Source organism: Suricata suricatta, chromosome 12, assembly GCF_006229205.1.
Source record: "Suricata suricatta isolate VVHF042 chromosome 12, meerkat_22Aug2017_6uvM2_HiC, whole genome shotgun sequence".
Classification (NCBI taxonomy): domain Eukaryota; kingdom Metazoa; phylum Chordata; class Mammalia; order Carnivora; family Herpestidae; genus Suricata; species Suricata suricatta.
The window spans coordinates 25,780,114-25,849,395 of NC_043711.1; the positions used below are offsets into that span (position 1 = coordinate 25,780,114).

The 69,282-nt window shown below is 49.2% G+C and overlaps 1 protein-coding gene and 1 pseudogene across 5 annotated transcripts; both read right to left on the reverse strand.

The window, feature by feature from the left end:
- Positions 1 to 4,163: 4,163 nt before the first annotated feature.
- On the reverse strand, positions 4,164 to 36,369 carry FAM3D (family with sequence similarity 3 member D). Of its 5 annotated transcripts, none has more exons than XM_029918274.1 (10): positions 36,209 to 36,369; positions 23,695 to 23,745; positions 21,842 to 21,949; positions 19,412 to 19,435; positions 15,678 to 15,795; positions 14,220 to 14,278; positions 11,394 to 11,444; positions 7,771 to 7,855; positions 6,999 to 7,125; positions 4,164 to 4,546 (listed from the first exon to the last, which is right to left on the reverse strand). In XM_029918274.1, exons 2-10 carry the CDS (start codon positions 23,705 to 23,707, stop codon positions 4,457 to 4,459), a joined length of 675 nt encoding a protein of 224 aa, XP_029774134.1. In that variant the 5' UTR covers positions 23,708 to 23,745; positions 36,209 to 36,369; the 3' UTR covers positions 4,164 to 4,456. The 5 variants fall into 5 exon arrangements, with proteins under 5 accessions (XP_029774134.1, XP_029774136.1, XP_029774133.1 ...); XM_029918276.1 differs by lacking the exon at positions 36,209 to 36,369 and adding an exon at positions 25,495 to 25,680 and having other exon boundaries at positions 19,412 to 19,432; XM_029918273.1 differs by lacking the exon at positions 36,209 to 36,369 and adding an exon at positions 25,495 to 25,680.
- Positions 36,370 to 44,861: 8,492 nt separating this feature from the next.
- LOC115275136 lies at positions 44,862 to 45,602 on the reverse strand (annotated as a pseudogene).
- Between the last annotated feature and the right edge of the window lie 23,680 nt (positions 45,603 to 69,282).

Below are 69,282 nucleotides of genomic sequence, written 5' to 3' on the forward strand. Positions count from 1 at the left end.
TCAAGGTCTTATCTGTTTTACTTCCTGGATAACTGCCACTTGTCCCCTGTGTTCCATCCGTGTGCGTCTCCCGGCTCACACCACCTCTCAGGATGATACAGCAGCCTCCTCACGCTGGCCTCCTTTTCTCCACTCCCTTTCCATACAGCAGCCAGGAGGGACTCTGGAACACTGCAGGTCTGATCAGGTCATTCCCCACCTTCAATCTCTCCACGTGTCTCCATAGTCCCTTGGATAAAGTCCTGGCCCTTCCCCCAGCCCACAAGGCCCTAAGGCTGTCGCCCCTGCCTGCTCAGCCCTGTTGCTCGTCTCTGCCCCTTCCAGGCCTCTCCAGCTTACAGGCCTTGTTCATGCTGCCCCCTGGCCTGGCCTCCCTCCGCTCTTTGCCGGGGGAACTCCTGCAAATTCCCAAGGCTCAGTGTGGATGCTGCTTCCTCCAGGACACCTTCCTTGATCGCACAGTCTTTCCCGAACACAGCCCTTATTAAGTCATATTGCCTTTCAGTCTGGGCGGGGCCTGTGTCTGGTCTTCTTCACCGTGGTATCCTCAGTGCCGACCTAGTGCTCAATGCATAGCAGGTGAGTAGTGACTGATTCAACGCGGTACAGCCAAGTCTCTCTGTCTTGCCCCAATCCTGAGTGACCTGGGGGTCCCTGTAGTGGTCACAATGCCCTGGCAATGATGTTGAGAACCTCATGGGTGTTTGGCACTTGGTGATGCCCACCCCAGGGGACCCTAGGGCGGCTGGCTCTAGATGCCATCTCCTTGGTGGGTTTGGTGGTACAACTGATGGTCATTTAGGCTCCCTTTCGTCATTCAGAGGCTGTGCCAGCTGAGACCTGCCTCTGGTTGAAGGGGAGGGCGGGCAGGAGGGGGCTTGACGGTAGTTTCAGCCTCACATCCCCCAGCGTGCAGCAGCACATGGCCTTTCCTCATGGAGAACTGACCTTCTTTGTGACAGTTCCTGCAGGTGGGTGTCTGGTATCCCAGCCCAGGCCCAGGCTCAGTCTCATCCAGCCAGCCTTGGGCCATTGCCTCTCTTGGGATGAGTCCCCCAGAAGCTGACTTTGGGGTGAGGGGTCTCATGCAGCTGATTTAAATATTTTTAAATATTTATTTTTGAGAGAGAGAGAAAGAGAGTGAGCAGGGGGAGGGCAGAGAGAGAGGAAGACACGGAATTGAAATCAGGCTCCAGGCTCCCAGCTGTCAGCATGGAGCCCAACGTGGGGCTCGAACTCACCAACTGCGAACTGTGAGATCACAACCTGAGCTGAAGTTGGACACTTAACTGACTGAGCCTCCCAGGTGCCCACAGGTAATTTATTAAGGATTGGGCCCCTGGAGGACACAGGTGGGGGAATGGGGGAGCAGGACGGGGAAGGGGAAACAACCAAGCACAGGGACACTTTCAGGCCATGTCCCAGCTTCAGTTCGGTCCCATGGGAGCCCTGGAGTGTAAATTGCACCTCATGGTTGTCCTGCCCCGAGCCAGGGAGCTGGGCTTTCCCGTTCCCAGCCCGGCAGTCAGGGGGTGTGGACCACCCTGCAGTGAGGTGAACCCCAGAATTCCTGGCCTCTTCTTTTTGCCCCAAAGAACAGCCTGAAGGCAGCTCTCCAGAGAAGAGTGTGGACTGACTAGTAGAGACAAAAACTGGGAGAGGGGACCGGGGTGGGCCACCCGCCATCCCACTGTGCTGCCTTTCCAAGCGCCCCCTCTCCAGGAGACGCTGTCCCCAGTTGTCCGATTCATTTCATTCGTCTTTAAAGTGCGGTGCGAGACAGCTTCTAGAAAAGTACCATGAATCTTCTCTTACAACCAGATGGTCACCCCGTGTGTTTTTATCGTTTAATTTTTATACTTTAAAGTTTATTTATTTACTTTGAGAGAGAGAAAACACAAGCCAGGGAGGAACAGAATGAGAGAGAAAGACAGAATTCCAAGCAGGCTCTGTTCTGCCAGCACAGAGCCTGATGCAGGGCTCGAACCCACGAACTGGGAGATCATGACCTGAGCTGAATTCAAGACTCGACCGCTTAACTGACTGAACCACCCACTCACCTCCCATATCCTTTTAAAATAGGGACCACTGCCAAGAGCTCCGCCTAGCCCTGTCTCGGGCTATGAACTTAAATGTTAGAAGTCCTTATTGGTTCTTTAAATTTTATAAAGTATTCTTGCTGGTTGTAAAGAAGATTTCAAACATACAAAGGTGTTTAATGGAAATTTCCTTTCAGCTTCATTCCCAGACAGGGGTATCTGGCCGGATTTCTCCCACACATTATATAGACATTTCTTCTCTTCTTTGAGAACTTTTGGTGATGTGGACATTTTATTGTATTTTATGCTTGTGAGCTCCTAAGAGACTGCTGGATGGGATCCCCCATTTCTCCAGGGGGAACTATGGCCCAGCGAGGTGACACGACCTGCTCACCCAGTTAGTGGAGAGCCGGTGCTCAGACCCCTCGGCCACACTGCAGCAGGTTAGACTGAGAAGTGAGTCAGCAAAGTGAAACCGAGTGGCACAGTCAGGGTCCAGGATCTACCAAGACCCCCATTCAGCGGGACTTGGTTAGTCCTGGGGTGGGGACAGAAGGGGGACCGGGGTCAGTGGGAGCCTTTGCTAGTGCTGTCAGGTGTGAATAAAATGGGAGGAACGGGGCAAATTCGTTTGCTTATGTGGAGCTGCCAGGCATTCTCCACCATACACATGCCAGGGGCTGGGTAAGAGGTGGGGTGGGGGGCACCTGGGTGGCTCAGTCAGCGGTGCATCGGCTCTTGACTTTGGCTCAGGTCATGATCTCAAGGTTTGTGAGTTTGAGCCCTGCATTGGGCTCTGCACTGACAGCGCAGAGCTTGCTTGGGATTCTCTCTCTGCCCCTCCCCTGCTCTCGCTCTCTCTCTCTCAAGTAAACTTAACAACAACAAAAAGAGTCATGTGGGGCCACCAGCAAACTCCCCCTTTAATTCCTGACAGTGATCTGCACTGGGAAAAATGGAGTGATGGGATTGTGTGTTTGAGGGGGAACAGTGACTGGCTAGGTCCCCTCTTTTGACTTCCTGAGCCAAGCCCGCTCAAAGGTGTCCTACCACGCTTTGAACACCGATCACCCTGCTGTGACTACAGCCCAAGTCCCAGCCACCATGGCTCCTGGCCAAAGGTTCCCATACTCTGTCCCCTCCTCCCCAGGCCCTCTTGGCACATTGGAAGCCCTGACAGCCCCAGGGTCCACCCCGCTGGCTTACCCAGGACTTGAGCTGCTTCTGGTCTGCTGCGCAGGGCATTTGCACCTCCCCATGAGTTTTGCAGTCTCCCTGGTACACACCCCAGGAGCCCAGGTGCCACCGCTCTCTGTTCCCATGACCCCCTCCCAGTATTTGGCCCCTGCTTGGCCCTTCTCAGATACCTCAGGCAGGGTCTTTGTACATATCCCTCGGGCCCTACCACCTCAGGGGGCCCCAGTGGCTGGTACCAACGTCTCTTGGCTAAGGACTCTCTGCGAAGCCACAGGTGGCCGCTCTTTGCTCTGTGGGTGGACAAGAAGTGCTCAGGAATTCACATCAGCCCCAGCACTGCAGCACCCTCCCCAGCAGTGACTGACAGGACTGGCACACACGCATCTCAGCAACCTCGCCCTGGCTAAGGGATCGCTGGTGGGTGCATTCTACATGGGTTCCTGGGGATCCACTTCCCACGGCTGCAGTAGAGCTGATAACACACCCTTTACTGGCTACCTCCCCTCCCCTGTTTTACTTCCCCACCCGCATTGGTGTGGCCTAGAATCTTCCTGAATGAGGGTCAGGGGCTACTCCTGCAGAACCACCAGAAATGGCCAGAGGTCTTCCCTGCAGCCTGCCGATTCCTCCCAGCCTTCCTCAGCTGCCCCCACCCCTCCCCCTGGCTCTGGATTCCTCCATCTCTCATTCAAGCAGTAGGTGAAGAAAACATGCTCTGTGTCCAGTCCTCTGGCTCACTCTAGTCCTGTGGGCCGTACACTGTATGCTGAGAGCATTCATTTCCTTCAGTGAAATCCCTAAGAAACCAACCTGCTTTCCAGATGCCTAACCTAGTGCCTGAAGCCGTCATCGACCTGTTCCAGCTTGTGGCCCAAGCAAACTGGGCCTGGGCCAGTTCAATAGGATCAACATCAGAAGGTCAGAACGTTCATTCAAAACCAATAAAAATTAAATTTACTTGTGTGCCACACGTATGGGCAGTCTGTCCTTCCTCGGGAGTGACAGCCAGCCTGTTTTCTCCAGAGCAGACAGGCTCTGGAAAGATCCCTGAGTCTGACCATCTCGGGTGGGCTGCCTCAGCCCATGAGAAGGGTCTGCCTCCAAACAGGGGAGGTGCACCGTGCGTGGGGATCCCCCCAGCAGTCTCCACAGACTCCTCGTCGCTACGGCCAGTTCTGACTCCTAGAGCAGCCCAGAAACTTCTTTGGTCCGCAGCCACTCTACACGATCTTCCGGGGAACGCAGCCCTCCAGCTCCAGCAACTCCGGCCAGCCATCGTATTTGTTTTTGCTTGGGTTGTTCTTTAAGAACTAGAGAGAGAGAAGAGAGAGAGAGAGACGTGGCCCACAGGGAGGCTATTCAGGATTCACACCTGAATTTTCATTGTGCTTTAAAACCTCATGCCTTCACTTACTTTGTCCTGTCTTCACCTCCCCATGTGGTGGTGTTGGATATAACCAGCCCATTTCACAGGAGGGGAAATTGAGGCTCAGAGGGACTACAACTTGCCCAACGTTTTACAGAGGGGATCAGAGCTCAGTCACCCCTCAGCACCCTGCAGAGGGAGGGGTGAGCACCTAGCGTGGGAGGCGGGCTTGCAGAGTGTTAGCTCCTCTGCCAAATTCCCCATCAGCCCCTCCTGGACACCCCCGAACAGTTGGAACAACGAGAAGCATCCTAGCAATTTATGAACACTTGCCCTATGCCAGGCGCAAAGTACCTTATGTATTTATTCCTAAAGTAGCCCTAGGAAGGGATACCATTATCATCCCATTCTACAGACGGGGAGCCTGAGGCACAGAGGCCTATGGCCACCTAGTTGGTAAGTGGCAGAACCACTTTGTAATATTAATTAATAATAAATAGAGAGAGAATAAAACCAGTTGAGATTGTGTTTAAAGTGCCTAGGCCTAGTTTTTGGAAGAAACAAATAGAAATGGCAACATCTACCAGTGCCTCACCCTAGGAAATGATAGTAATTCTAGATGCTGCTTCTCCAAAGCCCAGCGCCCATGTGTGGGAACAAAGGATTGGATGGTTTCAACCACATCGTGGCCTCCAATTCATTTTGGGTGATGGGTCCCCGTCAGCCCATCATAAACAGCAGGTAAAAGATGGTGTTGACTTTTCTCAACTTGGGCGCTGCTTCTTTGCTGTCTTGGCCCGGGTTTGATGGATTTGGAAGCTGTGTTTCCTCTATGATGAACAGCACCTGCAGCCTGAAGCCTCTTCCCTGCATCCCGCCCCACCCCCTCCCTGCAGCTCCCACAGGGATGGTCTGGAGCACCCCCCCAACCCACGCCTGTGTTCTTCACCCGGAGGCTATCAACAGAGGGCTCCCTCCTCTCCTCCAGCACAAGCGACTAAGTACAATCATTTTAAAAATGTAGTTTCTAATGAGATGAATTCATTCTCTTAGAAACTCAGACATACAAACACGGCCAGCATTTTCCAGACAGGGGAAAACCGTTGCAGCCCATTGTGGTCCCCCCACCTGGAGCTCAGCCTCCTGATGCTGTCCCTCCCTGCCACCCACGGCCCCTTCCCTGGGGGCTGCTGCGCCTCTTGTCTGATTATTGCCTGGGCCTCCTGCCTGCCTTCTCCGGCTCAGCCAGGGAGGCTGTGCTAAAAGCACCAGGACGGGAAGTCTTTGTGGAGAGGATGACCTGGATGAGAGCTGTATCCGCATCACGGAGTAGCTCAGACCTGAGCAAGCTGGTTAAAACCTCTTCATACCTCCGGATCCTGGACCGTGAGACGGGAGGATAATTGTACCTCCTTCATGTGGGAATTAAAGAAGGCGCCGCAGGTAGCTTGCTCAGCCGAGCCCGCATAGAGCAGGTGCTTGCTGAATGCTACCTAGTCTTTCTTATGTATCAATCTGTTCTTGTTGCTTTCCTGCTTAAACCTTCCATGGCTCCCCATTGCCTTCAGGATAGAGTTCGCTCTCTTCGCTAGTCCTTTAGTCTGAATCAGTGACTCTTAGCTGACTCCTGGGCAGAACTGAATGTTGTCACTGCCAGAGACTGGGCTCTTTCATGCCCGGGAAGATCTTGCTAGTTCTCCTGCATTTTGGAATTGCTCTGAGCTGGGGGTGCACAGATGGGGGACAGGGAGAGAAGGTGCAGCATTTCCCTGTGGGCTCCCAATGCTCCATTAACTCCCCTTTCTTCCTCTGAGCACTCCTGAGACTCCACTGCGCGGGGGTGGGGGAGCTCCCAGACTCTGCTTGGTAGTGACCGTGGAGCCACGTCATGGATCACTCTTGACCCCTTCCACATCAGGGCGGGCGGGGGGCTCTCCTGTGTCCTCCTCTTGATGCAAGTTTACCCTCTCCACAGGAAGCTTGGAAGGGGACAGCTCCTTTGGTCCAAACCTCTCCCTTCAGGCGGGGAGCCTGAGGCCTCGGGGGGAAAGGGGGTGGGCTTAGGTTTCCTCTGGGACCAGAAGCTAGGCATCCCCCGTTCTCTCGGCTTCCCTTTCTGCCCATCAGGCTTCATCTCTACATTCCTTTCTCTTTTTTTTGTGCACTTGCCTTCATCCTTCTTTTCTCCTTTTCCTTCTCCTTTTTGGTACTTAGCCATTTATTAGGCCCCACCCCCTTGCAAAATGGTCGCTTTCTGCTGGGGCCACCCTGACCTCTAGGGTTTCCAGACCGTTCTTTCCAAGCCACGCCGGTTCTTGGGTTCTTGTCCATCCATCCGTGGCACCTCCCCCCTGCCCCACCCACTTCACTGGGTCGGAAGGCCACCGGGAACCCACCTGCTCAAAGGGGCTTTTGTCCTTGAGGTCTTTGGCCCCCAAGAAGACCCAGCTATCTCGGAAGCCCAGCTGCTTTGCGTACGAACTGCCCAGGCTGGAGAGGAGCTTCCGGGTCTCGTCGTTCATTCTGCAGAGGAGCACACAGCCCGGTGAGGTGGGGGCGGGGGCCAGGTCATGCTCCCAGGCCCCTGGCTTGCGGGCAGAGCCGTGTTCAGGAAGGGGCTGAGGGGCCAGGACCTGGAGCGGGCTGGAGGTGTTAGTATACCTTTGCTTCTGTTTAGAAATATACATGTTTATTTGGAAAATATGGAACATCACAGAGGAACCAAAAATTTGAGTCTCACTTGACATATCACTGTAAAATTCTATTATATTTCCTTCATGTCTTCCCCCCCGCCATGTACTGTGGGATCCTACCACTGCTTTTACAGACTGCTTCTTTTTTTCCTCTTCATGCTAAAAGGTGAACATTCTTACGTATCCTTAAATTATTTTCTACATCATCATTTTTGATGCAGTATATTCTCTTTCATGTATATATAATAATATGTCACCTACCAGAATGTGTCATAATTTCTATAACCAGTTGGTCTTTATTGGACAGGGACAGTGTGTTGGGTTTTTTACTGTTGTAACCAGGCCTGTGATGGCCTCCTAGAACATGTGTGCTTGTCTGGTTATTTCCCTAGGAGAAGCTGCCCGAAGAGAGAGCCAGCAAGAGAGTGGGAAAGGCCCTTAGGGCTTGGAAGCACTTGCCTTGCTTCCCACTTACTTGGTCCCTGGGTCGTCATAGGATGCCACCAGCACCAGCGTGCCCTCTGGAATTTCCTTAAGGAATTTCACCAGGAGCTTCACGTCTGGGGGAAGGAGGAAAGTAGGGTGCCGGTCATTTAGGGGAAATGGCCACGGGCCATCCTCATTCTCTGCTGCTGCTCTGATGAACCAGGAGAGGCCAGCAGCAGGCTGGCACTGAGCTCTGTCTGAAGCTCAGGGGCCAGTAGGAGGTGACATCTCGGCAGAGCTGCCTGCAGCCTTTGTCCAGAGGAGAGCAACGTGAACAGAGCAAGGGTATCCCCATTCAGGTGATTTAGGGTGGACATTGGAATTTGTAAATTCCACAGGCAGTTCAGATGTGCAGCCAGAAGTGAGAGACATTGTCCTAAGGGCCCTTAGGGATGTATGCCCAAGGTGTGGAGCACAGTAATCTCTCAGGAGCTCTCACGGTGCCAGCTGGTATCTCTAATCTCTTTGTTATGCTCTTTGCATACCCCCTGCAACCCACTTCTATGCTGGCTAACAACCTAACTTGTCTGTCCTGACTTTAGAGGACACACCCACTGGACCACAGGCAACTCAGGTCACTGAGAGAGAACATTAGCGTCCTACAAATCTCCAGCTTACAACAAAGAGCAAGCTTCCCTTTGCATCTTGAACACCTCACTGCAGTTGCAAAATCTCTGCATTTAACAGACAACAGGCCTAGGTGCAGCAGCACGTGGGGGAGGCATCAGCCCCCAGCTCGCTTCAAGGACACGGATTTGTTTCCTTTGAGCTTATCTTTATGGTCATCTTCCCTGCATAAAAAGTGGTGGCTAAGGGCAGTAATATAGTTTCCTTTTTAAGATTATTTAGGTTTAGAAAAGTGAGCCAAATCAAAGGAAATTACTAACAATTCAGATGGTACTCTGGACATGGCATAAAGTATGCAAGGGGGCTCTTGCTTGATTGAGGAAGTAGGGGCAAGACTGGCCTCGTGGGAAAAGCAGGGGCTACAGCTATTGCACGAGGATGATTCGTAGCCCTGCCCAGGCAAATGGGACGATGACTCTGGGCGTACAGGAAGAACACTAACTGGAGCTGCAATTATTAGCAGCATCTGCAATATAATTTTGGGGGACCCGTGCAAAACAAAAATGTGAAGCCTTTGGGACATCTGGCTGGCTCAGCAGGTAAGGCATATGACTCTTGATCTCTGGGTTATGAGTTTGAGCATATGCTGGGCATAGAGATTACTTAAAAATAAAATCTTAAAAAAAAGTAAGGAGCCTTTTGCTAAAAAATTATTCAGAATTTCAAGATGGCAAAGCCAGAGCATCAAACCAAACCTGAGTTTGCTCTAAGCACAGGGCCCCCACCCATGGGTCCAAGCCCATAGGACAACTCAGTTCTTATATTCCTTGGGGATCTCTTGGACTTAGGGGAGGAATCGAGTCCTGAAAGCCAAGGTCAGCTGCTAACTAGCTCAGTAACACGGAGGCCTGTGTAGTCCATGACCACAACCTGTCCTCAAATGCTTCTGTTTCCGGGTCCCTGTCAGTCGTGGTTACATCCAACTTGGTAATAGGGCAATATAAAATTTAATATCTTTTAAATTATTTTTCCCCCTTTCATTCTGACAACGACCTCCTTGCTTCCAAGTCCTGTGGGTAGACTGAGGGAGGAGGGAAGGAAGGGGAGAACACTGAATGAGCCCCCCAGGTCCTTCCTCGAGCCAGGCTGGGTCCCGCCCACCGATTAGCGTGAGTTACCATCCAATCCCCACACCAGTCTCATGAAGCGGACACTGTGGGTTCCCCCTATTTTACAGATGACAGAACTGAAGTTCAAGAGGTGTCACCTGCTAAGCCTGAAGTCTTCAACTCCAGAGACTGTACCTTTTCCATAAACCTGGCCCCCGGCCACCCTGAACACCTGCAGGGGGTCCTTGACAAAGAACAAATGACGTCCCCTGGCCCTCAGCCCATAGCCCGCCCCACATTCATCTCACCCCTGTCTTAGCTCTGTCCCGCACCAGAGGGGGCCTTGCATGCCTGCATGTGGACATCCCCGGTCTCCCTGTCCACACCACCCTCTCCTCCAGCAACCGCCATGCCCTGGCCACCCCTCATTCCTAAGGGTGTGCCTGTGGCTTCTGCCCAAGGAGGGCACACCTCAAAGAGGCCGCGTGGGCCCTGGTGCAGGCTTTCAGTTGGCACATCCTCTGGCCTGGCAGACCCAACCTGTGAGGAGGGACTCAGGTGGAGGAGGGCCACCACAGGATCCTCTGAAGCCCTGGGCACAGGACGGGGTGCCAGCTCGTGTCTCTAAGTGTGGTCACCTTCCACATATTCCCAGCTGTGACTTTGGGCACCAGACTCCCATTTGCCACATTTCAAGGCCTCCTTTGTTTGCAAGGCCAAGAGGGCTTCCCACTCTCTTGCTGCCTGGCTTTGTCCCCACCTTGGGCTTGTGTGGTTAGGTGGGCACAGTAGGGTAGTGATGCCCGAGCCTGGAGCTGGCCCCGGGGGTTGCAGGCACAGGGCAGGGTAGCAGAGCTGAGCTGGGCTCTGAGGAGGGGGCTGAGCTCAGCTCACTTGTCCTGATGGAAGGTGGCTCTTGCAGGACCTAGGCTCCCTCTGCCCGCAAGGGGCCGCGCTCCTGCGTTTTCACTCTTTATTGAGGCTCCTGTGTCAGAGGGAGGGAGGTGGGTTGCCAGCTGGGCAGTGGGTGGCATGATTGCTCTGGGACTTATTCCACCATGTTTTGGAAGATGTCAGGATTGCTGGGGAGAGTCCTGCCCCCACCATTGCTTGGCCAGTCAGCCTGTGGGCAAGGAAGCTGCTGGTGGGAACTTTCCGCCCAGGCAGGCCAGTGTCCTCTAAGGGCAAGGAGAACAGTGGGGTGGCTCCATGCCCAGAGAGGTTCAGAAAGCATGCCTGTGCACAGAGAGAAGAAAAGATGTCTGTAGAAAGATGCAAGGAACTATCCCTTCTGGACCTTGGGAGGCCTTGTCCTGTCCTTGGGACAAATGGAGATTCCTGCAGTCTTAATATTTAATACCCTTTACTTAGCAGAGCAAACTGGACCATATGTCCTTGTGCTTAGCACTTCCTTGCATGCATGCCTGGCCTCCACCTGTCAGCACTGGCATATCTTTGTCTGAAGGTCTTCTCCCACCTCTAGACCTTCCTTTGTGCCCAGGCCAGAAGTGTGGGAAGTGCCAAGGAATTAGGGGTGGGAGAACCCCAGCTCCCTTGCCCCTCTGAGACCTCTGTGAGCAGGTTTTGGACACTGGCTCCTGAGTTCCAACTGCCCACAGCGTTCAGCTTGCTGACACATCATACTGGCTATCTTGCTTTCCCCGTGTCACTTCCCGCTGGTATTTCCTGAGGTCACCTCCTTCCAAATCAACTACAGCACTTGAATCCTTGTCTCAGGATCTGCACCCAGGAGAGGCCAACCAAGACAGAAGGAAGAAGTTTCAAAGACAGCATCAAAGAGTTCCGCCCCCACCATGCTCCTCTCTGGGTGTCTCCTGTGGAAACCAAAGCCGAGCGCCCTGACACCCCGCTGGCTCTGCCACAGGAAGGAGCTCAGCGCACCCTGGGACCTCAGAGCCAGCAGAGAGGTGCCTACCTCCGGAGTACATGTCGAAAGATTTCTGTGTTAGCACCGTTCCTGAGGTTCCTGGGGACGAGAGAGCAAAACTGTGATTTCCTGGAATGTGTCATCCTGCCTATCATTCTGCAGAAGATGCCTACTCTTTAAAGTCTAAAAAATAGAATAATAATGGAGTGGAAAAAAAAAGAATGATAATGGAATAAAGTCAGGTCCTGTAGGAAGCATGTAGCACTAACTAGGTGCCTACTAACTTTTGGGCTGATCTTAAAGGTACAAGAACACAATGGTTGGAGATCTCTGGAATCGAATGGTTTTGCCCTGCCACTTCCTAATGCACCACTTAGTATTTTTACCTCAATTTTTGCATCTGAAAAATGGGCCATGGTAACGAAGCGAGATGTATTTTAAATAGGTAGTAAACACAAGATAAATTTCAACTGTAATAGTAATAAAAAGAACTACAGTCGTCATCATTATTCCTACCTAAACGGGAAATCTGTAATTTGAATCCTCCGACTCTGAAAGGCAAAGGGATTTGCAGTGGGCTGAACTGTACTCAGTGTTCGGAGTCTAGTAATCTGAATTACGTTTGTGGCTTTTGCAAAGGGTCCAAGTTCTACAGGAAACCAGGTGGTCTGGGGAAGCCGCAGTTCCCAAGCTCCGCCACTAGATGGGGGTGTTGCAGAGGGGATGGCAGATCTACGTTTTCACCACTGGTCCCTTCCCCCTATGCAAGCTTGTGGATCCGGGAAGAGGGTGGGGACAGGGGCCTGGGTAGCGGAGCCTCTCCTGCTGCGCGGGGAAGGGGACGCTGCAGCCCTTACTGGATTCTCAGAGTCACTAGTGTAGGGTCTTTGGAAAGGAGGGAGGCGTCTATGTACACATGAAACTGTGATCATGTGCATTTGTGGATTTTTCTGGAATTAGGGGGAGGAGGTGCAGTCTGAAGTTTCTTAAAGGAATCTCTAACCCCCTAAAAGGCTGAGAACTACCAATCTTTACCGATCTGTTTGCTGGCTTATTATACAGATGAGATCCTGAGGCCCCGAGAGTGATAGGTTGGACCTACCCTAGCTGGTGTGCAGTCGGTGCTACATTGATATTTGGAGAGGTTTTCAGTCTAGGGAAGTAAGTAGTTCAGCTGAGTGATTAAGACCAGGAGTCAGCCAGATCTGGGTTCAAATCTATTGGCTGTGTAACCTGTGGCAAGTTCCCTCACCTCTCTGAACTTCCATTTCTTAGCTGGAACGTCCTTAGCTTCACTCTAGCATCGGGAGGAGGCTGAATGACATAGCACACAGGGAAGGCTCCATAACTGATAGCTATTGGTGTTCCTGCTGCTTGTGTTTGTCTTTGGGGGGGAGGAGGAGGCCCCAGTCGGAGCCTGACTCATCGGACACTATTCACAGAGGCCTTCTCCTGAAGCAGCCCATTTCAGGGAAGAGAGAACCAGCAGGCTGCAGCCAGGGCCAGTTCCTGCCCTCCCTCCCCTCTGGGGCGGGGGCGGGGCAGTGTGTGTGTGTGTGTGTGTGTGTGTGTGTGTGTGTGTGTAGATTAGGTGGAACAGTCCTTGTAAACTGAGATTCCTACAATCATCTCCTGGCACGCCCTCCCTGTAGGAAGGGGCCACCAAGGGAGTGAGTAGGCCTTGCTCTCCTTCTCAAGACTGGAGGAGGCAGGCCCTGCTCGGCCCCCTGCCCCTCCCCGGCCCCACTTTTCCTGGGCTGCCTTCTGACCTCCCACTCTGGCTAAGGCTCCATTTTTGCTTCAGGCTTTGACCTTTCTCCTGACTCTGCAGGATTTCTTGGCAGAAGGGAAGTGTCTCCCCAGGAGCAAAAGGCCTGTCCCAGCCTCCTCGGTCACTTCCTAAGTGTGTTCATGTGGTCATGACACACACAAACTTGGACTTTTCCTTCTGGAGCATCTGCTGTGCCCTTTTTTGCACCTGCCCTGACCTTTGTCCCAGGAAGTGACTCTTAGATTCTGGGAAAGGGCATTCGCTCTCCATCTAAGAGCAGAGGCACAGCGAGAAGAGGGCTTTGGCTGGGGTAGACCACCTGGTCCTTAGCCCATCCCTGTAAACCCACCCCTCTTCTTAAAGGCATGGCTAGCAGGAGACCTCCAGGTCTCCCTGCCCCCAGCCTCCCTACTCCAAGCTGGAAAGAAGTTTCTGGAATGCAGGGCTGGATCCTCATGCCCTCCTCAAAGCCTTTCTGACTTGAGCAATTTTTCCCTGGCCAACCCCCACAATCCTTTAGGCCTCAGCTGACCAGCACATCCCTCTGGAAGCCTCCCCTGATTACCCCCATCCCCAGCTATATGTCCCAGCTCTCAGAGCTGTGCTTCCTTCTCCTTCATAGATGTTTACCACATTGTAGTGGTTGCCCACTTCATGGACAGGCCCGGGCCTGACCTTCTAGTTCCTGGCTGACCCCCTAGTGCTTCTGTACAGGGCCTGGCCCACAGTAGCTGCTGTCAGTATCTGTGGAATGAGTGAATGAAGGTGTGTAATCAGCTCACGATCTCACATGGTGTTGGTCGTCTCCCAGGGTTTTGAGTGTGTTGCTTTAGGCGGCATGGCCTGGAGGACGGGCTCATGTTTCATAGAAGTGTATCCTCCTGGGGTAGTTGCTCACCGTGGGGCCTGGTCAAGACTCTGGTGGGCGGGACCCGGTCTTTTAGGCCCTCTGTCCCCACAGGCTTTCCCTCTTGCCACTGCTGGATAGCCCCAGGCTCGTGGCAGGAGCTGAGCCAGTGTTGGTTGAACGAATGTGTAACACCCACCCCCGCCCAGTCCTGAGAGCATGGAGGGGGCTGTCTGGGGTTGGATCAGCAGCTCACCGTTCACCAGCGCAATGTTCAGGCCTCTGCCCACGTTGTTTTTCACAGGACTCATGATCCTGAACAAGAAGAAAAACAAAATACAAGTCGGTCCCAAGTGTGGAAGGAACACTCTGCTCTTGTGACTTGGGAACTCCGCGAGGGCCCACATGGTGCTCGGCCGAAGCACCAGGAGGCACAAAGAAGAATCCGGGCCATCTGCTTTCTCCTGGAAGCGAGTGGTGGGCTGGATTCTCCGAGGAATCCTCATGGCATGTTTGGACCAGAACAGTCTGCTCAGAAAAGAGACAAGGACCCTGCCTGGGGCTCTGAGGTGTGCAGGGTGGGACCAGCCTGCGTCCCCGAGCAGTGAGGCCTGGCTGTGGGCAAGAAGGCAGAGCCCAGAGCGGTGCTGCCGCCCTGCGGAGTCAGGGATGGCGGCGCGTAGCCCAGCGGTGGCCCTCGCTGCCCTGCAACCAACCCAGGCCTTTGGTGCTTCTTGGGACCACTGTCCAGGTCGTTGCACTCTCAGACCAGGTAGTTCTCGGGATTCACCTCAGTCTCCCAGGTCTAGATAAGAGCATCCTGGGCCCCTGGTCACAGTGATTGAGCAGGATACGGTCATGTGACCCAGGCCAGCCAAAGAAACTCAGCCGTGGGCCTTTGGCAGGGATAATGAGGGTGGGAGAAAGCTGTCTTCCCAGTGGGGTGTCAGCTGGGCTAATATGTCAGCCAACCAGTGGCCTCCCTCCTCTGCTGGAAGCAATCCATTTTCATGCTCCAAAATCTGAATCTAACAGAGGAGAACAAAGCTAAAGATGGCATGATAGGGACCCCTGAGGACATGGTCTGAACCCCTGGATCCAGCTGGTCCTGAAGCCTGCTGTCTCTGTCACTAAGCTCCTTGTTTTGCCTAAGTGAGTTGGAGTTAGGTTCAGAATCCTGACTAAAACACCCATCTCTGGCTTCTGTAGTAGGATAAACGTACCGTCCCCAGGGCCTTTACCACCTGGCCTGGGTAATGGGTACACAGTCTTTCTCTTGCACCAAAGTGGAAGTCTTGGCACCTGCTGCATCTGAATTCTGGTGCCTAGATCTTGATATTGAACCACTCTCCCCAGAGGCATCCCTCTTTATAGGGAGCCCAGCAATCTGGGTATCACATAGACCTGAGTTCAAATCCTGACTCTACCACTGGTGAGCTGGGTAATGCTGTCTGAGCCTCGGTGTCCTCATCAATTATGGCCCCACCTCTGAGAGCGTTGAGGGATTGAATGAGATGAAGCCACAAAGCATCTCTCAAGGTGCTGGCAGATGGGGACACTGCTGGGATGATTGTTATTTTTGACACATCACCCAGAGTAAAAGGAAGCCAGTGGAAGGTCCCAGCTGCTCTCAGGGCCTGCCCCTGCAGCCTCTAACTTTGTGAACGAATTCATGAATGCATGGAAAGGAAAAAAAGAAACACAAGAAACTTACACCTGGTTTTCGAAGCACATGGTGGGGCCCACGACGTTGGCGGCCCCGCTGCTGATTTTAAAGGCGAAGAACTCTTTTGGGCAGGGCTTGGTGAGGCCACACTTGGTCCTCACAACCGCTGTTGAGAGAACGGAGCAACCTTAGTGTCAGCAGCTCAGAAGTGGGGGGGAGTGCCAGGGAGCAGGCGCAGGACCGAGTTCAGAGGCCTCCTCCCCAAGGAGCCTCCGCTGACTGCCTGGATCGGAAGGATCTGCTCCTTTCTGTGCTCCCATGATGCCTCCAACAGTCCCCATAAAAGACACAGGACACTGGCTGTGTCCTAGAACTCATTTTTGGGGTTCCCACGGCAGCTCTAGCCCCAGCACAGGGCCTGACTCAGCACACGGCACCCCCAGAACTAGCGTGGAGTAACCAGGGTCGCCATGATGAAGGGGTTCTCTTAAGAACCTCTTTCTAGGGCGCCAACAGCCTTTTGAGCTCCAGGCCCCCCTGTTGACAACCTCCTGGGGGCCCCAGCATGGTGGGCAGGATGCTTTGCCAGCCAGGTTCCCAAGCCTTCAAACTCCTTGGGTATCAACCTCTTTATCTGTGAAATGGGATCAATAGGGTGCCTTCCCCACTGCGTTCTTGTGAGGAATAAGTGGGCACAGGTGCTTCAGACATACTGGGGATTCTTATTATCACTCATTTAAGGATCAACACCTACAGTGGGCGGGGCCCTGGGAGGCAAGGGACAGGCAGGTGGTTCTGGCCCTCCAGCTCCAAACTCAGAGTCCACAGGACTCAGGATGTGGCACCTCTGACTACTGAGGCTGCCATGATGACCTGTGCCTTCCCCACGCGGCCCTCAGAGGGCAAACCGGGGGGCAGGGTGTGAAAGGTGGGAAATGTGCGCAGGACCCCAAACACAGCTGAGCCACTCGGGCCCCAATCAGCCCTTTGTGAGCTGGGACACCCATCACCTGTGCTTTTAGCCTGGAAGCCTTTAATTTATGTTAATGCTTGTTTTATTTTTTATTTTTTATTTTTTAAACACCCCCTAACAGTTGGGGAAGTACCATTGGGAGGACTGGGTAAACACAGATTTGGAAAAAGTTCACATTCAAAAGGAAAGCGGTGATGGGGCGGCCCCTCGCTTCTAGCCCTGGGCCAGGCAGCTAGCTGAGCTACGCCTGCTTGGAGCAAACCCACGGCTTCCTAGAAGCTGGCACATGCCGACGGCTTGCTGTGTGCTGGGCACTGTGGCAAGCACTTTACATTTATTGTCTAGTTAATCGTGCCACTGACTCCTGTGCCTGGCACATAGTAGGCACTCAATAAATACCCACTGAATAAACACATGGAGCGTGTGAGCAGGGTGATTAGGGTCTCCAGGGCCCTTGGAAGCCTAGAGAGAGGCTGTATGTGCATCAGGGGAAAGGGGCCCTTGGGGAGGGGGAACACAACCCACTGGTACAGGCTTGGCAAGCCCCTGGTACCTCTGAGTAGGTAAAGCTGCATTTCAGCTTGCTCGCCATGTGGGCAGCCCTGGAGGTGTGAGTGGAATGCCTATCTTAGGCTCCCTGCCACCCCCTCCCCCCGCACCTGGATTTTAACACACCTACCTGGCGGATATAACCAGAGCTCAAACCAGGACATTGTCACCAGAGGGAGGGCCAGGGGTGGAGACACCCACCAGGAGCTGTCCAGGCTTGTGGCTCGGGACAGAGAGGGCTGGAGACGTGGCCTGACTCCCCTTCCCTGCCTCCTGGAGGGGACCCTTCTCAAGAGGCCCGGCACCTGTCGGAAGGGCTGGCTGGGGAGGGGTCCTCCTCTCCTGTGAGCCTTGGGGCCCAACCTCCAGCCCCCGGGCCCCTCATGGGAAAGCCAGTTTACTCCTGAGACCAGAGGTTCTCACCTCCGCTGGAGGGATTATTCCCGGCCCTGGCCACCACCCTAGAGTTTGCCCAGAGCCTAATCAACTGCAGCTGAGGCTGATAAACCCGCTGTCAACAGGCTGGCTTAAGCAGGCTTTTCTGGAATTGATTTTCTGACCATCCAGCCTTCATGGTCAAGCTACTGGATGAAAGGGATGATGTCAGGGGTCTCAGCCACCGGGAGGCAGGGGATTTGCTCTCGGGGTTTGGGCTCAGAGGTTGCCCCCACCAGCCACGTCACACCCTGAGGCCCGAGCCCTGCGGACACCCCTAGTGCTGTTGCTGAGGGCAAGAAGCTGAGCCCTGGTTGGGGAGCAGTCAGGAACCGTGGGCTGCTCTTTGGTAATCTGTGGGGCCGCTTGCCAGAAATCTCTCCCTTTACCTTTGCCGACTGTAAAATGAGGGAGTTGGTTTAGATCAGGGTTGTCAAGTAGCTCTTCTCCCCAATGTCAGTGCATCTGCTATTCAAGGCCTAATGATAAAGCCGTAGAGGCCACCTGTGGGCCTGGAGGACAGGGTGCTGGGATTGACCGTAACACTGACCAGGGGAGCGGACTGGGCAGAAGGAAGCCCATGAGCCTGGGTTTGCCATCCACTAGCCGATGACGCCCGAGCATTCGTGTGGCACCAAGATGCTGTGATACCATGTCTACAGCAGAATGTGACTCAGGAAGTTTCAGGTCAATGGAGCTGAGGTCACGGGGCAAATGGTTCATGTTGATCCATATGGTCTTTGTGCTCTGTGGCCCCATAGTGCACCGGGGCTCCCATGTCCTTCTCAGTCAAAATTCTGTTCCCAGAACCATGTCCCTCTTCAGTCACTACTGTGTTGGGTGCAAGAAGGTAGACCTGGGGATGTTGCCGCCCGCAAGGAGGTGTTGAGAGGGTGGGCTCTGGACCACCACTTGCAGCTGTGTTGCCTTGGCCAAGAGATTTCACTTCTCTGAGTTTCAGTTTGCCCATCCATAAAATGGGGATGATTATATAGCTCCCACACAAGACTGTGGGGAGGATTGCAGGAGATGCCTGTAAAGCTCTGAACACGGGGTCTGGCACATAGTAGGCCCTCCATCATGGTACTATTCTCTTCATCATAACTGCCTTCCCTCCCACCTTCCCCGCACTTCGAGAGCTTGGATCCTGGCCTAAGCCCTGCTCGGACGTGTGCAGTGTCCGGTCTTCGAGGCCTCGGCATTCCTGCTTTCCGGTGCCTGACTCTCCAGCCACAGGCTCCCCTGCAGCCCCACACATTCCTGCCTCTAGGCCTTTGCCATTCCCTCCTCCCTGATGCCTTCCATGACTGCATCTCATTGGAAGGCGGCAGCCCTCCTGGAGCTCAGAAGACCTTGCCCCATCTCTCTTGGCATATTCGGCACTTCTACCCCAACAGACAATCAACACCCCCTTCTGTTTGCACCTGGAGGCCCCTGTAGTGCTGGACATGGTCCCTGACACTTGAGAAGAGAAGCTGTGAGTCAAGCCTGGGGTCCCTGGATGATGATAATAAGCACAGCCCCCATGTTCTGGGCCAGTGGGGGTCCCGGGGGGAGGCAGCTGTGCTCAGCCAGGTGTGGTGACTGGGGGAGGCAATCCCGATTGCAGGGCCGGGGGACTGGGGAAGGGAGAGTTGAGCCATAGAGTTGAGGCTCTGTCAGTTGCCCACGGGGCTTGGGGGCTTGGGAAGTCACCACTGGGCCACAGCAGGAGAGAGCTGGGCAGACTCTGGACTCCAAGATGTTTCTAGGACTTGCAGGGCCAGGAGTAGCAGCCCTGGGACATCTCACCCTAAGGCAAAGGCAGGGCTGGGGTGATACTCACGGATCTCCTTGGTGGCCAAATCTGCTGGAGAGAAGACAGATCTGGTTAGAGGGGAAGTGTTCGGGGAGCCCCCTGCTGGAGGCTGGGGCACGGGGTGGGGGGAGTGGTACTGGCCTGGCGAAGGGATCCTCCTCCTCTGTGGGATGTCCTACCCTTTCAAGGAGCCCTGCCTCGCTGCTGCTCTCTCTCTCTCTCTCTCTCTCTCTCTCTGTCTCTCTCTCTCTCTCTCTCACACACACACAGAGCACTTTCTACTCTAACAGAGCATGTTATTAAATGCATAAAATAAAATAGATTAGAAAGGAAACCAACTGTATATCAATATAAACATAAAATATTAAAAAATAAATTTGTGCTGTGGTAATATATGTGCTTCTATATTAATGCATTAAATAATAAGGTGGGGGGTGTGTGCAGCCAGGCTAGCAACCCCTGAAGACAGTGAATGTTGTCCCTTTCGGTGGTTGAACATTAATGGTTTTTGATGGCCACTTTTCCCACTGGTGACATTTCCTGTCATGGTAAGCATTTCTCGAGACTCTCGATTGAGTTAATGCACTTTTGTATATTCTGTAATTAAGTCTGTTTGTCTCCCTGACTCAGACCATGAGTGGGGGCCGCATGTTAGGTCCCTTGGACCTATCGTGGACAGTCACAATTGCTCCCTGATGGTTGGTTGGGGGGTGTTGATTCACCTCAGGTAGCTGAGTTCTGGGGTTTCCTTCCTTCTTTTCTTTCCTTTTTAAATTTTATTTATTGAGAGAGAGAGAGAGAGAGAGAGAGAGAGAGAGAGAGAGAAAGAGATTCTCTAGAAGACTCTGTGCTGTCAGCATGGAGACTGACACAGGGCTCAATCTCACAAACCGATGACATAAGCCAAAATCAAAAGTTGGACACTTAACTGACTGAGCCACCCAGGCATCTCTGGGGTTTCCTTTCAAATACTGTTTTCTCTCTCTCATCTCAGGCTTGGGCTCTCTCTACTAGAGGACACCCCCGATCTCTACTCCTGCTCAGCCTCCTTCACTGACCTGGGCCCATCCATTCCCGGGCCGTCGGGACAGCCAGGTCAATCTCAATAAAAGCAGTGTCCAGGGACATGTTGGCCACCATGCATCTATATAAATCATCTTGACGTGGGTGTGAGCCATACTTGACAAAAAGTGCATGAGGTGAGGGATCTCAGAGACTCCTCTGTAGGGTGACTGGCTTCTCATATCTATGAAGCTATGAACTAGCCTGGACCATGAGAAGTTGTTATGTTTGACTTTGTCAATGGAGGTGGTTCTCCGAATCCAAGGAGAACAAATGCAGAAGCATAAATCCCTTACTTTTCTCTCCTTCCTTTAAAAGAATTTGGACCTGGGAGACCACGGTTCTCATTCCTCCTGACATCTACAAGGGGAATTTGGGCAAGTTTCTTCTTCTCCTTCTTTTCTTAAGAAGAAACTTAAAACCACACTATGAGGTCATGTGGTTGGTCATTCACAACCAAACCTTGGATCACCTCATGGGGCATTTGTGCAGATTATATGAGATTGTGCATGTAGGTAACTGGTATTCATTACTTATCCATCATCCAACAATCCATCATTCATCCACCCATCCATCATCCACTCATCCATCCATCTACCCATCCATCCATCCATCCATCCATCCATCCATCCATCCATCCATCCATCATTCATTCACCACCATCCATTACCTATCCATCCATCCATTCACTTTTCTTTCATTCATCGAGTGCTTACTGAGCATCTGCTCTGCACAAGGTGCTAGAGAAATGGATGTACACAAGATAAAATCCTTGACTTCAAGAAGCTACATTCTAGGGGATGGTGATAGGCAACAACCAAGTGGACAAGCAAATAAACACCTTAATGACAGGTGATGGTGCAGCTCTGAAAGAAATAGGCTGACACAAAAGGCAAAAGTAGGATGAGGGGGTGTGATTGCAGCTGGGGTGTTCAGAAAGGCCTCTCTGAGGAGGTCACATCTGAGCAGAGACCTGAAGTCTGAGAAGGAGCTGGCTGTTGGGAGATCTGCGTAAACAGGGTTCCAGGCACAGGGAACAGCAGCTGTGGCTGGAAGCTTCTCAATGCTCAGTTTTCTCCTCTTGGCCTCTATCTCTCCCTCCCTCCCTCCTTCCTTCCTTGTTTTCTTCCTCCCTCTGTCCTTCCTCCTCTTTCCTCTTTCTTCTAACATTTCCAAAATGCCCCCTTGATGTAGGCACATGCTTTGACCAGGGCCTTGGAACACTTCTCTGTTCCCCATGGGCTCCAGCCTTCCTGACAGCCTCCACCCTCACAAAGGCTGGGGTCCCAAAGGCACCCCACACCATGCCATATCTGGCACTCATGGGTGGAGGAATATATCCTTGGCCCTGTCCTGGTCCATAGGCCCTACCCCCTAGGAGTGGGCCCCACTCACTCAGCCAGCGGGGCAGACGGAGAGTTTTCATGTTTAAGCTGATGTAGCTGCGAATACAGATCCACGTGGTGACCAGGGCAAAGATAAGGGCCAGGAAGCGAAGCACACCTGCAGAGCAAGGAGATGGTGCCATGAGGCCACATCGCAAGGCCGTAAGGCAAGACTGCAAGTGAGTCATTACCAAATCCCCCCAGGGAGATCGTGCCAGGGGACCCCCCTGAGAGACCCTATGCTGTAGCTCCAGATCGAGGCCCACACCTTGGAGCACTTCAGGGGACCACGTGTGAATCCATGCAGTGATCAAATGGTGAGATCACGCTACAAGATAACACAGCAATCCTTCCCATCGTGGGTCCAGTGGGAGAAAAAGGCAGAAATGCACATTTCTGGGCTCCAATTAGCCTTCCAGAAACAGAACCATTAGGGTTGAGGCCTGGGGATCTGGACTTTTGAGGGTGGAGAGGTGTGCTGCAGACAGCCCTCGGAGGTGGCCCCCCTGCAGGACTCGGGGAGGCTGCGTCCGGGGCCCAGGGCAGCCAGAGCTGCTGTGTGATGTCGGGCCGACCTCAGGCTCTTTGGGTAGTCACAGAGGGGACATGGCTCAACATCCTTGCCTCCGAGCCCACAGCTTGTTGGAGGGATGTGACAGTTGCCATTGGTGGGCAGCCTCCAGGGTGGCTTGGGGCCCGTCTCTCATGTTTTCCGTCACTCCCCCTGAAAGCCACCACAAATAGTCACACGGTGCTGTCTGTAGGAGCACGCACGGGCCTTGTGGACGTGGCTTCCCCAGCCTCAGACTGCTTCCGCATCAGTGGGAAGCAACCCCACACCCAGGCCGCCCGAGCTCCCTGCCCTGCTGTCTTCCCTTACTCTCCATGAGGCTCAGAAGCGGGCTCCATTGTGCCTCCTGCTCAGGGACTCCGGTGGCCCTGCTGCCATCAGGCCACGTTTCTCTAGCCCCACCTCTGACCTCCATGTGGCCCTAAATTCAGCTCTGTGGTCTCACACTGGTTTCTGGCTACGTGGGGTAGGGGAGAAGACTCCCTGGATCCTGGGGGGCAGGGCTTAGCTGTGGGAGCCCCTCATCTTTGGGGGTGCAGTGTGGCTGTAGGCGCCCAGAATTCTCTCTGGGTGTCAGCTCATATTATACAGCCATTTGTTCGCGGCACTAGGTGAACAGCTTTTACAGACATTATTTCAATTCATCCTCATGGTAAACCTCTGTGATAGATACTATCGATTATGCCCATTTTACAGATGAGGAAACAGGCTCAGAGAGGTGGTCAGTTGGCTGGTAAGTGACAGAGGTGGGGTTTAAACCCAGGGAAGGAAGCAAACTCTAAAACTTGTGCTCTTCTTCACAGCTATTTGGGAATGTGGATGAATTGTGTACATTTCTTACTTGGTGCCTCAGCTTCCCTATTTGTACAAACAAGACAAACAAGGTACAGCATGAGGGCATGGGCAAGAAGGCAAAGGCTACCCCTTGTGCCCAGTCCTGTGCTGTGAGGATTCTAGAATAGCCCTCCTTCAGACAAATATTTTGTTCATAATTTCCTAGCAGGGCCGAGTAGTTCCAGAATAGGATCGGTTCCTGTGATCCCAGCCAGATGGGGCCATCGTGCCAAAGCGTCTCTGGCCCCTCAGCCTAGAGGCAGGAAGTCATCATCTCCCCTCTTCCAGGCTTCCCCTGGATGGGTTTCCTCCTGGAATTCTGGCCTGACCATTTGAGAGCACTTATGACCAAACAGCCTTGGAGTCTAGGACCGTCTGCACTGCTGCTAGAAAAATGATTCCCAAACCAATTTCAGCGCTCAGCCCTGAGCCTAGGAATCCTTAGAGCCTGGCCCTACCTGACACTCTCATCTTGTCCAGGTGACGAGTTGCTTGGGGTCAGTGTCAGCCTGTAGAGAGAAGGAAATCAAATTGGAAACTGGCATCTGGGCTCTGAAAACAAGTAAGACTGACAATTAGGGATGGGCACCTCAAACTGAGAGGTCACAGACCTTTCAATTTGGGTCCTCACCATCTGCCATCTGTTCCCTCTCGCCTCTACCTCTCCTTCACTTTTGCCCCTAGAACTTTACTCAATTCAGCGTGTCTTTTTGGAGTGCAGAGATTGGCCAGTGGAGGAAGGTGCAGTCTGCCTGCCACTGTCTTTTAGAGATACCCAGTCTTTCTTTCTCTCTTTCTTTCTCTTTCTTTCTTTCTTTCTTTCTTTCTTTCTTTCTTTCTTTCTTTCTTTCTTTCTTCCTTCCTTCCTTCCTTCCTTCCTTCCTTCCTTCCTCCCTCCCTCCCTCCCGCCCGCCCGCCAGCTGAGAGACACTGAGCTGGCCACCCTAGTCAAACCAGCAGGAAGACAGAAGCTCAAGTGATCTCCGCTCATGTACCGAAATGAAGGGTAATGACTTCCCATTACAGGCGGGTTTGCACAGGGTGCTATATATGCAGTTACTCCTTTAATCCTCACACTCCCCCATGTTAGGGGTACTAGACCAAGGCTCACTGTGGTTAAGCCCAGAATTATCCAGCCTGTAAGGATCGGAGTCAGAATTTGGATGCACGTCTCCACTGCTGAACCCCCACAGGGTCCCACTGCCAGGCCCTTTTGTCTCAGAAGAGACTTGAAACTGGGGTTTCCTCCCTTCTTGAGCCCTGGGAAGGGGTAGGGTCACCCTTGGCCCCACCTCCTTTCCCCTGTGCCACCCCTCAAGTGCTGGGCAGTTACTGGTGACTGGGCGGCGTTGAAGACTCCGTAGGTCTCTAGAGACTGAGCGGAGGGGAGGGCAGGGGTGTGTTAACTGTTCCAAGTCTCTGACCCCTGAAGCCCGCTGGAGGGACTCTAACCTCCCACCACTCTTCCTGCCCCTCCCCACCCCAGAATCTTCTTTATCCTAAGAATCTATCTCAACAGACGTGGTCTCCAAAGCCCAACCGCCAAGGACCCAGATAAGAGACGGGAGGCTTGAGGCCACCAAGGAAGCAGTTGGGCTGGATCAGTCCTTGACATTTAATCAAGAGCCAGAGCAAGTGCAAATCCGTATTTCCTTTTGATAAGTAAGTATAAAAATGCCCCCCCCCCCCCCCCCCCCCCGGCCCTGGCTTCCAGGTCCTTCCAGGTGAGAAGTGAGTTGGTGCTTGACCCTACTCACAGAGGTTTTGTGGAACTCTAACTTCCTAAAATTCAAATTACACCCCTGCCTTTTGTTTCAGATACAAAACTTACTATGCTTTTTTGAATGTTCAGAGGATATGACCTACAGTCTGGGAGCCCAGGCCCGGGGTTGAGGTTGGCAGGACATGCTGTGGGGTCCCCAAGTGTGGAGGCTCTAGGAGAGCTGGGGGCCGGGCCGGATGGAAGGATGACGTCGGGGTCAGAGGGATGAGGATGCACAGATGGACAGACAGACACTGATAGTCACAGGCAGTGAGTCAGAGACAGAGCTTGGAGAGGGCAGGGAAGAGGGGGAGAGGGAGATGGCAGAGATATAAAGGGAGAAAGCATGAGACAGGGGGGCAGAAAATGAAAACAGATAAAGGGGCAGAGGTAAAGAGCAAATCCGCAGGACATGCACTTGCCCAGATTCAGAGGGAGAAAGAGACAGTGCCATTCAGAGACAAGAAAGGGTGGACAGACAGGCTGGGGCACATACCTGGGCAGGGGGCTAGCCCCCCGCTGGCCCTCCGGTGCCAAGGAGGGGTGCTGGCTTCAGGGAAGGGGCGAGGGGGTGGAGGCAGCAAGGGCTCTTCCAGCCTGACGTGTCCCTGCGGCACCTGCAGGGCTCTCCCGTTCCCGGAGGCCCGGGCTGCCCTTGGGTGCTCTGGAGACGGAGCTCCAGAGTCCCGGGCTCCGGGGCGGGCCTGCTGGGGGCGGGGTCAGGGGGGGTTTGTGGGAGGAAGACAGGCACTTGGGACTGGTACGCCCCCGCAGGGAGGGGCAAGAATTCGCTCAGTAGCCACCCAAACCCAAAAGTCTCTTTCCTACGTATTCCTGCGAGAATGTCTGTCGCAACCTGTTATTCAGGTTACGGAGCTGTGGGGCGAAGGCGCAGGGAGAAAGGTCTTCCTGCCCTTGAGCCGCTGGAGGCTCAGGCACACAGGCGGTGGCCCGGGGGTGGTATGTGGTCATAAGGTCAGCGGGGGCTGGTGGGTGGAGGGTGGAAAGTAGGGGCTGGGGGAGGAGGGGTGGAGAGTGGGAGGGCAGAGCCCCTGGTTCACCCTCCCTGTCCTTGAGCCTCTCCCTTGGTCCTGCCCCTCCTCTCACGCCCCTTTCGACGACGTGGCAGTCCCTTTGCATAAGCCCCAAACACGCTTTTCTTTTCCAAGGCAGGCCTTGTCCGTAGGCCTAGTGCAATGCTGAGCGAGAAAGAGCTCCATGACTATTTTGGGACTGAATGAACTGGATTCTTGAATAGTCCTGAAAGATTACAGGCAATTAAAGTTCAGAGAGGGCAAGTGACTTGTCTAAGTCCACACAGCCAATTGTGGATTTCCTTTCAGAAGCATTCTTTGAGCACTCGTGGGAAGGCAGGCTGTGAGTTAGGCAGGGGTGTGTGGCTACCAGCAAGACACGTTCTGGAGCATTCCTGGGCCTTTGCACTGCTAGTCCCTGTCTATACACTGTTCACCGTTCCTCTGCCTCTTTGCCTGAAACACCTACTCAGGTCTCAGTGTGGGAGTCACCTCCTCTGGGAAGCCCTCCTGGACCCTGCACATCAAGATTAAATACCTACGTATAGTCCTGGATGAGGGGACACCCATCATGGCACCCCACCCTGTCATAAGGGGCTGCTCAAGCAGGGCACCGTGGTATCTTTACGATTGTTTCAGAAGGGAGCACATGCCCCAGGCAAGGCCAATTAGAGTTTTTCCCGGGACAGATGTGTGGAAACTGGGGCGAGAGAAGCTAATTTTTCCTAAGCTAGATGTCTGTGAGTCTGGGGCCATTCTCACACATCACCCCCTGCTGTGGGCAAGTCCTGCCGGAAGATGTAAATACCAGGGCTGAACAGCGGGGCGTGCTTAGGAGAATCAGGAGGACAAAGCTTGCATTGCCAGGAAGGAGGACTTTGGGTCCATTGGCCACACGGGGGTTGTCACTCAGTACTTGTATGTTTGGGACACATCTCCCTGAGCCCCTGTTCGTCCTTTGTAAAATGAGGGCGATGCTACGTACCTGTCCTGAAGTGGGTGTCAGGCAGGGTTTTGCTGGCCTGATGACACCACCCCAGCCGTCCTCCCTGTGGGCCCGCCCACTCTGCTGCTTCCTCCTAGCACGCCTCCTTGGCAGGATTCTATTCGGACGTTTACTTTTTCTGTGAAACCCAAATGCCATCACAGCCTGCTTGTTTATGACATTTCTTAATGGCCCTCTAGGAGCTGGGAAATCAACTGCTTCCTGTTTCCTGGAGCCCTCTTTACTCAGGTCCTTTGGGCTCAACCTTTGAGCTCTGTCCCAGAGCCAAGATGAACAGAGAAACAGTTACTCTCTGTCCAGTCTAGGAGGACTGAGGAAAGCACCTTGATGGAGAAATAAGTGGGTATTTCCCCTGCATAAGTCTGGGCTATGGCCCTGACAGCTCTCAGGATAAAGGCCAAAGTAGTTCATGTGGCTTATGAGGCCTTGCCTGATTTTAACCCTGGCAAGAGACTGACCTTGCCACGCTCATCATCTGCTGTCCCCACTTCACTTTCTGCTCTAGACACTCAGAGCCGCCCTGAATGAGGTTCTGTCCCTCTCCGGCCTCACACATGCCATTCTATCTTGTGGACTGCCCTTCCCTGTCTCATCCACTCGGGCAGCTCTTCCTTGTCCTCAGGTCCTTACCCAAGCAGCCCTTTAGCCCTTTGTCGTTGGAAAGACAGAACCCAGAAGCTGTTTCCTGCCTCATCCCAACGGTCCAGCTCAGCCAACAGTCCCTCCTGAATTAACCCTAAGGCATAGGTCAAATGGAAAGGACTCTGCGAACGTGCTCTGCATTTTCCCTGACTTGGGCTTTAACCACAGCTTCAACCTGGCTCTGTTTTTCAGGTCATTTCTAAGGAGGCGTGAACTTGAGGCCAGATACGGAGCTCCCTCGGAGAAATCAGATTGTAATTAGCACCAGCTGCAGCTTTATGGCTGCACTTGTGTTTGCTTTAGCCCTTCAGCTTTCCCGGCACCTGCTGGCAACCAGGTTTCCTCCTCTTTGCCCAGAACCATACCTCAAATCGCTGCCCAAATTCCAGAAAAACCCTTTTAGATACACCTTGGAGAAGAAATGGCAAACACATGGGGTGTTCACTGCCTCTTATCCCCCAGAGTCCGTGGTAGACACCAATGACCCATCGTGATCTCAGCTTCCGGGTGGGCCCCTAACCCAATGTGACTGGACTTTTTCTTTTTTTTTTAAATGATTATATATTTTATCTTGAGAGAGAGGAGAGAAAGAGAGGGAACACAAGTGGAGAGGGCAGAGAGAGAGAGAGAGAGAGAGAGAGAGAGAGAGAGAATCCCAACCAGGCTCTGTGCTATCAGCGCAGAACCCGTCCCCACCCCGCCATGGGGCTCAGACAGTGAGATCATGACCTGAGCTGAAATGGAATCAGACGCTTTATCGACTGAGCCACACAGGTGCCCATGAGTGAATTTTTCTAAAAAGGAGAAGTTTGGATGAGGGGACCCACACAGGAGTCATGTGAAGCCTGGAGTCAGGCTGCCATATGCTGTGGGACCACCAGGAGCCGGGAGACAGGCTTGGACAGAGGGAGTGTGGCCCTGCTGACACCTCAATGTCAGACCTCCGGGCTCCGGGACTGTGAGGCCCAACATGTTTTCAGCAGCCCAGGCTGTCTTGTGACAGGGGCCCGATCTGAGGTGCCTCCCTCGCTGTCACCCATGGTTCCACCCTTTACAGGGGCCTTCCCTTCCCTGTCTCATGATCTGTCCCCTGCCAGGGGTGTCTGGGAGCACTCCCCAAATGAATTACTTTCCTTGAGTCTTTTTCTTAGGGTCTTCCTCTGAGGAAACCAACTCAAAGTGGTGTAAGACTGATCCATCCTTCCCTCCCCTTGGGCTTACCTGTGGGGGCTCCTGGCCCCCCACAGCACCACCCTTCTGCCTGCTTCTGACCACGGCTGTCTTGGAGACCTAGCCCAGCCTGTGGTAGGCTCTCTCTTCCTCCTCTTTCAGGCCCACCTGGGAAGCCCCTTCACCTTCCCATCGCCTCTGCCTGGGAGTAACAACCTGTGTCCCCCCCCCCCCCCCCCCGCCACACCCCGAGGAGGGTGAGCCCTCGTCCGGCCACCTCCACCTCTTCCAGGAAGCACGTCTTTCTGACTTTCCTTCTTGCCTTAACCCCAGCCCCTGGGGAGCCCGTCCCAGCCCCTCTGTCAGGAGAGAAGAGCCAAATTTTCTCAGTGAGCTCTTGACAGCAAAATTTGCTTGAGCTCATTATAAAAATAATAAACTATCAACAAAATAATCCAACCGGCTCCCATTTATTGAGTGCTTACTGTGCAGCTGGACTAGGCTAAGAATTTTATGTATCTTTCCCACCAAATCTCCAGGGCAACGCTGTGAGTTGGATACTACTGTCTCCTCTTCTTAGCGGAGGGAGCTGAGCCCTGAAGGGGGTGAGTGACATGCCCAGGGTCTCACAGCCGTGGTGGCAGAGCCCAGATCCACACCATCAGCTGCAGGGACAGCATCGGTGGCTGGCAGGCCTCAGGCAGACTCACACTCACCAAATCCCAACAAGGAAGGGAACTGGGTCCAAAGGGAGTTCTGTGCACCTAGGAGTAAGGCTTGACTCATGAAAAAGTAGATATTTTAATTGGAACTCAAAGGATAATTAATTCTACACCAAGAAAGGGTCCTAACCTCAGGCCACTGAGGGCTCCCATTTTCCTTCATTTGAGCAGTTGAATCTTTGGGGCAGGGATGGAACATATGAGGATTTGTGCAGCCACTCTGTGACCTCCATCCACGGCAGATCTAATGAAGCAAGCACAGCGCTTTTTCTGGCTAAGACAGAAAGAGGCTCAGACTCACTCCCACCAGTGTCGGGGGGGCTGAGATTTGTCATCCTTGGAGGAGGGACTTCCCAGTGGGGGGCAAGGGCCAGCTGGACTTGGAGCTGGGTCCTCTTCGCAGCATGGGCCTTCCGGAACCAGAGGAAACACACTGGTGTGAGGGAAGCCTCTCTCTTCTATGGACAAGCCTGAGACAGCACACAGTCGTGAGCTGAGCAGGTCTGAGGCTTCCGAGTCTGCTTGGTCAGGAGTTATTCGGGGATCTCTGTGACATCTTGTTTTAAAAAAGCCAACTCAGTCATTCATCCTACATTTCCTGAGGCTCTCTTCTGTGCCATCATAATGCTGGGGGCTTGGGACAGAGCAGAGAACCAAGTTCTCACCTTCTGGAAATGCACGGGACAGCCGGAAAAGACAAGTATGTGGATGGTTCCAGGTGGTGGGCTAGGTGCTCCAGTAGGAGTTCCTCCAGGGGACTTCTTGGCTAGGAGGAAGTGGCATCTAGGCGGAGAGAGTTCTTCTGGAAAGTGTCCAAGCAGAGGGAGCAGTGTGTGCAGAGGCTCAGAGAGGCAGAACCTGATACTTTGACGGTAGAGACCAAAGTGAAGGGGGAAAGGGATTATGCACTAGGGCCTTAAGAATGGGGCTAAGGTAATCACCTTGGGCTTTGTTCTGAGGGTGACGGGGGGCCATGGGAAGAATTAGACAGGGCCAGTGATCAATCCTCAGCTCAGTGGAGAGAAGGTAGTACCTCCTCCAAGAAGACTTCCCTGACCGCTGGCTCCTGGCCTTTCAGTGGAGAAACCTGCCATAAGGCACGTTGTCATGCTTCATGGTCAGCCTGATTTGGAGGCCAGCTTCCTCTCTAGGCAGTGACTCTTGAGGGCCTTCTTCATTAGGTCCCCAGTGCTAGTGCCAGGGCATATAGTAGGTGTGCAGTAAGTGTCATTAGAAGAAAGTGAATGGCTCTCTGTTTGGGAAAGAAACTAAAGGAGAAAAGATACCAAACACACCAGAACTCACTCCCTCCATTCAAGAGGCTTCTTCCTTTACCCCACACCCAACAGTGCTCTCCAAAATGAACTCTGCCCAGAAGATGGGCTCAGACTTCAGAATCTGAGTAGCCTCTTCTGGCTAAATGCAAGCTTAGGCCATTTTCCTTGTCATCCTTGGAAATTCCGTGGAATTTGTCTCCAAAGGGAGAGAGGGAGCGCTACCTATTCTTCCGTGGGCTTCTTTCTGTTGGCCCATGCAGGCAGGATTCCTCACGAGAGACAATGTCTGCATGCTTGAGTGCAGGTGGTGGACGTTGCAGGGTGGGGGAGGGGGTGGCACAGGGCCTGAGGGAGACATTCAGCATGCAGACAAGAAGACTGAGGTCGAGGGATATGACGGAAGGGAAAGGAAGCAGAGACATGAAGAGACTGAAAGTGACAGACATATTGACAGACACACATGTACTAGCACGTGGTCATGCACGTTCCCCACCCAACCCCCCCGAGTCAGGGGCTGCTAAAAGTCCCACCTGGAACCAGGGGTCACATGTGACCCTGCCCAGACTGGGTTGCCACGTGGTCTGAGTTTCCAATCATCCCTGAAGGCTGTCCTGAATCCTGACCACGAGGCCCAGGCCGGGGTGAGGTAATCAAAGGAATCAGAGGCTGCCTTTCATCCTCTAAATGGTCCTTCTTGTAAGCCTCCGGTATTTATAGGCAATTATTGATCATGTCACCGATACGGACGGATAGAAACCGCAAATAAATCTGTAAACAATAAGGACGGTGGCTTGAGCGGTTTGTTCCAGTGACATTTATTTCAGAAGGAAATAAGCTCATTATTTCCATTATGCCTTGTTTTAATTTTATTTATTGATTTTGACGGTCTCCTCCAGCTCTAGCCAGTGGTAGTTACTGGGCCATGCAAGGCTGGACAGCAGGAGATGCACGAAGGTGTGAGGAGGCATCAGATTCTGAGGCCTCTTACTCCTTAAGTTCCTGGGATGTTTCCCAGAATAAGACAAAAACACATGTTCCACCAGCTGCTCTGAGGCTTGCTTATTTTAACTAATTTAATCCTTAGCAGCTTAATAAGGAATTGGGGGAAACTGAGGCATAAGGCCTCAGGTCACAGCTGGTAAGAGGCAGAGGAAGAAAAGGATCCCAGTGATGAGCCCAAAAGCCCATTTTGTACCATTTTGTCTGACTCGTCTAGATTAGGGCTCGTCGGTTTTCTGCAAAGGACCAGAGGAAATATTTTGGGCTTTTTGGGCACTATGTGATCAGTCACAGCTACTCAACTCTGCCTTTGTAGCGGGAAAGCAGCAGTAGGAGCAGTATGTAAATGAATGAACATGGCTGTATTCTAATAAAACTTTATTTATAAAAACATGTGGCTGCTAGATTTGGCCATGGGCCTTAGTTTGTCCGACCCTGATCTGGGTGTTATACCCTCTTAGCTCAAGGGGGACACAAATCTGGAGCTCCCTTTCCTGAGCTTCGGCCTGCCTGGATTTGGCTCAGCCATGGGTGGTGGAGAAGGAAGGTTTCTATGAGATAAGAGACAGTTCCTACAGTTCTGTCCCTCCTTCTACCCAGCAGCCTGTGGGTTCCTCCACCAGCCCCTTGCTTGCTTAGGGTCCAGCCACCTGTCCTTGGACTTTCCTCCAAATTCCCCTGACTGAATGATCACCTGAAGGCGCCTTGTTCAGTGCCTGGCACTCAGGAGGCACCCAGGCAATAGCAGCTCTAGCCATATTTGCACCTTCAGGTTTGCAGAGGCCTCATGTGGCCCCAGGGATTTCGAGTCTATATAATATGGTAGCTGAATGCAGGTTTTGGAACCCCAACTGGGCTCTGACACGGGGCTGTGGATACAGTCCTCGCAGCTATGGTTTCCTCATCTGTACATGGCCACCACAACCCCTAATTCAGTAAAAATTAAATTCAAGAATACACCCCAAGCACAGTGCCTGTATGGACAGTGACGGTTGTTGAGCAAGTAGGCCCCTTTGCACTCTGCCTTGGGGATGCCCCTGTGCCTCCCTCCTTCCTCCCTAGGAGACATAAATCCCTTCAGAATGAGAGGAAGGTGTGCTCTGGATACAGAATGGGTTCCTCCAGGCCCTGATAGAGCAGCAGGAGAAAGGAGGGGGTCGTCTGAGCAAACATGCAGCCCTTCCCCCTCCTCAAGGGGGTGGGGTAACCTCAGGCTGTGGGGCATCTTTGGGTATGTTAGCCAGCGAGGACAGTTTGTGCCACCAGAATTTCTCTTTGCTGAGCGTCTGGCTGTATGTCACTGGAGAGAACTATTGTATTAGGGGGGACTGTCTGGAGCGTCTGGGGTCATCCCCTGAGCCGAGGCAGGCCTGCTGGTGGCCTGTCTGAATCACTTCAGCAGGTCAAGCATGACAGCATTCACCTCAGACCCAGTGGGCAATGCTATTTCTTTCCATGAGAGACAGCTGGGTCTTGGCCTCTGATTAATCAAGATGGCGGCCTCCACAATGAAGTCAATGGGGTTTGGGGAAGGCTTTGGGAGATGAATCTTCCCTAGGGATGTGTGGGATCCAGACATCTCTAAAGGAGAAGCAATCTTAATAATAATCATAATAATGATTCTAGTAAGTATTAATACTGTTATTTGGCCAGTTTGGAGCCTAGTGTCCTTTCATTTAATCTTCCCAATAAAACTGTGAGGCAGATCCTTTTATTGACTTCATGTTACCAGTGAGGGGCTTAGAGAGATTAAGTGCTTTGCCCAAGGTCACCCAGTGGAGTGACTGATGCAATCTTGCCATCCATTACTTTAGTAACTGCGACGGAATGAAGTAGGGGTGGTTGGAGCCAGACCGTGGTGGATGCCCGCTGCTTCGGTCGTCTTTCCAGCACCCGTTTTCCCTGCCTCTGGCACTCACTCTGATTTTCCTTTGGGAATCAAACTCCCTTCCTCTGCTCCCTGCCATGCAGGGCTGGCCACATTCCTGGCTCCAAGTGTGGCCGGGTGGCCCAAGCCTAACTCCATTTCTCGGTCACAGAGATGGGCAGGCAACCTGGGCTGAGGAGATCAGAGCCCTCACAGGGCTTTTGACACACTTGGCAGCAAAGAGGATCTGCCTTTCTACTAAGATCGCTGACTTGAGATGACTTATAACTGGAGATGTTGATGGCTGTCTGCCACTGTGTGGGATCACCTTGTCTGAGAATAAAGCCACATGGAAGACAGGATCCCAGAGATAATGGTCAGAGTGCTGGGGATGTCGCCGAGCCTCTAGATCCAGCCTTGCCTGAAGGCAGTGTATCTGGATTTTTCTAAATGTGAGCCAATATAGGTCCTTCATTTGTTGAACTGGCTTGATGTGTTGTTGTTTTTTTTTTCTTTTTGTCACTTGTACCTAGGAGGGTACCACCTGATACACAAGGATTTTCTCATTTTCAACCACAGGTGAGGCAACTTGCCCAATGTAACATAGCCAGAAAAAGGGCAAAGCTGGGACTCAAACTCCATGACATCTACATTTTTGTCTCCCTGTGCTCCCTTGGGAAGCAGACCTTGACATTCCCACCTATGTTTCCCAGGGCCACCCAAAACAAGGGATTGGTGGCAACCGTAACAAGTGTGTGCTCTCTCCACGAGGCCCATGCTGTGGGACAGCAGGCTGGCTGGCCACGCGGGCTGCTTGCTGCCCCCCAGGGTTAGACAGGCTGCTCTCACCCGAGGAGGAGCTGCCCAGCCCCACTACAGTGTTGGCAAAGCATGGCTCCCAGCTTTCCCCGCCCCAGGAGGTAACCCTTGGCTCTGCAGGCTTCCAAATTCGTATTGTAATGCAGTTGTGGGGCCTGTGTGTAAACACAAGGGTGAGCTCAGAGAGAAGGGTGTAAATGATGATGTAAATGGGGGGAGGCAGAACCCCAGGGGTGGGTGCGCCCCCTCATGGGAGACCAGCCCATCTCAGGTATCAGGCCCAGCATCCCATGGGCAGTGGCCAGCCTGAATGGGGAGCTGGTGGATACGGTAGAGCAAACAGACAGATGGACTGACTAAGGCAAACACTGGGTAATTCCTCCCCACAACTATGCTCAGCCTGGGCGTGAGCACGGCGCCACCCTCACCTCCCTTTGCCAGCTCCTGCCCCCTCGCTGCAGGACATCCTCCCCCCCCACCCCACTCCTCCTTCCTCTCCCTCTTCTCTTAGGTTCTGCCAAAGGCTCACCTCCCCTGCTCTCCTGCTCCGGCTGGCATTCCTCAGCAAATTTTTGTTCAGAGAAGTCTGTCCCGACTCCTACCTCCTTTATGGTACGTGTCCAAAGTGTTTTGAAATGTCCGTACAAATTGTTTTTTACCGGATGACTAGAGCCATACCTGTTTTTCAAAAAATCCTGTCTTGTTGATCATCGTACCCTGTTTAACTGCCGTGTAGGAAGTGCTCAGTTAACGCTCACTGAATCTCCTGTACCAGCACTCTTCCAGCCTCGGACTTAGAAGCCACCGTGGCGGAGAGGCAGTGGTGCCTCGTGCCGGGGAGCGGCCTTCTGCAGCCACAGCACAGGCAAGTTATTGAATCTCTCTGTGCCTTCGTTCCTCATCTGCACAATGGGAGTGAGAAGGGTGCCTACGTCACAGAGGTGATACGAAGATTAGATAAGCCCCAGATAAGCTACAGAGCCTGGCACATAATAGACGCTCTTTTACGTGTTTTTGTGATTTTTCTTCTAGATGCCTATTATTCCAGAGAGCTACAGAGATTAATAGGAAAGAGCCAGACTTTCACTCTCATTTTACAGATAAGAAATCTGAGGCTTAGTGAAGGGAAGGAACTAGCCTGAAATTACACAGCTAGAAAGTCTCTCAAGACCACATACCTTTGGGGCACCTGGGTGGCTCAGTCGGTTTAAGGGTCCAACTCTTAATTTCAGCTCAGGTCAGGATCTCAGGGTCGTGAAAATGAGCCCTGTGTCGGGCTCCGTGCTGAGCACAGAGCCTGCTTGATATTCTGTCTCTCTCTCTCTCTCTCTACTTCTGCCCATCTCTCTCAAAAAAAAAAGAGCACCTACTTTAAGTTTTCAGATCATTATTTTCAGAGAAAAATGAGATTCTTTGTTCATTCTTCAAATATTGGTGTGGCTCCCGGTTGATGCTCAAATGTGTTTTTTGAATGAAGAGATGAATGAATGAATGCATGCGTGCCAAGTGGCCCCTGTGGTTGAGGAAAACAGCCTGCAGTGTGGGTGATCATATCCCTGGCTTGCGTGCCCTGCCCCCACGCTCCTTATCTTCCATCTACCCTACTTCTGTTTTCCTTTCCCTCAATAATGTGGACCCAGAAGGATAGCCCTTCCCAGGCTGGTGGAAACATACCTGAGGGTTCAAGGCTCCCACTTCCCTGTGTCAGTGGAGAAGCTGAGATGTTCCAGCTGGTACTTTGGGTGCCTGACGCAGCCAGCCAGCCTCCTGGGCCCGCAGCTGAGGCCTGCCTGCTGCTTCTTGGACGGGCTGGGGCCTCCCAGGTGGCCTCTCTGGATGCAGCGGGCCCAAAGGCAGAGACAAAGTGGCTCACAGGCACCTCCGGTGGGCCAGCCCCTTCTGGCCCTGCCCTGGCCATGCCCTCCTGTGAAGAAACTCTCCCTGCCCTGTTAAACAGTCTTCCCCGGAAGGAGGAAGTTAATCTAAGGGCTCACCGGGAGGAAATGAGTCCAGAGTCTTGCCTGGTTGAAGAGTCACTTGGAGCCCTGGCTTGGGCCTGGGCTGTGAGCGTCTTCCTCACAGATCTCTCTGGGCCTTGGCAGAGGAAGTTCGGGTGGGGTTTTGAACTACTTAACCAGGAATGAAATACCACAGTCACTGTTTGAAAAAGCAAAATAAAACACAACCATCCCCCCAAAACAAACCAACCCCACGCCGGCTCCCTTTCCAGGTCCTGGGGGTGAAGAGGGGACAGTCCAGGGAGTTAGTGGAGTGTGTCACCTGCTTTGAAGTTCTAGGCCAGGGCGGGTGCTGCTGGAGGAAGCAGGCATGGTGGGTAGACACACACTGTGGGTGGTGGAGGTAAAGGCTGCTGAAGAGATGGAGCCTGGATGACGGACAAGGCACAGGGAATGGTCTGCAGGGAAGATTCTAGATCTGGTTTGGGGCACAAGTTACAAGTTGAAGATAGAGAAAGGAGGGACAGAGGGCAACAGAGAATGGCCAACAGGTAGAATTTCAGCAGAACACTGAATGCAGTGTAAACTGTCTTTCTCTCCCTGGGACTCAGTGTCCCCCACTCCCCATCCTGCACCCCAAGCTTTGCTACTAGTCACGATCCTCAGTCCTGAGAACTTTTCCCCTTAGGGTGGGTTCTTTCCCCGCAGGCACCGTGTTCCACGTAGGCTCCTGGGCGTCTTCCTGTTTGCTGGCAGATGGTGCTGCTCTTGTTGGTGATTTCCACCCTGTTTCCAGAAAGGATGTTCTGCCTTCTTGAAATGAACATCCAAGGACATGAGGTCAGATCACTGGTCAGAAGAGAAAGACACATGTCCAGAAGCTGCATGAAGGAAGAGCAGTGGCTGCTGGGTGAGGCAGTTCTGGGGCCCCAGCGGGCCCCGGGGGGAGGCAAGGTGGGGGTGCGCTTTCCTGCATCCCGACTGGCTTTAGTCCTGGCCTTCTGTATGCTCTTGCCTTCTGTCTGCTCCTCTCAGGCGAGTAGTTCTGGACAGTTCTGCGCATGGCCGGTGTCTTTTCATCTTTCAGGCTTGACCTTCTGTGTGGAGGCCCTTTGCCTTGCGTCCCAAAGTAAACTAGTGAGCCATTGAGTTAAAATTTTGGTAAATTCAGTGAGGGAAACTGTAACAGCAAATAGTAAAGAGCAGGAGAATGCCTTCCAGCAGATGAGTGGGGGAGGCCTCTCTGAGGAGTGAACTGGGAGGCGCTGTCCTGTATCCTAGGCTCTGTGGAACAACCACAAACAGTGTTCTTATTATCTTACAGTCTGCTAGGTCACGAGTCTGATGGGGCTCACTGGGCTAAAATGCAGGTGTGGGTAGGACTGTGTTCCTTTTTGGAGGCTCCACAGAGATTTCGTTTCCTTGCCTTTTCTGGGGTGGCCTGCTTTCTGTGGCTCATGACACCTTCCTCCAACTTCAAAGCCAGAAGTGACCCTTCTTCCTTCTCTGTCTTCTGCTTCCCTCTTCCACTCTTTTTTTTTTTTAAATTTATTTTTGAGAGAGAGAGAGAAAGAGAGAGAGAGACAGAGTGTGAGTGGGGGAGGGTGAGAGAGAGGGAGACAGAATGTGAAGCAGGCTCCAGGCTCTGAGCTGTCAGCACAGAGCCTGATGTGGGACTCGAACCCACGAACTGTGAGATCATGACCTGAGCTGAAGTCGGCTGCTCAGCCGACTGAGCCACCAGGCGCCCCAGTCCACTCTTAAGCATCCGTGACAACACTGGGTCCACCCACATACTGCGGAACACTCTCCCGGTCTCAGGAGATTAGCAACCTTAATTCCGTCTGCAACTTTAATTGCTTTTTGCTGTATAACTAAGGGCACGTGTTTGCAGGGCTCTGTGTTTTAGGACACAGGCATCTTCAAAGGCTGTTTCTTCTGCTAACATCAGGTGCAATCCTATTTCAGTTTCTTTATAGCACTTACAACAGCCTGAAATGATACTTCTTTTTTTCTTTTCCTTTTCTTTTTATTTAAAGAGAGCACGAGTGGAGGAGAGACAGAGGGAGAGAGAGGGGGACAGAGAATCGGAAGCAGAATCCATGCTGACAGCAGAGAGCCTGATGTGGGGCTTGAACTTATGGAGCATGAGATCGTGACCTGAGTCGAAGTCAGATGCACAACGCACTGAGCCACTCAGGTGCCCCTGAAATGATATTTCTTGAATATTTGTTCCCTTGTCACCTGTCTTGCTTTACCGGAAAGTGAATCCCACTAGGTCTGGGGCCTTGTTGTTTCTGTTCACCAGAACAAGGCCTGGTGTCCAGCACTGGCTCAGTAAAGTTTCGCTGAATGAATGAGTGTCCGCTCATTTCTGCATTGTTATCAGTACAGACAGCCTGGTCCAGGGGCCAGAAGCTGTGACCCCTAGTCTACTCAGAGCATCTGTGTGACCCTGGGCCTTCTCTCCCCTGCTTTGGTTCTCAGACACCCTTGCAAAAGCCTTAGGAGGAAGAGCAGGCCCAAGGCAGTCTCCTCAAGGGCTTCACATCTTGGAGAAGTTAATGACCTTCATGAAGTCATCCTCTCATTTTCCTTCCAATGGCAAAGCCCTCACTGAAGCATCAGCCTGGCAGGCTGCTCGGGGGACATTCTCTCCCATGTGTCCTCTGAGAGGAGGCAGCTGGGTGTCAGCACTGGGGCTGGTTCCTGTGCCTCAGGGGCTTCACCCCCAGCCCTGCCCCCCACCCAGTCCACAAGGCAGGTGGGGAACGTGAGCTCTGGCTCACATAGGCCTGGGTGTTACCTGACTCTGCTCCTGACCTGCTGGGTCCCCTGGGCAGGTGCCCTCCCATTTTCAAGCCTTGGTTTCTTCTTCTATGAGGTGGGATAGTTCTTTCTTGCTGAAAGAGCCACGATGCCTTCTCTCTCTGTCAGATGACCACACTGGAGGACTGGGGGTCAGTGTCAAAGTCCCGATTCAGGCTTTGGGAAGGGGTCTTAAAAACACAATTAGTGTGACAGTTGATTCATTTCCTTGGGGAGTGTCGGTGCCAAAGGCTGACCAGGTGACCAGGAGGGAATGGACTGCATCCCTCCCACTGCTGACGGGTTCAGGGCTCTGGCTCCACGGCCAGTGTGTCCTCAGAAGAGCGGCTCTAACGCAACCGCTTATTTCTTTTATCTAATTGTAAAAATAGTATAGTCCCATCATGGACACTTTGGAAAACACCTAACAGTATAAAGGAAAAACTATCAGGCAAGTATAACCTCTCTTGGGAATGATATTAATATTTTGCCCCTTTTCCTGCCCCTGATTGTTGAATGGAACTTTTCCTGTCCATTTGGTTTTGTGTCCTTTTTCCCTTAGCATTACAGCTGAGGATTTCCCACGTCACTGAAAACCCGGACATGGATTTCTTAATGACTATCGCATGTTACAAAGTGCTACCTTCATTTACCCTCCTCAACGGCTGGGCGTTTGATCATTTCTATGTGTGTGTGTGTGTGTGTGTGTGTGTGTGTGTGCGCGCATGTGTGTGTGTGTTATAAATACACTGCAATAAATTTTTACAGGTATATCTTGTGACCTTTGTACACCTTTCTTTCTTTCTTTCTTTTTTTTTTAATGGGAACAATAATTCCAGCCTTCCTATCCCATGTTTTATGAGGCAAAAAGGAGAACACGGATATGCAGGGGTTTTCAAAACCATGGGAAAAAGAACCATCCAGATAAAAGGCCGGATTTTGAGCACTGCGTCTTCAAGCACTGCGTCTTCAAGGTGTGTGCATGCGTGCACAAGTGTTCCTAAAAAGTAGGAGGATTAGACGAATGTGGGTCTGAGGATGATATCCACAGAATTAGCATTTATGGGGAACTTCCTATCTGCATGGCCTCCCTTTAAACAAGGTCCATGCATAATCCGAATTCATCCCGAACAACCCTCCCAAGGAAGTCCTATTATTATCGACAGTGACGATTGAGGAGCCCGAGGCATAGAAAGGTGAAGTGATTTGCCCCTGACAGCACAGCTAGCGAGTGGGAAACTGAGGTGCACAAACCACCCTCACACCAGCACCTCCAAGAGCTGCAGGGGCTCCAGAACACCCAGGGCCCCCCAGCGCTTCCCAAAATAATGCGCTTTTTAAAACTGGAGCATGGCCCCGCGTTCCTGGCAGGCAGAGAAACTAATCTGAAGATTATTTCCCCAGAGCTGGGGCCGTTTCTGAATTAGAATGCTTCGTTCAGAGAGGAAAAGCCCAGTGGAGCAGAGCCCATCTCTGGCAAGTCTGAGTTAAAATGGCAGAGCTGTGTCCTGGGGTGTGTATCTAAGGGTGGGTCCCTGTCATGTGAGCGTGTGTGTTTCTTGGGTACCGATAAACATGTGTGCGTGCGCGCACAGGGGTACGCAGATGTGTGTGTTTGTGTAGGCCGTGTTTAGCCCTCTGGGTGCCCAAAGACAAAAGAGTCGGTTTCCTAATGAAATAAATGTTCACCACACCGATTTTTCTAGTTCTTATCTTTGGGAAGAAACCGGACCAGGACCGAGGCAGGGATTTCTGTGTATTCCCTTCAGCATCAAATTCCCAGCATGTTTTCACAGCAACCACAGGGCCCCATAACAAAACGAATCCAGGTGTGTGTCGAAGCCAAGGGGGAAAGGCACCAACATTACTATGCCAAGTGGCGCCACCGGAAACTACAAAGAATTTACGGTTTTCTTCAGCCTCGTTAATTGACCAAATCCGATGTGGCCACGTGTGCCTTGTGCCTTGATCAGCTGTGTAATAAAATCAGTGCCTTGGCATGAGAGGCACGGCTAAGGACAGAATACTAATAAGAGTTAGAGATTCTGTTTGCAAGCATTAATAATTCATTCCTTCATTCATTTCTTTTAGTGCTGCTGCTGTTCCTTTGAACAACAGCAACAGCGACAAAAAACCGTCGGTACCAGGACTGCTGTGGGCCGCTGGCGCAGGAGCTCCTGGGCTCGGAGCCCAGAGCCAGGCCGCCTGGCTGGACAGCGCCACTGGCTCGGGGCTGTGGCTCTGTGTTGGGGGGGGGAGCGGGGGGGGGGGGGGGGGGGGGGGGGGGGGGGGGGGGGGGGGGGGGGGGGGGGGGGGGGGGGGGGGGGGGGGGGGGGGGGGGGGGGGGGGGACAGCGGGATCAGGTTAGAAGTCTGATGTGGCTGTAGATCCGCAGGTCACAGGGCGGCAGCCCTTTCTGGAGGCTCCTGGGGGAAATTTGCCTTTTTCCCTTTTCCGGTTTCTAGAAGCTGCTTTCTTGGCTCTCGGCCCTTCCTCCTTTTCATCATGTCTTTCTCTGACTCTCTTCTCCCCTCTTCCAGTTAAAAAAAATGTATATTTATTTTTGAGAGATGGGGCGCCTGAGTGGCTCAGTCACTTAAGTGTCCGACTTTGGCTTGGGTCATTATCTCACCCTCTGTGAGTTCGAGCCCTGCATGGGAGCTCTGTCTTGAACACTGTCTCTCTCTCTCAAAACTAAATTTCTTGAGAGAGAGAGTGCTTGCGAGAAAGTGCAGGTGCTGCGCTAGCGGGGAAGGGACAGAGAGGGGTGGGGGGCAGAGAATCCGAAGCAGGCTCTGCCCTGATAACACAAAGCCTGATGTGGGGTTCCAGTGCTTGGAGCCGTGAGATCATGATCCCACCTGAAGTGTTGCTCACCCGACTGAGCCACCTAGGCGCCCCTTATTGCTCCCCCTTTTAAGGACCCTTGTGTTACACTGGGCCCCCCTGGATAATCCAGGATCATCTCCCTCTTTCAGATCAGCTGATTAGCAACCTTAATACCACCTGCAGCCTCGGTCTCTTTGCCATATAACCTAATAGAATTTATATTTGAAGTGGGAAAATCACTTCAAGAGTTTTAGGAATTAGAAAAGTAAGGCTCACCCATGGTAAAATATTCAAAGCAGTGCAGAAGTGATGAAATCACCATTTAAAGGTCCACTTTTACCTATTCTTCAAGATGGATCTACTCTTCACAGTTTCTGAGTATGCTTCTAGAATATTCTACGCACACACAAGCGTATACATATGTATGTGTGTCTCCTTTATTCTACGTCTCTTTCTTTTTCTTTCTGTTTCTCTCTCTATTCCTCCTTTTTTGGCCTCCTATCCAGACGGCCTTCCATCAATCCACTCACTCATCCACTCAGCTGGTATGAATTTTACTCTACACCATGGATATAAGAATTGTCATATTTCTTTATTTTTCCAAATCAAGTTAAATCTCACTCCAAACCACTTGTCAGGGTGGTGAGAATTTCAGTATTAACTATAATTCAACTTCAGTACCAACCATAATTCTGGAGCCCCCTTCATCTTTCCCTGTTGCCAATAAATATGGGTGAGGAGGGGCGTAGTGACGTTGCAGAAATGGGTTCTGGTGTCTCCTTTTCTTTCCACGTAGTCATAGATTTCTAAACAGTGTTCTGCGAAGGATCTCAGTTAAACACCGTAAAGAACTAGACACATATAGATAAAAGGCTGCAAGAAATGCAGCCAAGAACCAACAATGTTGTCTCTCAGAATTGGAATTATGGGGATTTAAATTTTCTTCTTGCCCAACTCTTCTCCCACCCCCTACATTTTCTATACCTAACAGATATCACTTTATAATCAGCACAATAAAGTTTATCATCAGTACTGTGTTGCCTCTCCACTGGCCTTTTCTTTCAGTTTTGTGCACCACTGCCCAAGACCATGGAGTCCTCCTTGGGTGGGATCCTCCTTGGGTGGGATCCTCCTTGGGTGGGGTCCTCCTTGGGTGGGGTCCTCCTTGGGTGGGGTCCTCCTTGGGTGGGTTTTCCTTGGGTGGGGGCACAAGTTTAAAAAGCAGATAAACCCTCATAATGCAAAATGGAGGCTGTCCTGCGTTTTTAGGCTGTGGGGTGGGCTTGAGTGGAGCAGGGAGGCTGATGGCCTACATGGCCACCTCATCACTTTTTTACTGGGGCTCACAGCTATTGTCCTTTCATTCCAGGGGGGGGGCTCACCCCTCCCAGCTTCTGGGCAGCCATGCTGTCTCAAACCTGCCCTTCTGCTGTGGGGTCTGTCTTCTCCATGGATGTGAGAAGTAAGGGAGATCGTTCATTTTAAGAAATACCAAATAAAAGCTGTGCTGTCCAGTTAATAATAGGTTTACAACCTATTGGAAATACAGAGGAACTCTCCCCACAGTGGAGTCCCAAACCCTTAGACACCCACCTCACTCTCTGGTTCTTCTTCCCCTCTCCCTTTAGTGGGCTTATTTCCTCAGGTTTTGCAATGAGCATGTGCCAAAGAATAAAAGGAGGAGAGACTGAAAGGTTCTGCGTCACATCAGAGAATGTACGTTTGTTCCAATCAGACTACTTTTTGCCTTGCGTGGGCATCGGCGACGTCTGGGAAAGGCTGTAACCTTTGTAATACTCAGTCAGTGAGGAACCAGGGGAGGGACTAATGTGCCAGGAGATAAATTGTCTGCTGTAACTGCCCTGAGTGTGTCTGCCTGTCAGACACCTGCTCTTTTTTTTTTTTTAAACTAATTAACTTTATTAAGTTACTACTTCAGTCCTTAGACACTGATTTGTTTACAAAAATATGTTTGAAATACATTATTGCAAGTGAATACACAAATAAATAGAAAATAGGGATGCGTGGTGCAGGAGGCATATACCAACTTATCTTCATATGTTACCCACCGCGGTAGACAAAATCTGACACGTAATCAGCCTCACTGAAAAAGCAGTCAGAGTATCTGAGAGGGCTGCAAACTACAAGAAAAGTAGCCTAAAGCTCTGGACCACTCACCAAACAATAGTCACTGTTTAATCTGGGAGTCAATCTCACTACATATAGCACTGAATTACCTAGTACAAATAAGAACAATTTAAAAATAAGAAAAGTGTCAAGGAACCTTCATTAACAGTATTTTAAAGTAAAGTTCCTACTTTAAATATCTGATGATTACTCAAATATCCTAAGCCAAGAGGCAGGACCTATGATAATAAGTTATAAATAGTCTGAATTTAATAACTTAAAGGTGATAATGGTTACATACTGTGTGAGTATCTCAACTAACCCCCTTCAGGTAAGGTCATAATTATACGGTTTAATTTACAGTTTCAATTTCCGGTTAAGAGTGATGACACCCCATTATTGTAAATGTACTAATATACATATCACTTTGAATTACACATGATTGAATTCTGTGTACACGTGGTTCCATATTCCAAGTGCAAATTCTCAACGGTGTAGGTTTATAATCAAATCTGGGCTTAACAAATGCTTTCGAACTTCTGAAAGCAAATGATGAAAGCACTTCCTACAAGTGAATAAACTAAAGTTACAAACAGGTGACCAGTTCTTTTCTCCCTTTACGTGTGATGAACTTCATGGAGCATTAATTCCCGAGGTATATTTGTTTCTGGACCACACAGCTTACATGCTCTTCTTTCAAAGGCAGCTACCATCTGCTTTACAACTTCATCGAAAAACAGTGTGGCGAGCTGAGGGTGCGGAAGGGAGCGGAATTCAAAAGAAATTGAAAACTCCAAGGTACAAGTTCTTGGGTAGCCAGGAAGACCAGGGCTAAAACGCCAAACAGTCTCCAAACGATTGAAAAGCTTCCCATCGGTACAGGATGCCTTGACCAAATGCGGTTTCACCAAGGTAACCACTGATGTATAGCGTTCCAACACAGGGGGAAACCCAATTTCTAATCGTGTTTTGCAGTATCCAGTTCTCTTTGATATTACATCTGATTTTTTGCACCAAGGAACAAAATGCTTGTAATCCTCCATTCCTGATACCACATCATACATTTCCTGCATAGAATATCCTATAATTCTCCTCTCTGAATATTCTTTTCTTTTGTTTATTAATGGTGCAGCAATTCTGAAGAAAGTTCTTGCATATATCTCCTTAGGCAAAACTGAGGTAGGTGGTGGAAGAGTTCGGCTCATCAGTATACCACAGGAAGCTAAATATCTGATGTTTCGGGGAGGCCCCTGCGCCGGAGCCGGGGTTCCGGCCGCTGCTGTCGACTTTGGACGGCATCCCGAAACCTCCTTTCTCAGGGCCCTCTGTCCGGCTCGAGCTGCCATGATCGTTTCCGACACCTGCTCTTGCACGAACATTGTTCCCTCCTTTGACTGGGTCAGTGGGCTTATGTCTCACAGGGGGAAGTGCAAGTCCAGGGAGCCATGGCAGGAAATGCCCTGGACCTCCCTCCCAGGCGCTGGGCTCTGAGTGGGCAAGTCCATCAGGATGCGGGCTGGCGGGTCTGGGGGAAGCAGGCACTGAACACATTTGAGAGTTTCTTCATTCTGATCGTCTCCAGCACTTTTGGGATGGGGAAGGGAAGGTCGTATGATTGCCCCTTGTGGCATTCATCCATTTAGCTGTGCACCCACAAATATTCAATGAGTACCTTCTCTGGACTAGACACCAGGCCTTGAGTGCAACAAAAAGCAAAAATAGGTCTGCTTCCTGACACAGTGTGGAGGCCGAAAGAGGGGCTCTGCCGCTTGTCTCTTACTGTCTTCCTCGTTCTTTGCTATAATTCCCACCCCTAGAATATAGTAAGAATTCCATAAAAATTTGTGAGAACAGTGAAAAATTTGTTTCTTGTTAGCTGGGGGAAGCAATCTAACAGCAAAGAAATCTGAAAGCCGAATGAAATGGAAGAATTTTCTCCCTAGTTCTTAGAGATGTCTCCTCCTCCTCCTCATAAATGGATATGAATGAAGCCATATGTTCTCCACATTTTTCTGTCATGTTCACATTTTGTCTTCACTAAGATGTCAGGGAAGGATCCAGCCTCACCCATCACTATAATGTGCACGTGGTCCATTTATCTAGGTTCAAATCCTGGTTCCAGCACTCATCAGCAGGGTGAGCTTCCTTGGACAAGTCACTTCCTCTCTCTGAGTCCTGGTGTCCTCCTCTGTAAAACGACTTTGTTAAGATAGATGTTCTCACTGGGCTGTCATGAGGATTAAATGTCATGAGCCTGGCTCAGAGCAGAATGCTGCCTCTGTGTCAGCCGATGTCTTTCCTTGTGTGCCTTTAACTCCATCGACCTTCTTTGAAGGAGGTCCTGATGGAAGCTGAGGACTTGCTGCCTCGGGGATTTGGCCCTATTTCCCAGGCAACGAAGAGTTCTGAAATTGAGACTCATATGGGTACCAACAAAGGGAACTTCTTGCTCACAGCTTTCTAAATGCCTTTCTTTTCATTGGGCTTGAAGGACATGCAGTGTTGGGCCAGCCTATGCCCAGGCTGGGGAGAAGGTGATGCGGGGAGCTGGTGTCTTACCTTAGTCTTTGAACTACACTCTTCCCAACCTAGTTGAGAGCAGTGATCTGTGTCAGAGATCACCTCTCCTACCCTTTTGGTTAGAGAGAGAAATCACTCCCTGCTAATGCCTCATGTCTTCATTCACACTTTGACGATTGCTTTGAACTCACTGATAGTCATCTGTGTCTGTCTACACCAGCCGATGTACTGAGGGAAGTTTACAACCAGCTCTTCAGAAAAAAATGTAGGCACATCTACACATATCTAAGTTTACTATATTGCACTGATATATAACAAATACATATTTATTTTTTTATGTTTATTTCTTTTGAGAGAGAGAATGTGCATGTGGCAGGGGAGCGGCAGAGAGAAGGAGAAAGAGAGAATCCCAAACAGGCTCCGTCCTGTCAGCACAGACCAGATGTGGGGATTAAACTCATGAACTCTAAAATAATGACCTGAGTCAAGATCAAGAGACAGATGCTTAACTGACTGAGTCACCCAGGTGCCCATCAAACACACATTTATTATTACTTAAGAATAACATATACAATGATCTTTTTTATAAATTTCATATGGTCATTGACTTTCATAGAATGCTATTATACATTTTTGCCTACTCTTGTTTTAGCCAATTTATGGTTGCAATTCAAGCATGATTTGACAAAAATAGACTATGAATATGTACTTGATCACTTTCTGATTCAGCAGAAGTCTTTCATGTCATTGAATGAGCAAGTGTAGTTCTGTCATGAACTTCGATTGATATTTTCATTTATGTTAATAAGTAAGATGAAGGTGAGACACTGAAGACGTCTATCAAAACTTCACTTGATTATTAATGATAAGAGTGACTTTTTTGATGAATTAGATAACAGGTTTTGAATGCTGGAAGAACATTTCTTCGATTTTTGGTCAACTTAAATGCAATGGCTACAGCACATGGCACACTTAATGTTTGCTGCATTGATTTTTGTTGTTGTTTTGTCTTGTTTTATTTTATTTGAGAGAGAGAGAGAGAGAGACAGAGAGAGAGAGAGAATACATGAGTGAGGGATAGGGGCAGAGGGAGAGAGAGAGAATCATAAGCTGGCTTCATGCTCAGTGCAGAGCCCAGTATGGGGCTTGATCCCACGACCCTGAGATCATGACCTGAGTTGAAATCTAGAGTCAGGCACTCAATGGACTAAGCCACCCAGTCCCCTCTGGTTTGCTGCACTGTTTGCATTTCCCCACCACTTTCTTAAGGTCAAGGGTCTCGATTATCAACAAAGCAGTGAATCAATGTCAGATGTATAGTGGTTGCCAATTTCTGTAGTGTAAACACACATTATGATCAGTTTGAAGCTGCCATTGTGAAATCACTAACCATGGAGTTGAGAAGACACACACAGTAGCACCCCCCTGTGTAAATTTCCACCAAACATACACAACATCTGCCTACTGCTTCAAGAGCATAGATAGAAGCAACATGTAGAAACATAATTAGGAACTGCTGAGTTTTGAGTCTTTACTCCTGTTTTAAAATATAATTTATTTAATTTGTAAGTTGAAATAATTTTACTTTTAATAATGGCTGTGTTCAACTATTGGGTCACAAGATTACTGAAAATTGAACAGTTGGCTCTTGTGAGGCAGGACAAGCTGGCTCCAGGTCTCCATAAACGGAGTGACACTTCAAGCTGAGCAGGTGCTTATTTGTCTCCGGCCACAGCACTTAGCAAAGTGCCTGCCACATTGGCAGCTCTCTGTAAACATGAGCTGATGAGGGAGTGACTTGCATTATCTGTTTGCCTAGCCTGTAAGCTCCTGGCAAGAAAAAGAATATTATAGTCACTTTGAATCCTCAGTTCCCAACACAAAGCCTCATACATCATGGATGTTACACCCTGAGGAGCACCTGAAATGCTTTGTTGGGGAGCTGAAATGACCCACAGCAGGGCCCTCAAGCAGGGCAAACAGAAAATGGGTATTAATGAATCTATAGTTACTATTTCCTGGATTAACTCACATCACTGCCTGTGTTAGTTGTCTTTTTGCTGCATAACAAATTACTCCGAACTTAGTGGCTAAAAAAACCCAAATAGTTATTATCTCAAAGTTTCTGTGTTAGGATTCTGGGCACGTTTTAACTATGTCTTCTGCTTAGTGTTTTATAAGACTGTATTCAAGGTGTTATATGGGTTGCATTCTCATCTGGAGGCTCAGTTGGGAAAGAAACAATTTTTTTATGTCTTTATTTTATTGTGAGAGACAGAGACAGAGAGTGAGTGGGGGAGGGTCAGAGAGAGAGGAAGGCAGAATCCGAAGCAGGCTCCAGGCTCTGAACTGTCAGCACAGAGTTCGATGTGGGGCTCAAGCCCATGGACTGTGAGATCATGACCTGAGCTGCAGTCAGCTGCTCAGCCAACTGAGCCACCCAGGCGCCCCAATAATCCATTTCCAAGCTCATTTGTGTTGTGGTGTGACTGAGGTAGTCCCATAGTTCTTGAGATTATATGACTAAAGGGGTCTGCTGGCTGTGGACTGGAGACTGTCCTCAGGTCCTAGAGAATGCCCACTGTCCCTTACCCTGTGGGCTTCCTCCCCATTGTGCTTCATCAAGCCAGCAAGGTGAATCTCTTGCCTCGAGGAGGGGGAAGTCTCTGTTTTAAGGCCATTCACACAATTAAATTAGACCCACTGAGATCATTTATCTTTTGATTAACTCAAACGGATTTAGGACCTTCAATTAGCAAAAATCCCTTCATATTTGCCACATTCTTTTGGCTAGAGCAAGTCATAGTTTCCATCCGCACTCAGGGTGGGGGATTGTACAAGACATGAATATCAGGAGGTGGAGGTCATTGGAGGTCACCACAGGCTTTGTCTGCTACACTGCTTCATATCCCTGTCCCCAACCCCACCATGGAGTAAGACTTTAGCTCTTGAGAAGAGTGAGTCTGCAATCCTTGCATTCTCCTGCCTTAGAACATTTCACCTTTCCCTTGTTGAGGTGGTCGATCTATGTACTTGTGGTATTTATCTAATGCTGATGTTGGACCCATGGGAGGAGGCAAGTGGTTTCCTTGGTGCCTAGTCTAGTAAACCCAAACACTTTTGTTCCTCTGAGGCAGGTCCTGAGTGTTCTATGATGTCAGGAGGTCCCAGGGAAAGAAGAAATCACAAAAACAAACATCTCAGTCTTAGGAGTGGAGGTCACAGTGGCAACGAAACTTCCTCTTGATTGGGCTATCATGCTGAAAAGAGAAAATTATGAAAAACGCAATGGAAGGATTGAGCTCCGTAACTCCACTAACATGTACTCCAATATCAGGAGGGGAGGAGACATCTAACCTTACTTCTACTGGGCCACTGGAGAGGGCTATGGCATCAGTGAGTTCCAATGGTTTGAATTTTTAATAGCAACATCCTCCAACATTAAGGAGGACCAGATCTTGAAAAGGGAGAGTTGGTAACACAACTACTACAAAATTGGCAGGGGTGGGGGGAATTGCCATTTTATCCAATGTTTCTGCAGCAAATACTTATTGGTCCCTAATTCTATGCCAGGCTCCATGGGAGGCAAGAGTAATAGGGTAGAAACTAAGCTTTTCCTCAAGGAGTTTCCAGTCTGGTAGAAAGTCAACCAAAGAATTATACAACTAGATAAAGTATGAAAAGTGCTTTGAAAGAGACAATGAGAAAAAAAGAAAAATAATATAAGGAGTGCTGTTTTAGATGACATGGTCTGGGGAGATCTTCAAGAGAAGTGATTTTATTTAAAATATTTCTTTTAATATTTATTTATTTACTTATTTTTTGAGAGAGACAGAGTGTGAGCAGGGAAGGGGCAGAGAGAAAGGGAGACATAGCATCTGAAGCAGGCTCTAGGCTTTGAGCTGTCAGCACAGAGCCTGATTTGGGGCTCATACTTGTGAACTACGAGATTATGACCTAAGCCAAAGTTGGATGCTTAACCACTGAGCCAGCCAGGCGCCCCAAGAAAAGTGACTTTAAAGTTGACATCTGAAGATGAGAAAACCCTAGTCACTCTTTACATTTTTTCTTTTTTTCATTTTTTCTTTTTTTTTAAACTTTTTTTCTTAATGTTTATTTATTTTTGAGACAGAGCAAGACAGAGCTTGAGGCAGGGAGGGGCAGAGAGAGAGGGAGACACAGAATGAGAAGCAGGCTCCAGGCTCCAAGCTGTCAGAACAGAGCCTGACGCAGCGCTTGAACCCATGAACTGTGAGATTATGGCCTGAGCGGAAGTCTGATGCTTAGCTGACTGAGCCACCCAGGCACTCCTCTTTTATTTTTCTTACGAGAGAGAGAGAGTGGGAGAGAGAGCACAAGCAGGGGAGGGGCAGAGGGAGATGGAGAAAGACTCTTAAACAGGCTCTGTGTTCATTGTGGAGCCTGACATGGGGCTCAAGCTCATGACTATGAGATCATGACCTGAGCTGAAATCAAGAGTCAGATGTTTAACTGCCTAAAGCCAGTCACTCTTAATGGGGGGAAGAACATTCTAGAAGGGACCAGAGTAGCCAAAGTTCCAGACTGCCAAAGTTCTGAGCATGGTGATTAAGAAGGAAAGGCGTGCAGATGAAGGAGGAGGTGTCAGCTAATGAAGGTGTATTTGGGAGACAGGATTGAGAGCATCTGATGGGTTGGAACTGGAGAATGAGGGGAAGGCAGCTCTCATGAATGGCTCTTGGATATTCCCATGAGAACTGAGTGGAGCTGGATACTGAGATGGCTTCACAAACCCCACATTCCTGCAACCCTCCTTCAGTATAAACCAGTGGTGGACTGGTTAACAGGTTCCTTGCTCCTTCCATGAAAAGCCCCGATCTGTAGCATTTGCTGGTTTCTGTGCTGGACGTGCTCTCACCATGGCCAGCTTTGAGCTAGAGACCAGCTTGTGAGAATCCTGCATATTTGATTTTGGAGCTGGTAGGAGCTCGCTCCAGCACACACAAACCACCACGAGCTCACAGCACCTTCTTCTCCAGGGAGCGACTCACCAGGTGGTGGCTTTGAGGCCTGCGGGAGCTCCTTCCCTCCTCTGTCACCTCTGTACCTGTTACTTTATATTTTCTCACAGCCACCTGAGGTGGCAGCCACAGAGGAAAAACACAACATCTCATTGCTGACTGCTCTCAGGGAGCTGTTCCATAGGTTTAACGACAATTGTCTAATTATGTCTTAGATGCGCATTCCAGAAAAAGCTGATAGATAAATTAGTGCAATTAGTTGGTCTTTACAGAGCATTTGGGAAAACCCAGGCTGTCATAAGAAGCCCTAGTGTAGACAAGTCTGTCTAGTTGAACCTGTTGTGAATGGAGAGAAGCAAGAAGGAATTGCAGCCCAGGAGTGAGCCGCGCCCAGCTCCTGACTCTGCCCAGCTGAGCCCTGCTCCTTGAATTCCCTTGGATGCACGATGATCCTTTAACCTCATCCTCGACATGTTCCAGGTCAGACCCGTCAGCATCCTCCACAAATCAGTCTCTCTTCAGCTTTCCTCCATCTGGTGAGCACTCGACCATCATCCTGGGTGTCTCAGGCTCAAGATCTTGGAGGCAACTTCGATCCAACTTTTTTTCTTGTCCCCCCATGGATTCCATGTTGTGGTATTTCTCGTGTCTGTTTCTTTTCTTTTCTTTATTTAAATTCAAGTTAGTTAACCTGCAGTTTAATATCGTTTGAAGGAGTAAAATTTAGTAATTCATCATTCACATATAATACCCGGTGCTCATCCCAACAAGTACCCTCCTTGATACCCACCCCCCAGCCCACATCCCCTCCAGCAACCTTCAGTTGGTTCTCTGTGTTTAAGAGTCCTTTATGGCTTGCCACCCTCTCTGTTTTTATCTTATTTTATTTTTCCTTCCTTTCCCCTATGAGTGAAATCAAAGAATATTTGTCTTTCTCTGACTGACTTATTTCACTTAGCATAATACATTCTAGTTCCACCTCATGTCTGTGTCTTTACAGTCATGCTCATTGCCATTCTTGGACCTTGAAGTCTCCAGCATCTGTCCCTGGGTCTATCTCTACTTCTAGTCTGTTCTCAGAAGCCCAGCAGCCCAGGCTTCCTACACAGCCTGCAGGGCCCCGGGAGGCGGCCCTCACCTCTCCAGTGTCAGCTCCTGCCACCAGCTCCCGGTGCTCTTGCTGCAGCTGGAGGAGGTGTTCAGTTCCCCCACATCCCCACATTCTTGTCTTTGCACGTTCTGTTGGCCCTACATGGAACACTCTCTCCTATTGAACCAGTTAGGATATGTGGTGATAATACATTAACCCCTAAATTTCAATCACTTACCACATTGAAGTTGATGTCTCAGTCCTGTGAGGTGCATGGTGGGTTGGGTGGTCCTTTTCCCTTTGCAGAAGTGGCTTCCAGGTCATCCCAAAGCAAATAAGTTGGATGAGGTGCTTACCATTTGTTTTTTCGTAACTTATTTCTTTTGAGAGAGAGTAGGGTTGGGCAGAGACAGAGGGAGAGAGAGAGAATCCCAAGCAGGCTCCATGTTGTCAGCACAGAGCCCTACCTGGGACTCAAACCTACAAAGTGTGAAATCATAACCTGAGCCAAAACCAAGAGTCAGACACTCAACCAACTGAAATACCCAGGCACCCCCTTGAGTCACCTGTCTTTTAACTGACTTAGCCTGAAAGTGCCATGGGTCACCTTTGTTCACCTTTATGGACCAGAATTGGTCACATGGCTCCAAGCTAAGTGCAAGGGAGGCTGTGTAATGTAGGGGAGCACATGGATGCTTGGAGGCAAACCCTTCTCCTTTTCTGACCCATTCTTCAGATCATCATGTCACTTTCTCTGGACAGCCCTCCCTGATCCCCCAGCACGGGGTCAAAGTCTCCTCCTATGTGTGCCCTATGCACACCCTCACCCTGAACAGTCCAGTCAGATGCCAATCCCTTGCTCGGGCGGCTGTGAGCTCTGTGTGGTAGGTATCTGGTCTGTTTCTTACTCGAGGTCACCTTCTCCCCAGTGCTCAACACAGTGCCTGCCACACAGCAAGGGTCCGTGCATGATCCTGGAGTGGATGGCCAGTCCTTATCCCGGCGTCCAGGGCTCTCCAGGCCTGACCTGGTCCACGCACTTCTCTCTGTGCCTCTCACCCAGCTTCTCTGGGTTTTAGGTCTTTCACATACAAATCCTCGGACTTTCTGTCAGGCAGCTCCGAATCGGATTATCAGCTCTAGCATTTACTGGTTATGGGACCCAAGACAAATTAGTTCACTGCTCTGTGCTTCAGTGTCCTCAGCTGTCAAATAGATTTCATTATACCTATTTTGGTGAGGATTCCATGAAATATTACTTTTAAAAAATGCATCCTCATTAGTGCAGAGTATGGCAAATGTCATACTTCACGTTTTCTCAGATGCACGTCTTTGTTTGGCCTTTTAAAGCCTATCTGAAATTGGATGCATCTGCACAGTGGTTGTTATGAAAACACTGTGTCATTGTTCAGTCCTCAGCTTTTTCTCCTTCTTTGTGGTACATGAAATATTGGTGTGTCTTAGATTACAAGACATAATGAGAGTTAATAATAAATTATTAACTATTATTTTTGCCTCCTGAAATGACCTCCACCACTGGTAAATTTTTTATCTGTGGATGTTTCTCTCATCCTTCCCATCCTTTGGATTAAAAGCTGTGTGAAAATTTGAGAGGGTGTCTTCTTCTCGGGACCCTCTAGTGGGGTAGGTGTTGTAAACTTTGCAGTTGAGATGTCTCCTCATCTAAGAAGCTCCCTGCTTCTCTCACATACAACTGTATCTCTTCCTTTTGTGTTTCTCACTGAGCAGCACTAACCAGAGTCTGCCTGGGACTTTACTAAAAATTAATTTATTAAAATCAGTCACACCTAATTTTTAAGCACTGACAATGTGCTATGTTCTATACAATGTCTAATTCCCCACAAAGTACAAGACAGGCATGATTTTTAAGATGAGAAAATTGAGGCACAGAGAGGTTTGGTGATATACAAAAGACACACAGCCAGTGAATGGAGGAGCGTGCTTAACTGGGTTCTATATGATGGCAGACTGCATTAAACAGCCTCTCATATGCACCTGATTCATCTCTTGGTGGTCCATGGTCCACGGCGTAGAGCACCGGACCACCACACAGCCGGTATTTGAATCATCTTATTTGCTAGTGAGTAGAGAGGTCATCTGGGCTGAGCACCTTACTACACTTTAGCAGTGTAGGACCTCAGTTCTTGTATCAAAAACTGTATTAGAGTCCTCTAACCTTTGGCCCAAAGAGAAATGTTCTTTTTTTTTTTTTTTTACAGTCTTTGCCCTTCTGAAAGCCATCATTTGATCAGTGTTCCCATTGTTCCCTCTTGAGTAACCCCCCCCCCCCCCCACACCTAGTATGCAATCACATTCCGTCTCGCTGCCCCATTCCGGGTAGCCTGGCAGCTGGCACTGCTGGAGGGCTGCCCAATAGCACAATAAAGGAAGAGCACACTTAGAGTTACTGAAACGCTTACATGTCCCATTCACTGCCCTCCCCAACATATGCCAGGAGCTGCCTCGGAGAGCCTACGGACACAGCACCTAGGGTTGTCGGAGAGGCTTTAAAAAAAGTCTGTGGCCTCTTCTCATGCACTGTGGGCATAGGAAACCAACCTTTGCCCATGAGCAGCGAGAAGGTGCTTCCAGAACGGGGTGATGGTGCCAGATTCTCTCCTCGGGGACCAAGGGGACACTACACCGGTGTTGGTGCACTTATGAAAAAGTGGCTTTAAGGGCACCTGTGTGGTTAAGTGTCCGATTCTTGCTTTTGGCTCAGGTCATGATCTCATAGTTTGTGAGTTTGAGCCCCATGTCGCGCTCTGCATTGACAGTGCAGGAATGCTTGGGATTCTCTCTCCCTCTCTCTTTGCTCTTCCCCCACTCATGCTCTTTCTCTCAAAATAAATAAATAAACAAAGAAAATTATAAATGGCCTCCAGGGGCAAGTCTAATGGGGATGCCGACACACTCCAAATGAAGCTCACTTCCAGGCAGGCAGCTTTGGTAAGCATAGATGAGGTCTCGGGGAAGAAAGGAAAGAAAGAGAACGAGCATTCACAGGTACCTTTGCCTTTCATGGTGGCAGCAAGATGGTGTAGAAATGAAAGGTTGCAGTCTCAGGACTTGGTCAGGAGCCCTGGAGGATCTGTTGCCCAAAGAGGCTGTGTAATTGATCTTAGACTTCCTTTGGCGAAGGCTCTGTGCTCAGGCTGAGGTAACATTATCCCTACGTTTTCCTATTATTCCTTCCTTTTCCTTACTTGCTTCTTGGTCTTCCCTGCCATTTCTTCAGGAATTTTCTGTAAGGGAGAGGTAGCTGTGACAGGTCTGGTCCCTTGGGAGCAGTTTGTGGGTTTAACTTTGCCTGAGGCTTCCCACTCTGGACGGAGCCTTGTGAGTGTGTCATAATTTTAGGGCTCATAAGAGAATATATCTCTACTACATTCCACTCCTCTCTGGGTGTCGCTGGTTCCAAGAGGTGTCCCTGTGGAGTCTGGATAAACTCTAGATAATACAAAGAGAGCTCCTGATGTTGATGGAGGGTTGGGAAAGAATGAGATGGACTCTGGGTCCTTCCAGACTCTGACTTTCTATGTACCCACTTGTTTCTCACCCCGCAGGATGGTGTTTCATCAGACTGTGATGGAGATGAGTGTTTCTTGCTTGTCTTTCCTGCTAAATTCACCTCTGACCACCCTGTTCTGCCTCCTTTACATTTGACACCTTCCCCTTTTCGACCCAGGACGGTTTTCTGTTTGCCTTCTCAGTTCTCAGAGCTTTCTTCATATATACTGTCAAGAAAAGGTGGGGAGAGATTGCCGGAGATGAAGGGGGGAAGGATGTAGTTGGAGAGGCTGAGTTGAAACATGGTATAAAGGGCCGGGATGTGGGTGAAGGAGGGAGTGGGAAAATGTCCTTGAGGCCCAGGGGGTGGAGGTGTACAGATGTTGTCTGCAGAGGCTGCTGGCCGTGAGGAGCTCTGGGAGGAGAGGCATGAGGAGTACTTAGGGTGACTAACTGGCCCCCCTCTCAGGTTTCCTGAGAAACACAAATAAAAAGATTTAAAAATTTCCTCTTACATGGGGCTCCTGTGTGGCTCAGTCGGTTAAGTGTGTGACTACGGCTCAGGTCATGATTTTCCAGTTTGTGAGTTTAAGCCCCGTGTTGGGCTCTGTGCAGACAGCTCAGAGCCTGGAACCTGCTTTGGATTCTGAGTCTCCCTCTCTTCCTGCCCCTCCTCGCCTCAAGCTCTGTCTCTCTGTCTCTCAAAAATAAATAAACATTAAAAAATATTTAAAAGCTGGACCATGCTTACTTGGGTGTGACTCTGCAGATGGGCCAGGGAGCCCCCTGAACAAACGGGAAGGTTACAAAAAAGATTTCATTGCCTCTGCTACCCCAGAGTCTGTGTTAGGAAGGTGCTGGGGGAGCAAATACAGAAACGATCCATGCCCTGGAGGAATTTTTGGGATTCATTAATTCTAAGAAGCTATGATCCCAAGATTCTAAAATTTCAGAAGCCCATTTTGCTGAAATTCTCTGAAATTCCTTCAAGTGGGCTGGGCAGCACATTTCTAGCCCTTAAGTCAGGGAACAGAATTTCTGGGAGAAAGGACTTGGTGTCTCCTCTTCTCTATTTTAGGAAAAGCCTGGGCTCTTCCGAGGTCTGACACCAGTCGCCTTTGGGATGATCCCTGTCTCGACTCAGAGGATAACTTTTCCCAGGACAGAAAACTCCTTGTGGTGGACCCATTGCTCTGGCTCCATTTCTGGTCTTTGTCCCAGCCCGTCTTCCCTCTTGGCTGTTTCTCTGTGCACGCTTGGTCACCAGCACACAATGCTTGAAATCCACTGCCTAGGCCAACCTTGACCTAAATCCATAAAGAGTTAAGTAAATGCATTACCTCGAATCCTGTTTAGAGTCTCTGTTGGAGGATGCTAGCTTTTAGTTTAACCCAAATCCTGGACCTTGATGAGAAATGTTGTTCAGAGAAAATATTGACTAAGGTTTTGTTCCTATTAGACAAATTATGTGTACACTCACTTGTGAGTCCTAACATTTTAGGGAGCAGCAAGAGTGCAGAGGTCTCAACAGACGGGCAGACGGGACCTGAATGAATGGGTGTGCCATTTGTCTCTTTTTGCTCAACATTAGTGCCTTTCCATTTCCCTGAAGTTTTCACTCATCTGGCAATATTTCGGTTTATGTCGCAAACGTGTATCCGACACTGGTCTGCTTTGGACTGTCATATGCTAGAAGCCATGATCTTAGCCTCTGTAATTCTGTTGGTTATTAATAATCACAATTAACAACAGCCATTCTGGTTATCACTTTATGGGTAGCACTGTAATTTCACTTTGCATCACTCAACTTGACCCCTGTGAGGTGGGAGGTAGCATCGCCTGGTGGTTAGGAGTATACATTTTGGGGTCCGAGAGACCTGAGGCCAAATCCCAGCTTGACTCTTGGCTAGCAGTGTTACCCAGTTGTTTAATGTCCTCACCGCTTTTGGGTGTATTTAGTGTACCGGTATTTAGCCTGGTAATTGGTGCAAGGTTGAGGCTCACTACACAGGAACTTCCTAGGATCACTGTTTCTATTTTACACGTGAAAGTGAAGTCAAAGGAGTTGCCCAAAGTCTGACACTCCATGCTCAGTGTTCTTGCCTCCCCATGAAGCTACCTGGCATCCCTCCCTGGAGACGGGCAGGGATGATGCTTGAAATCCCGCTCAAGGGATGCGGTCAACGCTCACCAGTGCTTTGAGGGGTTAACTGTTCACGCTCCCCAGTGGGATGAAATACAACGTCAGGTAAAGCATAGGCTTTGCCTTTCCCAGGCCCTGGCCGGTGGTTTAGTCTATCCCCATCTCCTGCCAGCTGACCAAGGCCGGTGGGGGCTTAGTGGGGATCCCATTCCTTATGCCACGATTGGGAGCCAGTTCTCTTGCTTCCTGTTCTGCTCCCTCTATCTCTGCCCACACCTACAAAGTGTAAACACTAGGAACAAATGTTTGAGAGGTTGCTTGTTCAGAGAGCTGGATGGTTTCAGGTAACAGGGAGTAATCACTACCAAACACAGCTCTGTCATAATTTCCTTATATCAAACACATGTTTCATGGCTGGATTTATTTTCTTCTTCACACACAGCAGCCTATAGCGAGGGGACTTCTGGGTTTTCACAAGGGCTTAGCTTTCCACCCAGGCTGCCAACTTGCACTTTTCTTGATGGGACTGAAGCAGAACGAGACAGGAATGAACCAGTGGTGTTTGGGCAACAGATTTTCATGTAGCTTTTAAATTTATTTTTACTTTTTATTTATTTTTTATTTTTTACAGGCTGGACTCTTCTTGGGGGATGGAAGGCTTTAAAGACCAGGTGTTCTGGCTGAAAGCAGTATGGGGAAACTTTCAGGCATGTTTGCCACTGGGTGGGAAAGTGCCGGGGGAGCCCTCATTCAGCCCTACATGCGGCGATGCCACAAACCAGGCTTCTATCTTACCCAAAACACAGCTGAATCCAGGGGGCTTTTCACATGCCCAATATGCTTTATGTGGTACAAATGGGCTTCCAGAAAATGTCTCCCTTAACCCAGGACTATTTTAAAGAAAAATATTTTTATCTCTTTTTTCCCCTTCATAAAACGAGACATACATACTGCAGAAAATTAGAATTTAAATACCTAAAGGAGAATGAAAAGCTATGTGGCCCTGCCCTCCAGAAAAATACTCCTGTAAACATGCCCAAACTGTGTCCCCTCATCTGGGCATTTATCACACACACACACACACACACACACACATGCTTGAAACAGAAACGGGCAAAGTTGAGAATTTTAACCAGCATAGGGCTCAGCCACATTCTGATGCGTGCATGTGCCCATGGGCGGATGCACACGTTAGATGTGACCTTTTGGTACAAGAATGGGCATAATTTCTTTCAAAGCACTATTGGCACGTGCTCACATAAATAAATCGAGTCTGCTGTCTAACCTTTGGCAAGGCCAGGGTCACAGCCAGAGGGAAAGAGGAAGATAAAAAGGCCGTGAGGAAGGGGAGTTGGGAGACGCACTTCCTGTCTCACTGAAGAATACCTGCCCCTCATGTGTCTCGGGAAGAAACCCCACTTACTACGCGTTAGCTTCTTGCTCGGGTGAGGCCGAAGAGGCCAGAAGGCTGTCTCCCGTCTGCTCAGGAACTCCAGCGGTGGAGGAGCTGTAGGTGCCCTGACAGCTGAAGTCCTGTCCTGAGGGACTAAGAACAGTTCATTTAATTAATCACCTTTGAATGGGGTTTTATAATGCTCCTGGTGGCACATGCTAGAGTAGGAGCCCTCTCATCCAGCATAATGGAGACCTGCAGTCCGAGGTTAATCAGAACTGCAGTTCAGGTGGGGGAATTGGCTGGAGGGGTCAGAGAGCACCCCGAGAGCCACAGAGAATGTTCGGAAACCCGTGGGCAGGCATTGCTGTGCATTGGAAGGAGTGGGCTGGGCGAGGTGGGTCAGTGACGGGTTTCACGGTATTATTATCCTCCTTTGACCAATGGACACTTATGCTCAAACACCCCTGTGCATTTTAATTTAGCTCTTATTCTTTTTTTTTAATTTTTTTAATGTTTTATTTATTTTTGATACAGAGAGGGACAGAGCATGAGAGGGGGAGGGGCAGAGAGAGAAGGAGACACAGAACCAGAAGCAGGTTCCAGGCTCTGAGCTAGCTGGCAGCACAGAGCCTGACGTGGGGCTTGAACTCACAAACGTGAGATCTGACCTGAGCCGAAGTCGGAGGCATAACCGACTGAGCCACCCAGGCGCCCCTAGCTCTTATTCTTAGAATCATCTCTTCTTTTGTATGTTTCCTTCCTTCCTCTTTCTTTTTTCTGAAATAGAGGAAGAAGCATGTCATATATAAGTTCTTACAGTGTGCCTGGCACTTTAGACATTAAGTTTCTAATTCTCACATCAGTGCTAAATTTGGAACATCATTATCTCCATTTGCTGGGAAGAAACAGAGACATTCTGTGACATGGCTGAGGTTCCACATTTAGTAAGTGTATTAACTTCCCAATTGCTGATATAAAAAATTACCACAAATTTGATGGCTTAAAACAACACAAATTTATGATCTTATAGTCATGTAGGTCAGAGGTGGACCACAGGACTAACGTGAAGGTTGGCAAGACTCTGCACTCCTTCCTGGAGGTTCTACGGGAGAGTCTCTTCCCTGCTTTCCCCAGCACCTGGAGGCCCCTTGCATTCCTTGCTTCATGGTCTCCTTCCTTCATCTCCAAAGCCAGGAGAGTGGCATCTGGCTGATCCCTTTCCCGGTCCTCACGTTTTTATTTCTCTGACCACGGCTGGGAAAAGGTCTTTGCTTTTAAGGATTCACGTGACGAGGTTTAGGTGGGCTCACTCAGGTAACCAGAGATAATCTCCAACCTCCAAGTTCATCACCTTAATCACATTTTCAAAGTCCTAGTTGGCATACAAAGTGACATGCTCACAGCTTGTGGGGAGCTGGACATCTTTTGATGTGGACATCTTTTGAAAGGTATTATTCTATCATCACAGTAAGAGAAGGAGTTGGGATTAAAAGTGGGTTTGGGATACCTGGGTGGCTCAGTTGGTTAAGCACCTGACTCTTGATTTTGGCTCAGGTCATGATCTCACAGTGTGGGGCTGTGTGCTGACAGCATGGAGCCTACTTGGGATTCTCTTTCTCCCTCAAAATAATTAAATAAGCATTTTAAAAAATGGGCTCTGTCTATGTTAAAATTTACTGTACAAATACAGTCCTCAAGGCACTGTGGTATCAAAGGAGGGACAGACACATAGATTAATTGAACATAATAGATTCTAGAAATAGGTGCACACAAGTATGGCCAACTCATGTTTGACAAAGGGACAAAATAGCAGGATAGTCTTTTCTAGAAATAATGTTGGTACAATTAGGCAAAAAAAAAAAAATCTTGACCTAAATCTCATGCCTTGTACAAAAATTAATTCAAAATGGATCCTGGATCTAAATATAAAGTGCAAAACTATAAAGTTTTTAGAGGAACACCTTTGTGACTTAGGCTAAGGCAAAGGGACCTTAGACATGACACCAAAAGCAAAATCCATAAAAAAGAAGAATTTGAAAAATTGGACTTCATCAGAACTAAAAGCTTTGCTTTGTCAAAGTCCCTGGTAAGAGATGAAAAGACAAGGAATAAGAAGAAATATCTGCAAGTCACATATCTGACAAAGGACTTGTATCTGAAATGTATAGAGAACTCTCTAAACTCAAAAGTGAGGAAACAAATAATCCCATTACATATAGACAAAAGACTTGAACAAACATTTCACCAAATGGGGATACAAATGTCAAATAGGCACAGGAACATATGCTCAGCGTCACTTGCCACTAGTCAAATGCAATTAAAAACCATAACAAGATACTACAACACACCTATTAGAATGGCCAAAATAAAAAAAATATACTGACTATACTAAGTGGTGACAAGGATGCAAAGAAAGTGGATGACAAACACGTTCCTGGTGGGAATGAAAAATGGTACAGCCACGCTGGAAAACAATTTGGCTGTTTCTTATAAAGTTAAGTATGTATTTACCATGTGACCCAGCAATTGCCCTGCTGCATGTTTATCCCAGGAAAATGAAAACATTTATTCACACAAAAGCTGACACACAAACGTTCATAGCAGCTTTACTTGTAATATCTGATGACTGGACATCACCCAAATATCCTTTAACAGGTGAATGATTACACAAATGGTGTTAGATCCGTACAACAGAATGTATTTAGCAATAAAAAGAAATGAAGTGTTGATTCAGGCAACAACTTGGATGGATCCCAAGGATATTACGCTGAGTGAAAAAAAAAAAGCCAACCATGAGTAAAGAGTTACATATTTACATTTATATAACACTCTTTTGTCAGAGTTTTGCCATCATTTATATGACAAAATTTTAGTGATGGTTGCCAATTGGCTAGGAGGGGTAGAGGGTGTGATTAGAAAGGGAGAGCCTAAGGGGGTTTCCTATTGGTGACAAAACACTTCTGAATCCTGATTGTGGTGGTGGTGGTGGAAACCTATCCACATGATTAAATGTCGTAAATCTATATGCCAAAAAAAAGTGTATGTAAAAACAGGTGGAATCCGAGTAATGGTTTAGTCAATAGTGCACCAATGTCAGTTTTTTTTTTTGATGATGTAGCTACATTAGATGTTATCATCAAGTTATGTTAAGTATACATGGGAGCTCTGTACTGTTTTTACAATTCCTTGTGGATATAAAGTTTGTTTTCAAAAAAAAAAGGGAAGCAAATAAATAAAACTAAACAAAACACCCTGAGTCTTCTTATTCCATGCCTGAGGTCCCTCTACCTGGCAGTGATGATCCTCATCCAATACTTCATTATTTGCCTTTGCCATAAAATCTGAACAGAAAAAGAGAATAAATCCATATTTTGGCTAAAACCATATTTTCTGTTGAATATTAACTGAGCAGCATTTCACATTAGGCAAGAATAAATATTCTGTGTCCAGGCATACTTGGGAATTCCTGGGTTAACTAGGTTTCCTTAATGAAAGACTGCTTTATAGGACATGAACGTGTGTTGTGGATCTCCATGAGGGGGCTACAGAATACAGCGATTGTCTAACTTTTTGTCCATAGAACACACATATATATATATATATATTCCCCGCCCCCCCCGGGAATTCCAAGGGCCTGAGAATCCACGTGCTTGAGAAATAGTGAGCTAAAGCATTTGTCAGAGAAGAGAAAAGCAAGGAGCGTGGCATCATTTTCACTGTGAGCCGGGCGTTTGGCTTCAGGCACTGGATCCTCTCAAGCCTTTTGCCACATGGTGAGTATAATAACTCATAGGAGACATGTTGGAAAGAAAGAAGGTCAATCCTCATTGTGTGAAGGGTCTGAGTTTTATTTTTTTTGATTCTCCATTTTGAGTAGAGACTTTGGAGAAAATTCTTCCTCTTTTTCTCCACTCTTAGGGTTGGAGGCCCCATTCCTCATCCGACAGTGGAACTGGACATATGGAAAATGGCTAACAGTCCATCCTGGAAGCCAAATGTGAGGAGATGGGTCTTTGGACGAGTGGGATAGACGGCAGGACACAGATCCAGGAGGAGAATTTTCTGATGATTACAGGGCTGGCATGTGGTGAAACTCTAACTTTCTAAAGATTCTGACTCATTGAGAATGAAACTTGGAGATGGAGAAGATACTTTGAGTAGACTGAAGAAGTCACACCATATCTCTACATTTCTCTGTACTCTTTCATACGGACTATAACATATCTAGTATATTAGTTAGCTTTACTACATAACACACCACCCACAAACTTAGTAGTTTATTTTTTTTTAATTTTTTAAATGTTTATTTACTTTCCAGAGAGAGATAAAGTGCAAGTGGGGGAGGGGCAGCGAGAGAGGGAGACATAGAATATGAAGCAGGCTCCAGGCTCTGAGCTGTCAGCACAGAGCCTGATGCGGGGCTCAAACTCACAAACCACGAGATCATGACCTGAGCTGAAGTCGGATGCTTAATCAACTGAGTCACCCAGGTGCCCCTCAAACTTAGTGGTTTAAAACAGCAATAAAATGACTACATTGATTGTGAAAATTGAGTAATATATAGAATTGTTGAATCACTATGTTGTACACCTGACATTAACATAACATTGTATGTCAACTATACTTCAATAAATTTTTAAAAGTTGGTAAAAAAAAACCAGTAATAAAATTTATTACCTCATGCAGTGTCTGTTGGTAAAAATCTAAGAGTGACCTAAGTGGTTCCGGCTCATGATCCCTCATGATCCTATAATCTTCTTAAAATTTTGTTTAGAGCTGGAGAATCTGATTCCAAGATGTCTCACTAACATAGCTGACCTGTTCATGCTAGATGTTGGCAAGAAATTTTAGTTCCTCACTCTGAGGATCTATGATAAGGCTGCTTGAGTGTTCTTACATCCTGGCTTACACCTTCCAGAATAAGTGATCCAAGAGCGATCAAGATGGAAGTTGCAATGTCTTTTGTGAAGCCACATGCCCTCATTTCTGCAACACCCAATTGTTTATATACATGAGCTCTATCTACCTTTATTCAGTGTGATAGGGGATTACACATGGCATGAATTCCAGCATGAAAGCATCACTGGGGACCATCTTGAAGGTTGGCTACAAAAACCTATAAAAGAAAGAAATTGTTGAATGAACATCTTTAAATGGATGGTAAGTGTTCTTGAATGGCTAAGTGCATGACCATTTTCTAGAGGCTGTACCTCTCTTCTTTTTCAAAGAAGAGGCATGATTCTGGGGTCATGACTTGCCCATTCTTTCAACAGATATTTATTGAACACCGACTATGTGCCATCAGTTTGCTTAGGGCCTTTGCAGAGGGAGCCCTGCTAGAGAAGCATGTCCCAGAAGCACAGTCAGCACTTTGTCAGGCAGAGAAGCTCAGGGAGAAGTACTGTGTTGATTCTTGACCAGATCAACATATTTGCCATTCATCCTAATCATTCTTTTAAGTAGGGGCCTCAAAAAATTGCACCAGCCTGAATAGCACATCTACCCTTTATTTGTTTGTTGGATAATGACCTCATTTCACGTACTTTGCTTAAACGGATTCTCCCTCCTCTCTCTCTGGTCATAATTCTTTCTGTTCCCATTTCAGGTGGAGACAGGTGCCCTCCAAACCATACTCCTCACATTTATCAACGCTAAATGGCTTCCTGCCACCTTCTCCCGTATTTTTAAAAGCAAGCTCCTCTTACCTTACTCAGAGAGCCTAACCTGAGCAGGGAATTTGATTAACGTACAACTTATCTCTTCCTTCAGGTTATTTATGCCTCAGTCAAAATTCTTGGTTGCCAGCAAGAAGTAGACTCTGGTCATCTTCAGCTTAAAGGAATTTATTAGAAGGACATTAGGGTTTTCTGAATTGGTAGGTGGTTTGAAAACCAACCTAGGAAATGAGAGAGAGCCTACGGCTTTCTGTAGGGCCAGGCAAGCAGGGGCAATGTGGTCAGTGGGGTGTTGTGGCCGCTGTGATTCGGCACCTTCACATGTTCTTCCTGTCCTTGCTTCACAGCTTTTAGGTTCAAAATTCTGGGAAACAATATCCATTTGGCTTAGAAAATGACTGTGCTGGGCTAGGCTCCAGGGAGGGGAAGAAGCAAAACTCCATCCACATTGTCAAGAAAGCAAGCAAGCAAGCAAGCAAGCATAGATTTCTATGATTCCCTAATTGAATTCACTAATTCTCTAAAAGGGTCTGGCTAATTGGTCACCATGCCATTCAAATCGAAGCTCTCTGTTGCTCGATGTGGAGTCAATTACTTCACAGTCCTCAGGATCCACCCAAGCCTCATAGTTTCCATAAATGAGCCCTCAAAATTGGCAAACACTCTTGGGAAGTGTTTCAATTGGATATCCTGTTAATTTACCAATAATCATCTCCTAATGTCATTTATTACAGAAAATTAGATGAATGTAGCACGAGCAGAAAAATATTGATTGCTGCTCTCTGAATTTTTAATATGAATAGTTGATTTATAAATTAATTCTTCATTTTATTAATTACAAGAGTGAGGCAATTTCCCAATCCAAGCTATAATGCTGAGGATTATTGTGACTTTCTCATCAGCAATTTTAGGTAATGATTCATTAAAATGAATTTCTTTCCCGGTCCAGGTTTTGTGGCCTGCTCTACAAGGCACATCATGCTTGCTTGGGTTTGTGGTTACATTTTTATGGTCCTTCCCTAGCCCTTTGTTCTCAATCTATTTGCCCATTCTGGCCAAATTTTTTCTGAGCGTCTTCCTCAGGGGGTTGGCCTGGTTGACCTCTACCTTGCCCTAGGATCCCATAACCTCATTTAGAAAAGCATTTGGCTCTAGTTGGCTCAAAGGGCCTCTGACTGTCCAAATGTCTTTCCCTAAAACCTAGCCACAGCTAGGCACGGAGCAGAAGCACCATCAATTACTTGTGGAATGACTGAAAGAATGAGTAAGTGAACAAATGCTCACTGTTTTTTCAAGGATCTCCCACATTGACTATCCTGTTCCATGTTTTAAAACAACTCCAGATGTGGAGAAAATGTAGCCTTTTTGATTAGAAGCTTGGGTCCTGGAGTCAGACAGAACCCTTTCTTTGTTATATACAAGCTATGTGATGCAGGGCAAATAAACTTACCTCTCTGATCCTGTTTCTTCATCAATGAAATGGGCATAATCAGATTCTCTACCTCATTGGGTTTACTTTGTGGTTGTCTTGTGCAGAGGGCAGGACTAACCTCCCACAACCCCAAACTGGCTCAGATGTTGAGATGAATGATGCCACAGATGTACCAAAAGGGTATGAAAATATTTAATGCATCATGAAATGTTCTAGGGGAAGACAGGGCAAGCTCCTCAACTGGTCAGAAAGTGCTTTGAAAGAGCAGTGCCTCTGGCTTTTCCTGTGGTCCAGGGGATGGGGCTGGAGTGACTTTCCATACATGGGCAGGAGTTTGCATGGTTTGAATTTCCCCTCTGGACCAAGGGATGGAGTGTCTGAGCTTCTATTGGTTTGCCCAGGTGTAGGGCAAAGGGAAGTGGGTAAGAAAGGGGCCTGAAAGCCGTCAGTGAGCAGACAGAAACTGGAGACTAACTCTGTTACAGGGCTCTTGTGAGAAAATATCTGCCTAAAGCACTTAACACAGGATAGGGCTAAGTATTTAATAAATTGATTTTATGAATGCAATGGTTGATTTAATCCTTTTAGAAGCGTTTGCATCTACTATCTATTTTCCTCTTTATAACATCCCCAAGAAATTGAGAGACTGGGTCAAAATTAGATCTTATAAAAAGTCAACAAATGGTAGCTGCTGACCTCACTATCACTATTCCCATAATATTTCTCTGCCTTGCTGACATCAGCATCACCATCACTATCATTATCATCACTATCGCCATCACCATTGCTGTTACTATTGCCACCCCTACCATCATCATTGTCATTGCCATGACTGTTGCCATTATTACAATTGCCCTGGCCACAATTATCAACAGCATCATTCTCTTTCTCTCAAAAATAAATAAAAACATTAAAAAAATTTTAAACATGCAGCTAAACACCCCCCAGCCCCCCAGTGCGCAGGGCAGCCAGCCCCCCTGCCATCTCCAACAAAGAATTATTGTCAGCAGTGTCAAGATTGAGAAATTCTGGTCCAGATAATTAACTGACGAAGAAAACAGGCATGCCTTTCAACACTACCTCCCCGGAGATGTTTACTCTCCCTGTTTCTGTCTCCGTCTCTGCCTCTCTATCCCTGTCTCTCTTTCACACAGTCTTTTTTTTTTTTTAATATAGTGTCACTTTATAAGTGGGGAGAATTATGACAGAGACTGAAGAGACCGCATTTTATTTCACTGTATCTCTGTCCTCTAACACCTCAGTGCTCACAGCCCGGGACCTCTGGTGCCCCAGCATAAAATCTGTGAGATTTAAACATAGACTATGAGATGCCTTATAAAACACACAAAATATGATCTGACAGGGCCCTTTCCCAATGCCCTATTCTGCACCAAATCTCCAGGCAGTAATTCAATTTCAGGGCCTTTCTCCTATTAAAATAGGTGTGTGACGCCACTCGGGCCCTGGACCAAAGCACAATCTTGTAGTTGGCACTGGGCATTTCCTTCTCTGGGTAATGGATTTTATTTCTCCAAAAGTGAGCATTCAAGAGCTTTGAAGGAGACACCATTGTTTTTAGATGGTTTTGTATGCCTTAGAAAATGTGAGATGTCATTGCCTAATGATAATAACTATTAAGTTCGGGTTTGTTCGAGGGTTGATGGATTGTTATAATGCTGTGGGAGATTATTTTTCAATAAATGTTAAATTTTCATTTTTTCTGAGCCTCTCTCTCTGCCACATGTTTAGTGTTTTCTTCTTCTGCGTTAATAATGTGCAAAGCCCAGAAAAATGGGCTGATAAAGCCTGCTGTGTTTTATCATTTCTGACTCTTTTTCTTTTTTTTTTTTTTTTTAATATCCCATGTTAATTATTAGTTTGCCTTGGGGGAAAGGCATGGTATTAAATATCTTTCCTCAACAGAAGAAGCCTGGTGAGCTTTGTGGACACTTATTTCTGTGGGGCTCACATGCATTAAACATTGGCCGTTTCCACAAAATTCCCAAGTTCATCCTGGTGGATTATGATGGTTTCGGTTACCGTGGGATCCTTTTAAATTCATCCTTTATTTATTGTAGTGGCAGAGAATCAACTTGTTAGGCTGACCGGACTGCTTCAGAAGGGCGTTTGGCACCGTGTCTCTCTGTCACGTTGCCAGCGGTTTCGGGGTGGCGGCTTACAGTGTTCTAAATGGGTTTGAGGAGATACACAGCTTTCCACATGACTTCTTCCCCTTATC

What these genes read in the sequence shown, in the direction of transcription:
- FAM3D (XM_029918274.1), bottom strand. An exon ending in ATGTGCTTCGAAAACCAGGT is followed by an intron (nt 14,279 to 15,677) that starts GTAAGTTTCTTG and finishes CTTCTTGTTCAG; the next exon opens with GATCATGAGTCCTGTGAAAA. An exon ending in GAACATTGCGCTGGTGAACG is followed by an intron (nt 11,445 to 14,219) that starts GTGAGCTGCTGA and finishes TCTCGTCCCCAG; the next exon opens with GAACCTCAGGAACGGTGCTA.